The sequence below is a fragment of the Mauremys mutica genome, chromosome 7 (genome assembly GCF_020497125.1).
Source record: "Mauremys mutica isolate MM-2020 ecotype Southern chromosome 7, ASM2049712v1, whole genome shotgun sequence".
Taxonomy (NCBI): domain Eukaryota; kingdom Metazoa; phylum Chordata; order Testudines; family Geoemydidae; genus Mauremys; species Mauremys mutica.
The window spans coordinates 110,115,034-110,187,122 of NC_059078.1; positions in this window are offsets into that span (position 1 = coordinate 110,115,034).

The window sequence follows — 72,089 nt, forward strand, 5'->3', positions numbered from 1 at the left end:
GCTAACGTGAGCCTGGGATTCAGAAACGGGAATCTTGGGTAGGTGTAGAGAGGTTATTATACCTTTTGTATCTGGCACTGGTCTGACTGCTACTGGAATACAGGAGAACCTCAGAGTTTCGAACACCAGAATTAGGAACTGACCAATCAACCACACACCTCATTTGGAACCATAAATATGCAATCAGGCAGCAGCAGAGACCAAAAAAAAAAAAAGAAGCAGCAGCAAATATGGTATAGTACTGTGTTAAACATAAACTACTTAAAAAATAAAGGGAAAGCAGCATTTTTCTTTTGCATAGTAAAGTTTCAAAGCTGTATTAAGTCAATGTTCAGTTGTAAACTTTTGAAAGAACAACCATAATGTTTTCTTCAGGGTTACTAACATTTCAGAGTTACAAACACCCTCCATTCCCGAGGTGTTTGTAACTCTGAGGTTCTACTGAACTGTGTTGAGTTCTGGTGCCCACAATTCAAGAAGGATATTGATTAATTGGAGATGATTCAGAGGAGTCACAAGAATAAAAAAACATACTTTATAGTGATAAGACTCAAAGAGCTCAATCTAGTTATCTTAACAAAGAAGGTTAAGGGATGACTTGAATACAGTCTATAAGTGTCTACATAAGGAACAAATATTTAACAATGGGCTCTTCCATATATCAGAGAAAGGTATAACATGACCCAATGGCTGGAAGATGAAGCTAGACAAATTCACACTGGAAATCAGGCATAAATTTTTGACAGTGAGGGTAATTAACCAATGGAACAATTTACCAATGCTGAGGTGGATCCTCCATCACTGACAATTTTTAAATCAAAATGGGATGTTTTTCTAAAAGATATTCTCTAGGAATTTTTTAGGGGAAGTTCTTTGGCCTGTGTTACACAGGAGGTCAGACTAGATGACCACAATGGTCCCTTCTGGCCTGGGAATCTATGAATCGCTGAAAACCCAAGGGCTGGAATGCTGCTAGTTGTGGAGATCCCCAGATTGATTGTTTGCTGATGGGGTTCTGAAATGTTAGGAAAAGAACTGAGATTCTGCCATTCTTCTCAAGCTCAGAAGAGTCCAGGGGGGACACAGTACATATTATGGCCACACTACAGAGACTGAGAAATCATTTCTGAGAAGAGATCAAAGAGGAATATGTTTATATGTATGTGCCAAAGTATAGCAGTGTGGAATGTTATGTTGAAATCTTATATTTGAATATATGTAACAGCAACAAGGTGAGAGAGTCTGCATAAGAAACAGCGGTAGATATACTGCCAAGCAGCTTTTGTTTGAGCATTATTCATAGTATTCCAAATATAATTTACAATGTTTTATACTAATTACAGTGTTTTCTCTGTGTATTAAATGTTTGCTTACTAAGAAACTGTATGGTATCTCTTTGAAGTTGAGTGGAAACTATTAACACCTACTTATCAGGGTTTTATGTACCGTAGCTCTGAAGTTTAACTCTGTATCTAATGCTTTCTGAAAGGGGCTGAAAATACAGAATTGAAGCCTGTGCTTCAGCCAAGAATTAACTTGAGGTGAAAGAAGAAGAGGTGTGTAATAGTTATACATAACATTGACTCAGCATCCCTCTACCCTTACTTTTTGGATGATTATATTTTCTCTCTGATAGACAATTTTCTGGAGTCCCATTCAAAACCAAAATGAACCGCACCCTTCTATCTTACCCTCTCATCCCTCTTAACCAAACATTTTGACCAATGTTCCTTTCATTTGTCATGCTCTGGAGATTGTAGCCAAAATTCAGCAATTCCAAGACAATTGCAATCTGAATGAAGTTTCAGAGCTGGCCTTATTTGCCTTTTGTTCTGTAGTAATATATCATTATTCTATTTATTTAAGTTCTGGAAGGTAGCAAAATAACGATAAATACGGGAGTGTTACATTTAATTGAACATGTAACACAGAGTTGCTGTTTCTGAAGGTATTTTGTCCCCTTTGCTTTCAGCACATTTAATTATGTATGAGCTCTTAAAAAAAGCTCAAATAATATGAGATGTCTACTAGGAGAGGAGATTTGAAGATGATAAACGTTATTTAGAATCACCATGATATGATTCATATTGTGATGTGATTGGGAACAATATTAAAACCCACCAAGGCTATTATACCTAAATTTTTGTTTCAATTCATGCAATATTGCTGCTGCTTAATATGATTTCTATTTACTTCTTTCCATTGTTAGTGTTTTATTGAGGTTGTGTCGGTTTTATCCAGCTAATCTCTACTGGAAATGGAGGTCAGGAGATCCAAAGCATTGGCAAAAGCCTGTCTCCATTATATTCTACTTGGTATGAATTCACTTGAAAACCCTCACTCTAAAATAAACTCGCTTTCTTCACCATTCTTCAATTACAATATTTCTACCTGCACAAACCCTGACAGCTTGATATTTAAAAGCTATATAAACTCTCATCATCTAATTTTATATTCCCTTTTTTAAAAAAAGAGGCATTGGATTTTGTTTAAAGCCGTGGTGAATGTGTTTATCGAAGGTTTCGAATCAACTTATCTCTGCCATCAATAAAAGATTGAATTTTAAAGGTTATTTTAATCCTAACTTAAACGCATGCACTACTACTATTAATGACAATGACAGCAAGTCATTAATTTGTGTTCTTGTGTTGAGGTTGAGGCAAGAAATCCTGTTATGCCCTTGCTAGAATACAATTTGGCAACACAGGATATTGTAAAAGCTTTATAAATCTTATATCTCTATTTCTCCTTGTATTCTGGTCTGGGGAGTAATGAAAAAGAGTGACACATAAATTTACCTACCAACCGGGGTATGCTTTCTCTCTTGAATGCCCACGTATAACTCCCATTAACATTTGTGGAAAATATACATGCATGTCAAAGGGGAGAACAGGCTACCAGTTATCCAAGGTGCAGAATATGAACAGAACTGTACTCATTTTAGTAGCTAACTAATCAATTCTAGATCATATTTACTTAGGTTTAAGTTGTGCGTTGAACTGAAAACAAATACATAAAAATAGCTAGCTAAACTACACATTAAAAAACTAAAATTCAGAAATATGTCTTACATCTTTAGATTTCACGCTTGGATAGTTCTATTAACAGTTTTTAAAAATAACCATTATTGCAGCACTCTTCTCTGCAAGTTCCTAAACATGTTATTGGATACATGATTGAAATCTGACAAAAAAAAAACCACAACGTTTTATAATAATGTCCTGCAGCAAAAGTATGGCACCAATAACTAAACAACACTTTATCACCTTTGCCACTCTCAACAGCTCCCATTAATACTGAGATCATAGTGTTAGGCCTTCTATTCCCCAGCTGACCGCGTTAGTGACAGCCGGGGCTTAGGCAATGACATTGAAAAATATTTGCAGTGACACAGCCACAAATCACTGCAAGACAAGTTTAAAACTCAATATTCACTAAACTTGCATCTGTTCTTTTCTTGTTAGAACATCCACAACACAATGATTATAGGCTAAATTCCTTAAAGTATCAAAACACTGATGGAAAGTGAAACAAAATATTGGTTGATAAAACTAAATGCTCAGAGGGGCCTCCGTCAAGCCATTTATACACGAAAGCTCTCATCTGAGCAGTAATATAGTCAAGTAGACATTCTGATGATGAAATATTTTTTAATGTTAGGAGTTTAGTGTGTGTGGAATGCACATAGCAGGTGAACACAAGCATCTGAAAATCACATTTTCTTTGGGGGTCACTAAACACTCTAATCATACCATTATTGATTTTTATTTTCATCTCTCCCAGGGAACTCAAGGTGATGCTTGACTACTTAGCAAAGGCCACAAGTTTCTATAGGTCAAAAGTGGTTAGAATCTTCCACAAGAGGTGTTTCTACCTCAAACATAAAACTTTTATGGAATTAAGGACCATAATGTGCCTTTGATTCCTATGCAAAATGGGCACTGATGCCAATAGAAGTGTACATGAAACATGGCAAGATATTACTTTGTTTTAAAGTGTTGCCAAATGTAGCTTAAAGAAGGGACAGACAGAGTTTTACAGGTGTTAAAACATCTGAAATCATAGTAAATATAACATACCAGGATGCGTAAGCATATGGGGATTCTATAAACAAGGGGCCCTGTTCTGAGTGTGCGCTGTTTGCTAACTGGGCAGATCTGACTCAGGGTATCCACAATGTGAAAGAACATTAGTGTAGTATATAGGAATTCGGTAGTATACATTTGTGAGCCCCCTAGAACAGTGATTCTCAACCAGGGGTAAACATATCCCTGAGGGTACTAAGAGGTCTTCTAGGGGGTACTTCAACTCATCTAGATATTTGCCTAGTTTTACAACAAGCTACATAAAAAGCACTAGCGAAGTCAGTACAAACTAAAATTCCATACAATGGCTTGTTTATACTGCTCTGTACACTATACACTGAAATGTAAGTACAATATTTATATTCCAATTGACTTATTTTATAATTACATGGTAAAAATGAGAAAGTAAGCAATTTTTCAGTAATAGTGTGCTGTGACACTTTTGTCGTTTTATGTATGATTTTGTAAGCAAGTAGTTAAGTGAGGTAAAACTTGGAGGTACACTAGGCAAATCAGACTCCTGAAAGGGGTACAGTCGTCTGGAAAGGTTGAGAGCCGCTGTGGGTCTCCCTATCTTCTGAACCTAACAGATTAGCAGTGTGCATATATTTATAGCTAGGCCTTGTATGTTTGTAGGTAGTAAAAAAGGATTATTTGGGACCCAGCTGGGTCTGTGTGGTTTCCTCACGTTCTTTGTATTGTGTAAAAAGCAAAGACATGGTGGTGAGCAAACTAAAGGATGGAGGAACTGGTTGGTTCTGGGGACTAGAAATGGATTATGGAACTTTTCATCTCTAGTTCAGATTTAGTTTAGGTCAGAAGGGACTAAAATTGTAACCAAAGCGTGACAGACAATGCACTAAAATTTTCATGAACATATATTTGATTTTTAATCAATTTTCTTCTGTCTGTTTCCTTTCCATGAAAATTCAAGCAGACAAATTTCCTGGCCAGAATGTTTTCAGAAACCGCAAATTTTAGGAATGTACTGGATCTTGTTCAAGGAAAGAAAATGACAAATTCTTACCAGCAAGTTTTTGCACTAGACACCTGATTCTATGTGTCACGCTCATTCAGCCAGACATAAATATACCAGTGGAGGGTTTAGTCCCCCTCAAAATGGTTGTGAGAAAGGGGAGTGTCTGGCTGGCCAGCCTGGTCAAGGAGCTCAGGATCAGTGCTAGAGATGATGTGTTCCTGGGTTTCTAACTCTAGTCTCTTACTGTCGGTAACACTGCTGACAACTGAAGATTCGTCACCAAAGAGTACAAATATTAACTGAAACCATTTAACAACACTTGGGTCACTAAATATGGATGCTGTTTGGCAAATTGATTATGTACTTAATGCAACCTTCAAATTGGCACTATGCAGCACTGGTTAGCTGTTCATTTTCAGCAAGATACAGTAAAAGGGTAATATGAAGTGTAAGGGATGCAGCAAAGAAAAATTCTGGCTCTTTCACCACCAGCTACAAAACCCTTCAAAAAGATAGCTGCATCAGAAGTTGTTGGAATTCAGTTGAAACAGCAGGTAAACAAACTGGGACAACAGGCTTATCAGTGGCTGTTAGTGAGCAGTGGCAGTCATTATCTCCTCATGTTATGAGCCACAGATTGTAAGTCAATTAATTGTCCCGTCTTTCCAAAATATGATGTTTGGTACTCCAGTATACCCCACAATCTGCTGCTATGCGAGCTCATTCTTCAGCTAGTCTGAAGTGTACACAAAATAGGACACACCAATCACTAGCTAGAGAAAAGGATATTGATAGATCAGGGGTCGGCAACCTTTCGGAAGTGGTGTGCCGAGTCTTCATTTATTTACTCTAAAGTAAGGTTTCATTTGCTAGTAATACATTTTAACATTTTTAGAAGTTCTCATTTTTGTAAGTCTATAATATGTAACTAAACTATTGATGTGTGTAAAGTAAATAAGGTTTTTTAAATGTTTAAGAAGCGTCATTGAAAATTAAATTAAAATGCAGAGGCCCCTGGACTGGTGGCCAGGACCTAGGCAGTGAGTGCCACTGAAAAGCAGCTCGCCTTCCACTTTTGGCATGCGTGCCATAGGTTGCCTACACCTGTGATAGATACTCCTTACAGGATTGATCAAGAGAAGGATTCCATGATTATGATCACTTGCATAACTTCAGTCTCCTCAAACTAGCACAACTATTATTTAAGCCAAAGGCACAGACTCTGTAGACCTGAATGTTGTGATGGTTGAATTCAAAGATCTAACTGGCCTTTTCACTCTCTAATTTCTGTGATCCTCTGAGCCTTCATGCAAGTTCTGTTTTAAGAGAAATCCTTGGAAAATGGAGAGTTCTATGAGCTTTGCAGTGAAATATATAGAATATTTTCAATAGCTTTGGGGGGGAGGGAGGTGAGAAACTCAGCTTTTCTCATCCAAAATACAAAGCATTTTGTTCTTTACTCATATGTAAAAATCAAGACAAAAGATACGTTATACAGAATGCAATTGAAATGAGTAAATGGAGGGAAAAAAGATTCTTTAGTACTATACGTGGTTTGTTATGACTGAATAAACTAAATATGCTTAATATTAAAGGTAATGATGCGACTGATTGAATGGTTTGACATTACTGCACATGAAATATCATTAATGAGGTCAGGATGGTTTTATATCAATATCACATCATAGACTAAAGCAAATGAAAATGTGAGGACATGGTGATTATGCATTGGAGCCTTTCAGTGTCATTTAAAACATATTTTTTAAATGATAGGCTAGTCAACATGAGTTGAAAAAACTATGGTCTTGCCTACATTTCAGAATAGGCCCAGTTCAGCAATCTGAGTAGCTGCCCCCATGCAGATCCTTATGTGTAGATGATGGCAAACCAGATTTGCACCCATTGGGCTAGCTAGATCAGTGTAAACCCTGCATGTCTTTGCTTTTACTTAGGGTTCAGCATCAATGCATATACACGGATTGCTAGCCACCAACTGCTGAACAGGGGTATTCCTGAGTCTAGACCAGGCTTAATCTACTTCATCAATATTTACTCAGGGCATCATCCACTGATCAAATTAAGATGATATTCACAGTAGAAAATTACACTCAAGTTTGAATGCAACATATAAGTCCACTGCTCACACTTTCTGCTTCCAGGGCCATATAACTACCTCTCTGTATCTTTTCATCTCAATTTTCCTGCAGAGCAAGTTGTTATATAGAACACAACATGGCATTGTCTTACGCTGTAGCATTTTTGCTTTGCACTCAAATATTTTGGGTTCAAATCCCATGCTAGAAGCCTAGTTATTTCCTGCCCACCTTGAGCCCAAACTTCTCTCACAAAGTATACCAAGTAGCGCTTACCAATGTGTGGCTGCTGTTCCAAAACAGCATGCTCTAGAGAAGGTAAGTGTGGCTACTAAAAATGGGGAAACCAGAGCTACACCACATTCTCCTCTGATGTCCATATAAAAACCTACCATAGGGAGAGCAACTCTACAGTAGGCATATTTTAGAAGTAAACTCTAGACACTGATGGGTTCTGGGCATAGAGCACTGCAGAACATCAACTGATGAGGAAGCATTGCAAGGTGCTTGTAGTGAGGCAGCCTGGCTCCCGGCCACACCTGAGAGGGCTGAGCCAGAACAGCCGCCGCCGCAGTGGGCGGAGCCACTGCCGCCTGTCCCCGCCCCCCGGAAGTCAAGGGGCGGGACAGGAAGTATAAAGGCCCAGCCCCAGCGCTCAGTTGCTGCCCGGCGGCCGGAGAGGACAGATGCTATTGCCCGAGCTCTTGCTGGACTGAGCCTTCCCCGAGCCTGGTACCCTGACGTGGACTGGCCGAGCCTTCCCCGAGCCCGGTACCCTGAGGAGCTGCCCGAGCGTCCCCCTTACCCGAGTCCTGAGGAGCAGCCCGACCTAGCCAGCCCTCAGCACGCTGAGGAGCCCATGGTGTGGGACCCCACCGCAGACCCCAGAGATGAGCAGGTACCCATGGAGGGGGAGATGGGAAGTAGCCCGGGGGTAGCTGACCCCAGTCTGGCTACCGCAGATTTCGAGCCGATGTCGGTGTGTTGCGGTCAGGACCCCACCGACACAGCAGCAGACTAACTGCCACTGTTAGGGCCCCGGCTGGGACACATTGGAGTGGGTGGGCCTGTGTCTCCCCTGCCACCCCACTCACGGGTGGCAGTCTCCCCCTCACACCAGTGCTCAGGCATAGAAGTCTGGACTCACCTGTTGGGTGTTTGCTCAGCTCCTGCCTAAGGACCTGAGCCCCTAAACTATTGTTGTTGCTCAGCTCCTGCCTAGGGACCTGAGCCCCTGACTTGTTGTTGTTGCTCAGCTCCTGCCTAACGACCTGAGCCCCTGACTTGTTGTTGTTGCTCAGCTCCTGCCTAGGGACCTGAGCCCCCTGAACTATTGTTGTTGCTCAGCTCCTGCCTAGGGACCTGGGCCCCCTGAACTATTGTTGTTGCCCAGCTCCTGCCTAGGGACCTGAGCCCCTGGACTACTGTTTGTGTTGCTCACCCCTGCCTGAGGGCCTGAGCCCAGAATTACTGTCTGTTGCCCCGCCCTGACTAAGGGCTCAGGCTTAAATTACTGTTTGTTTTGCTCAGCCCCTGCCTGAGGGTCTGAGCCCTTAGACTATTGTTCGCTGCCCCGCCCTGACCTAGGGCTTGGACCTTTGGAGACTGAACTGCTGGTTTAGGCCGTGTTGTGAGGCGGCCTGGCTCCCAGCCGCACCTGAGAGGGCCGAGCCCCAACACCGGACGTCTACAGTGCTGTAAGAACAATTGTCTGTTGCTCTTTGCTCACTGATATGCCTGTATAGACTCCATGGGGCAGGTTTCATAACCTTGAAACACCAGGCACTGATTGTATGGAGAGGTGCCTGACTCTGATGATGAGGAGCTCCACACACATTCAGTCCATTCAGCTGTTCCACTGGTCACATGTGGTATTGACGCTCATATCATAATAATGGCAAGCTCACTGACAGCAACTGCCTTAAATTCTCTAACCATCAGTCTTGTATGGTCTGTTCCACTGTCCTTCAGCCAATTGCTTTGCTGGTACCCAATATGGAGATTACTCTAGCTAGCACTCCTGGTATCACCTCTGTAGCTTGATTTTTGGGATGCTGTCAAAAAGGAAATCTTCAGGCATCTGCTTTTCTCTCTCCTTGGATGGGGAGCAATGCTGCTAGCTGCACACACAGCAGGCTCCACTCAGGCCCTGAACAGTGTGGTTAGGGGAATAACAACTGCTCTTTTGTTTCAGTGAATTGTAGCTGCATCCATTTCCTCTTACTGGTGGCAATGACTGAGCCACAGGACTTAAGTTTAGCTAATGGTGAAACAAGAGAGCAGCTTTCATTGGGCATTGAGGCTGCAAGGTTAAACTCGTTTTTGGGGTGAAAATGTCAAGACAAGGTCCCATCTTTCCATTTTTACTGATCTTCCTGTTGTAAATTAAAGAGTTAAAGAACCCATGGCATATTATGAAAAGACTTAGGAAACATAGACAATGTCCTGAATAACATTTCCTTTCTCAGTGAGGCACCTAATATTCCAGTCTGCAGAAAAGGCTGAGCTCATAAATCCACATATGTCCATCCATCCAGATAGAGATACCACCCTCCTAACTTCAATATCATTATAGCAAAATACTTAGGGCTATACAGAGTATGAAAGGTGCCATACACAGCTAAATTTAATTGGATTCTGTCTACCTATCTCCCTGCAAGGTTTCATTATTATTATTTTATTTAAAAAAAAACATATTGACCCAATCAACTCATTGTATAAAATGGATCACTACTGAGGAAAAATGTGCAAGAAGATGTTCTGAGATGGGGTCGCCCTTCATGCATGAGATTGCCCCCAGAGCACCCTGCTTATAATGTAGGCTGTTGATATAAAGTCTGCAAAAGCTACAAGAAATAAGGCAGATCTGCCAGAGACATTCAGAGTGACCATGGTAATCAGGACAGTGAGTAATGGGCAGTCTATGACCAACCTGGCCACACACAGATAGGACTATGGCAAGCATAGCAAGGAACAGTCAGAATCTGGCACAGTGTTGGCCCAGCCTGGGACATGGCATGGACACCCGAGTCAGCACAGAGATGATCATGCTTGGGAACAAAAGCCATGGGCATAGGTGCTAATGGGTATATAAGAGAGGCCCATAAGTAATCCAAATCTATTAGAAGAAGCAAGCAAGCAATGGTGAAAGGAGTAGAACAAAATCACACCTGTGTACCAAACCACAGTGGAGCTGAGGAGTTTGTGGCTTATATGTTCTCCATGACAGCAGATGAGGAGGGAAGTCATAAACACTAAAACAAAATCTGAAACTAATAAGGGGAATGTCCTAATGATGGCTTGCTTTGCATAAAGCCTGCTTTCTTCCTCATGTAGCTAAACCTCTTCCCAATTCAGCTCAGAACAGCCAACCACATCATCTCCCCCAGTCATGGCCTGAGTGGGCTACTCACACTTGTCATTTTTTACTTTGAATTTAAGTTGGTACCAGTTTATAGAGCCTAATGTAGAGCACTGGAGACCTGAGCTCAGTTCCCGACTCTGGCCTGCTGGGTGACCTTGGGCAAATCACTTCACCTCCCTCTGGCTCAATTTCCCCATTTGTAAAATGGAGATTAAGATCTCCATTTTAAAGTACTTTGAGTTCTATTGAAGAAAAATGCTTGATATAAGAGCCAGGTATTATTATTAATTAGCCATTTCATTGAAAATTGAAATGTAAAATCTTCCTCCCAGGAAACCACTGATAAAATCCAAGGCTGACCAAAAAGGGGGAAAAAATAACCTCCCTAAACTTGTCATGTTTTAATTGGGGAGATAAATTAATTAGTGTTATATTTATGTTACTGCAGGGTTATTTGATCAGACTTTGGAGTAAATGACTGATCTCTTTACTTATACATGTACTTTAAAAAGAACATGAAAAGCATCCAAAACATTGGATGATTACTCTGTTATTGAAGAGCAGTAAAAATCTTAATAAATAAAATAATACATAAATAAACTGAAATGACCAAACTGGTCTCTGGCTCCATTCAGGTTGCATATACATTTGGGTTACAAAGCAACTGGAAAGAAAAAATCCAGTAAATATTTTTAAAAGCCTATAAATTCATAGGACTGGAAGGGACCTCGAGAGGTCATTTGTCCAGTCCCCTGAACTCATGGCAGGACTAAATATTATCTAGACCATCCCTGACAGGTGTTTGTCTAACCTGCTCTTAAAAACCTCTAATGGTGGAGATTCCACAACCTCCCTAGGTAATTTATTCCAGTGCTTGTCCACTCTGACAGGAAGTTTTTCCTAATGTCCAACCTAAATCACCCTTGCTGCAATTTAAGTCCATTACTTCTTGTCCTATCCTCAGAGGTTAAGGAGAAAAATTTTTCTCCCTCCTTCTTATAAAAATATTTTAAGTACTTGAAGACTATTATCATGTCCACCCTCAGTCTTCTCTTCTCCAGACTAAACAAACCTGATTTTTTCAATCTTCTCTCGGATGTCATGTTTTCTAGATCTTTGATCATTTTTGTTGCTCTTCTCTGAACTTTCTCCAATTTGTCCACATCTTTCCTGAAATGTTTGCCCAGAACTGGACAAAATACTTTAGTTGAGGCCTAATCAGTGCAGAGTAGAGCAGAAGAATTACTTCTCAGTTCTTGCTTACAAGGTTCCTGCTAATACATCCCAGAATGATGTTTGCTTTTTTTGAAACCGTGTTGCACTGTTGACTCATATATAGCTCCTGATCCATTATGACCCCCAGATCCCTTTCCACAGTACTCCTTCCTAGGCATTCCTTCCCATTTTGTGTGTGTGAAACTGATTGTTCCTTCCTAAGTGGAGTACTTTGCATTTGTCCTTATTGAATTTAATCCTATTTACTTCAGAAAATATATACCTCTATTTTGATATAAATGTGCATCTTTTAATTCATAACTATTGCTTTTTCTCTAGGGTTATTTGTAAGGGGATATGCTTGTCTGGATTAAGGCCAATATTTTTAAACCTGGGTGCCATAAAGTTAGACTCCCAAATCCATATTTAGGCACCTATATAAAAGCAGCCTATTTTTCAAAGATCCTGAGTTCCAGAACCTTCTATTTTCTTCCCTGGGATTTGTGGGTGCTCAACACTCGAAAATCAAGTCACTTTTTTTAGATGGCTAAATATGGATTTAGGAGCCTGACTCTAAGCATCCAGGTTTGAAAATTTTGGCCTAACATGACAGATTCATACAACAGCAAAGGGAGGAGAGAGATGAGATATTTCTGTATATAATAACATTTACAAAAAAATTCTGATTAAACAGATGTTGCCCTTTAATAAAGAACAACCTCCCTTATCTGCCCAATAATTGACATGCAATTGTTATATGTTTACATATATATTATATCATTGTGCATTAACATCAGGAATAAATTCGTTCCCACCCCATTCAAAACCAAGATTATCTTTTCACTGGCATCTTTGAAATAGAATGTTAGAAATAGTATCCTTTGCTTAATAAACGTTTAGAACAGGAAATGCTGGTAAAATTCCTTGTAATTAAAAAAAAAAGAAATGTAACAATTTGTCAAGCAAACACAAAAGGAACTCAGAAAAGTTGTTGACTCTATACGTCCTTTGTACTATAGGGTCCTTCTTTTCTCTGGTTTCTTTGCCAAGCCTTAAAAACTTTATAAGCTGCGTTTATGTAAAGCTGTTCCTGATATGCTCCAATAAGTGTGCTTTAGACACATTGTTAACATAAGGCCAAATCTGTAATACAGCATGGACAATTAAGTGCACAATTTTTGTATAAATGCAAAATCCCTCACTGTGAATTATTTAATTAATGCTCTACAGTTCATTTAATAGCGTTCTTTCAAAGGCCATTTCACTCACAGAAAACTAATTTCATTCTTCGGGTTGATTTAATTAGATTGTATGATATATGGTATTGCTAATTCAGTGGCTCTCTACGCAGTGTCTAGGCCGTTGCTCCTATTGTCGGCAATCTGTCAGCCCCATTTTTAACAGTATTGAAAAATTCAAGCTTTATTATTGCTCGCTCACTCTTTCTCTCCCATCAGGAGGAAAGTAATGAGCTTTTCTTCTTATGAGAGCAAGCAGAGAGTGTGGTGCCCTCAATGCTTCAGGCATGAAGCAGTATTAACAGCCTGATTCATGAGTTAAGTTTCTAACTGCCCATGGCTATTAGCACTCAGTCCTTTGGCTGTCATTTAGTTAAAAAGACTCTTCGGTTAATTCACTCTTTTAATGAGACTGTGCTATTCAACTAATGTATTTTACTGTATGAAAGGTCACACCAGGAAGCAAAACAGATTGGAGGGAATGTAGCGGGAAGCCTGGCTGTCAAGAAACAGTTCAAGCCTCGCAGGCATTTAGCAGTCACTGCGTCTGTAATAGGCTATGGAACTGATGGGCCAGTGTTCCCCTCAACAGTTGAGCACCATAAATCAAGGCTAAATAGAAAGCAGATTAATCAGAGCTACAGACAAAAAGAGCACGTGTTTCATTACCCATATAATCACTAACATGATTGCCAGACAAGCTAAGGAACTATACATAAGGCTGACAAAATATAGTTCAGTAAAGCACTGGAACTCAGTTCTGTTTAGCTGCTAACACTAAATCTTTTCATTAAGTAACAGCTCTCTGATTCTCTTGTCTGGGAAGGAGAACAACCAATGATTCAAATTCTGGGGTGGGGGGAAATTCATGTAATAAGAACATTAAGTTACACCAAGTACCACGTCTATTTGTCCATATTCAGTGAAAAGAGTCACATGAGACAACAGCACAGAGGTGTTTGCTTCCAATGACTCAACATTTCCAAATAAGCATGTGCCTCATCACAGCTGGATAAATGAGATAGCTAATTCCCGATTCTAAAATCTTTATGTAAGCCCTCAATCAGTCAGATCCAATATACTCCCCACTATTTCTTGATTTGATGTACCATTTCATTAGCAGCGTGAAACATGCCAATGCTTAATTTCTGATAGGACAGAGCTTCTCAGTTCAGTAATATTTTAATTTCTTTTTTTTCTTTTGTGCTTTCCAACATAATTTCCTTATTGTAGTTCTTTCTTTATAGTCACATTTTTATATTATCTCTAATTGGCTACAACAGACGTATCCACATTAGATGACTTCTCCCTACTCAGCTTAAGCAAAAAAGGTTTGGCAAGAACTGGCATTTTTACTTTAGTTTTTCTACCCGAGGCATCTAATTTGCAATGATTTTCTGAGTATTATTCATTCATTTACAAGTGCGAGAAATGAGAAGAGCCTCTGTTTTAACTACATGAGATCTCTCAATCTCTCTAGATGTCAAGCATTTGAATATCTTTGGTGTTTTGTTCATTTTTAATTAGTGTCATTGGTAGAAAAACATCAGCACTTTAGGGGCAAAAGTATATTATTTTTTAGGAATTGTAATTCCCTCAAACTACCATAAACAAATCATGCTGATTTAAATTTCCCCAGCAACTTCCAAACAGGCCAACCGTATGTTTAATTACTAAACATCTGTTGCAAAGAACACCCCTAGCTTTTGCAGCACTAATATCACTGTATGAATTTTAAAAGCTGTCAGCAAGGGATCACAAAAGCTTTGGGAGCAAAGAGCTGCTCACTTTAACCCCTGAACCAGATAATCTAACAGTAATCCATTCAAAACTAATCAAACATTTACAGAACCGCACCAGCACTGAGGAAAACAATTCATCATCTTCATATGCTCATTACACTTCCAACATCTCAATCTACCTATGTAAATGAGACTGGGGATCTGACATCAGGTCCATGTACAGAAATTATAAACAAATATTCATCCATTATGCTGCTGAAATTTAACGGCTGAAGCACTAACAGTAGCTGAACTCCAAGCCCTGAGTATCAATTATTTATAAACCTAAAACTGACAAGACTGTCTAGGTGAATTAGCTGCATATGTCAAGCTTTGTTATAAATCCCAACCTACTGTAAAACTCATTTTCATAGAATGTATGTACAAGGCTGAAAATATATCAACAGTGCGGCATTAATAATTTAGAAGAATGGTACCATAAGGGAGCACCTAGAAACTGTGCTCTGCAATAGAGTTGATATTACAAATAAAAAAGTCAAATAAAATGAATTTCCCACAAGCAGAGAATCAAATAAAGTATTTTCTCTATAATTTTATTTTCAATTTCCAAAAAAACATATGGGTTGATACTTCCATTTTTAGGTATGGTAAGTATCATCTGAAGTTGTTGTATTTTTTCTTTGCTAAACTGTATACAAATTTTAGTTCTGTTGATGTACAGTGGATTGCATTTTTTTATATTATTATTATTACAGAATACAAACAAGAAGGGAGAAGGGGAAAAGCAAAGCACTGTTTGCTATCAGTGGTATTGCCTACTATTGTTCAAGACACAAATATAATGAAGTACTGTGCTATGAAGTAATAAAGACAGTTAATCATGGGCTAAATTCTGCCCTTTGATGCATGGGCTGTCCACACATTGAAACAAATGGAAACTGCACATGCTTCTCTGGTGGCAGAATCTGGCCATATGTTTCTGTCTGTCAGGAAAATGCTCTGATCTTAACTGTTACTGGATATTGTAGGAGTGATGTAATATAAGCAATTGTGAAATCTCTGTGATTTGCTTTAGAATATGAAGTCAATACAGATTCTACAGTATATACAAAATCTGGCCCTCGCAAAATAGAGATGGGTCCAAAATCCAAACCCCCATATCCAAACACTCCTGAATTTTGGGAAAATCCTACTCTGAATTTTGGTGACTACACCTTATTTCTACAAAGGACCAAGCCAAAACCCCAGATCCAAACCATGCCAGGTTTCAGAGAAACTCAGATTGGATCTGAACTTTTCAGCTAAAAATAAACCATAGCTTTTATGTAATGATGCACTTAGTAAACTCAGAATCTGAGAGTTCAGTTCTCAAGTGCCTGAACATTATTAACCTGCCTTCTGCAACAGGATGGGTATGTTATCTGTATGGTATTCAATAAGTCTTTCCACAAAACCAGTTTATGCAGTAATCAGGACTCTCCATATACTGGTGCTCATTTAAGACGTTATTTCAAATATAGACAAATATAGTCACTTTTTTGATCAAGTGTGGATGTTCTAAGTAAATAATTTGCACAGTATTATAAAAACATAGACTTCATCAGAATTTAGTATATAGAGACCCTAATTCTGGAAGGTATTTAAGACACACACAAAACTTTAAACTCTTGAGTAGTCCCCTTGACTTCACTAGGATTACTTATAAGAACATAAGAATGGCCATATTGGGTCAGACCAATGGTCCATCTAGCCCACTATCCTATCTTCTGACAGTGGCAAGTGCCAGATGCTTCAGAGGGAGTGAACAGAGAAGGGAAATCTAGTCCCAGCTTCTAGCAGTTGAAGGTTTAGAGCATGGGGTTGCATCTCTGACCATCTGGGCTAATAGCCACTGATGGACCTATCTTCCATGAACTTAACTAATTCTTTTTTTAACTCAGTTATAGTTTTGGCTTTCACAATATACCCTGGCAACAATTCCAAAGGCTGACGTGCACTGTGTGAAGAAGTACTTTCTTATGCTGGTTTTAAACCTGCAGCCTATTAATTTCATTGGGTGACCTCTGGTTCGTGTGTTCATGTGAAGGGGTAAATCGACTACTCCTTTTTTCCGTGCTATTCATGATTTTATAGACCTCTATCTTATTCCCCACTCAGTTGTCTCTTTTCTAAGTCCCAGTCTTTTTAATCTTTCTTCCTATGGAAGCATTTCCATACCCCTAGTAATTTTTGTTGCCCTTTTCTGTACTTTTTCCAATTCTAATATACTTTTTTTGAGATGGAGGAATCAGAACTACACACACAGTCCTCTGTGGATTTATACAGTGGCATTATGATATTTTTTGTCTCATTATCTATCCCTTTCCTAATGGTTCCTAACATTCTATTAGCTTTTTTGACTGCTGCTGCACACGGAGTAGATGTTTTCAGAGAACTATCCACAATGACTCCAAGAGCTTTCTCTAATGGTAACAGCTAATTTAGACCCCATCATTTTGCATGTATAGTTGAGATTGTTTTCCAATGTGCATTACTTTGCATTTATCCACACTGAATTTCGTTTGCCATTTTCTTGCCTAGTCACCCAGTTTTGTGAGATAACTCTTTAGCATCTGCTTTGGACTTAACTAACTTGAGTAATTTTGTATCATCTGCAAACTTTGTCACCTCACTATTTACTGTGAAGGCTGACGGGGTCTTACATTATCCATTGCTTTATTATTATTTGCATGGGTTACTTGCTTTATGTATTCAAAATTATGTTCTAATAATAATTCACTGAGGGTGAAATTCACACCTGGGCAGAGTCCCATTTCGAGGCCTTTGCATCACTTAAGTCTTTCTAAAGTCCTCAAACTAGGGCGTCAATGGGACTTTAATGGTGCATAGGCCTCATGCTGGCCCCCTAAACACTCTCAACAATAGGGTTAGGGTTCATTATCAGAGTAGAATAGGGAAGGTCATATTGCGTCTATCAGTGTTGTACCAGTTATGTGGATGAAGAACGTATCAGACTCTATGGCTGTAAAGTCAGAATTTTTCATGAGTATTACATTCAATTTTTAAGTTAGTTTTTATGCCATTAGTTAGAAAATACTCCTGTATTCAAATGAATGAATATCTTTAATGTTTACCTTTTTAATGAAATACTAAAATATTTACACCTTTTTTCTTCTCTGTTGGAAGAAAATAGCTAAGCTTCATTTGGGACGGGGGGGAAATTATGCTTTCAAAATCTCACAAAATCTATAACATGTAAGAAATGGGAATGCTTCCACAAGCTATAAAAATAATTTGTCAGGGAATCAGCTGAATATTTGGTTGAAGTCCCTTAAGTGGAAGTGCTTTGTCATTATTCAACAATAATTAATGCAACATTAAAGAGTTCCAAGATAACTTGGAAGCATAAAGGGAATGGTGACTAATCTATTTTTATACTTTCCTCTCCATTGTTTGCAATATCTTCTTATAAGCACAAAAATAACATTTATTTCCCAAGTAATATTGACTTTTTCCATTTGGCAATCTGGTTTGCCCCCCTAGGCCCCTCATGTTTCCCATAGAAGACAGACAAACATTGGAGTTGATTATATAGTTCCTTATGTGTCTCTAACATATTTGATAATGTCATCAAGTTTCGGGAGCAGGCTATGTTAGTTAACTTGTGCTCCCTCTCGTGACTGGATGTACATTGGTTCAGCCCATTATAGACACAAAGGTCGCCTGTGAATTTCAGATGTGGGTCCAGATTTGGATTCCAAATTCCCCAAAAGTATGGAACTCCTCAAATTAAGGATTTTGTCTTGGGCCTATTTATCAGTTTGTTGTTGTTTGTAATTTCTAATAATATGGTGATTAGGTTGTTCCCCTCACTTGAGGGGCTCTACACTACTTGACAGTGTCCCTTTAATAAGAAGAAAAGATATGACCATCAGTATAAACTGGAGTGTTTGTAGTGATTTTACGTTGAGATGTGTTTTCTGTTTATGGAAGGTTTTGCAAAGTTTGGCTCATAAATGGTTAATAATGAACCAACCCTTGCAGGTTCACTTGGAGTTTGAGTTTAACACAAATCTTCAAGCTCCCACAAAGCCTAATCCTACCTCACCACTATAAGATTTGGACTCCTTCATTCTTACCTTAAATATCTTTTGTTGTTTGAACCCAGAATTTCTTTGGACTGAAGAAAGCAGATTGGGAAAGGGAGGTGTGCTAACTTTCAAACTGTGAAAGCAACCTAAACCCATGGATTCTGAGCTTTTGCAGCATGGATTAAGTTTTAAAAATCCAAATCAAAGTCAAACCAAGGCTGATGCTGAGTACTTCTGTGAGTTTAGCCCAATTTGTCCCATGGCTCTGGTTTTATGAGGGCTACAAGGTGCGTTTTGAAGGCAGTCAGTTGAGTGACTGTTATGTTTTCTGAGACGATTTTTTTTTAAACTTTAGCTCTGTAATTTCTTAAAAATTTTAGGCAGGACTGAGACTAGAGCAGAGAGTCTCTACTCATAAATGTGAAACTGGATTTGGAACCAAAAAATAATGGAAAATGGAAAAAAATAATTGGCCATACTTGGTGATAACCCTTGAGTTATCTTTCTGGGTCAGTGAGCCATGATTCCTAAGACCTGCTTTTGTAACTAAAAGAATCATTCTAATGTTGGGAAGAGGAAACGGTCTCTCTGATATAAAGCACTGGAATAGGAGTTTATTGAAAATAGCTAAATATGAAAAAACCCACAAATGTATAAGACTAATCAAGCTCTAATTTTAGGAAGATATTGCTTCATTTTGAGGAACTAGTTGCCATCTAGTGAATCCTCACTCCATTAGCTGTAGGCAGTGTAGTCTAGTGGTTAGGCTGCTGGGCTAAGACTCCGGAGAGCTGAGTTCTGGCCCTAGCTTTACCTGTGACTGTGGGCAAGTTAGTTCTCTCTTTGCTTGTCTTGTCTATTTTGACTAAGCTATTCAGGGCAGGGACTGTCTCACTAGTCTATCTTCACTTAGAGCTGGGGAAGCAATTCTGAGCTCGAGGAGCTGTACCCATGGTAGGTCTGATCAAGCTAAAGCACTAAGAATGGAGTATAGCCATGCCTGTGTGACTAGCATCTTGGACAGGTGTATACGTGGGGCAGATAGCCACTTGCACTGCTGCGGCTGCATTCTATTTTTAGCATGCTAGTTCAATCAGAGCTAGCGTGGGTATGTCTCCAAGAGCTGATAATCACACACCCAGCTCCAAGTGTAGATATACCCACTGGGACATTGGGACCCCAATCTGAGTTGAGGTGATTAGGTAAAAATAACACATTGATTTGGGATCTCTGCTGCTACTTGTAGTTTTATCTGGATTTATCTTTAATTACTATTAACTAAGGTTTATTTGTATGATAACTATTTATGGTTAAGGAATATCTTAGTCATTTACTGCCATGATTTACCACTGCGTATCCCAGTGACAATAGTGAGGCTCCTCCTGTCTCATCCTATTCTGTGTCTCTTGGGAGTTTTCTTTGATTGGGGTGGTGTTGGTCTGAAATTAGATAGAGTTGTAGATTGCTCACACCAGTTGTGATGTTTGCTGTAATAATATGTTTTTGTAAGTAAAATTGAGAGGATGAGAGTAAAATACTAAATAGAGGTTTTTTCATTAATAAACAAGATTTGATCATAATAAAACTGGACATGCGTATAATTTGAAAGTGTATATTGCGACTATTATATCCCTAATCTAAAAGCTATATTACAACTGAGAGGGCAACATGCTACCCTCTGCTCCACCCTATGAAGGGGATCAAAAAGAGCCAACAATGAGTTAGGAAGGCTCTAAACTCTCAAGCCCTCCCCGACCTCTTCCCTGAGCCCCCTGAAGTTCCTCCATATTCATTCTACATAGTCAAATCTTTGTGAGTCTGGGATGATCAAGAAGCACTTTAGCATATATCTGTTTAAAATTTTGACTCATTTGGGCCAGATGTGAATCAATATATATCCAATGGCTTCAGACAATACACAGAAGGCAGACAAAGACAAAATGTAATATCCAGAGGAAAATACAACCCATCCTAAAATATAAAGCAAGTTGCTTTCTGAAATCAGTCTGAAATCAATGATGTGAATGCTTGTATTTTTAAGGTGCAGCTGTCATGGAGTGTGGGGGGAGATAAGGCCCTGCACCCCCGGCTTCCTGCAATTCACCATGACTCTCAGCCAGCCAGTAAAACAGAAGGTTTATTTAGACAACTGGAACACAGTCCAAGACAGGTCTTGCAGGTACACACAACAGGACCCCCTCAGTTAGATCCATTGGGGAGGCAGGGAGGCCAGAGGCCTGTTGGGAGTCCAGAGCCTTATCTGGGCTCCCCTCCCTTTTTCCAGCCATCTCCAAACTGAAACTCCCTCCAGTTGTCTCACTCAGCCTCCCCCCACCTCCTCCCCCAGCCTTTGTCCAGTTTCCCGGGCAAAGGTGTCACCAGGCCTCCAACCCCCCACCTGGGTTCTCATGTTACTTGCTCATGTATCCTCCTTCAAGGAAAGTCTCCCATCCCCAATACAGCCAGTCCCAGCAAAACTCCCCTGCAACCTTCCCAGGTCAATACTCCCCACTCAGTATTCAAAGACAACATTAAGAACATTCCCACGTCGTCACTGCCCCTAATCCTAATACATAAAAGCCATGCACACAATTAAAGATAAATTCTAATTCTGTGCATAAAATGACTTAAACTCTCTGGTCCTCCCTTGCAAGAGTTGCTGTAGTTTTGGGGATCACTTAGATGGTCGTTTTGTAGGAGGAAGTCAAGTATCAGAGGGGTAGCCGTGTTAGTCTGGATCTGTAAAAGCAGCAAAGAGTCTTGTGGCACCTTATAGACTAACAGACGTTTTGGAGCGTGAGCTTTTGTGGGTGAATCCAACGAAGTGGGTATTCACCCACGAAAGCTCGTGCTCCAAAATGTCTGTTAGTCTATAAGGTGCCACAAGACTCTTTGCTGCTTGTAGGAGGAAGTTACTGGATCATGCTGCTGTTCCATGATTAGCCTGCACAAATAGATGCAAGGTGACCCTGAGAGCTGTAAGATTTAGGCTTGTCCTGATTTCCAGTGGTCACATCACATAACATACCCAGTGTAGTTATCCTGCAGCCAGTTACATTACAATTATGCTGAGTTTATAGACAAGGATGATAGAGTGAGAACATCAAAATATTTCAGACTTTGCTTTATAATGCACCCTAACATCAGAACCTGCACAACTGTAATTGGAGTCACAGTATGAATAAAATCATAGAACCAAAAGGTTAGAAGGGACTGCAAGAGTCATCTAGTCTAACCCTCTGCCAAGATGCAGGATTTGTGCATCTAAACCATCCAAGAGAGATGGCGATCAAGTCTCTTTCTGAAAACCTCCAATGAAGGAGATTCCATGACCTCCCTATGCAGTCTGTTCCATTGTCTTTCTGTTCTTACAATTAAGACGTTTTTCCTGAGATTTAATCTAAAATCTGTTAAAATTTGTAGTTTGAATCCATTGCATCTGGTCCTGTCCTCTGTGGCAATACAACACCTCAAAGTCCTGAAGAAGAAGGGAAAAAAGCAGGCAAATGCAAAAAGACCTTTGATTAAATTATACTTTCCACACAAACCAGTATTTTTTATCACCAATGAGGGAGAATTTTGGAAAGGGGTCATCTGTCATTGCTTCTTTTCAGCAGAAGTAGCAGCAAAAGGTATTGCTGTCAGATAACTTTTCTCCAAAGATTAATTGCCCTTAGTGACAATCAAAAACATTTTCATTTTTTCCCTTACTATAATGTGTTGACTGCAGTGAGTCATGCCATCTCTGGCTGCTACAACACTTAAAATGCCTTAGGGTGCATTTTGTTTCCAATAAAAGCACATTAGATCTACTTTTATAAGAAATTGAGCTGCTAATCTTGGCAATGCTGTTGATTGCGCATGGCATACAGCACACGCTGTACATGGACAATTAAATTTACAAACCATTTCAAAATTACGTACAGCAAGCAACAAAAACGAGGCTTGTGGTGTTTGGATGGATGAACTTGACGCTTGATAAATCGTTCCCTTCTGCCGTCTTTCCAGCTCATTCAGAGGGTGCACCACATATGTCAGAAGAAAGGAAGTTCCACTAATAATATTTTATGTGCTTTAAAATGAAAAGGCCCTTGCAGTGGTAATGAGGCTGGTTTTTAATGATGTTATAGACAGTGGCTTAAAACAAGCAGAGTTTCTACACTTTTTTCAACTACAGGAACTGAGTGGCAGCATGTCTCAGGAAGTAAAACAAACAGTGAAATAAATATCAGACTGTTGCAAATAAACAAGAAAATGATACAAAGATCTACGAGTAACATAGGGTCCTCTCAGAGAGTTATATTCACTGGCTTGCCTTTTATTATATTCTGCTGTAATGCAAGAAAGCTACAGGCCTGTATCCTGTAAGATATTAGCTGGAGCAAAAATTAGCATAACTGTGGTTAAGTAGGCCGTGACCCTTGGCACAGATCAATGGTCGCCTTTCCTTTTTGGGAACTAAGAGCTTGCTCAATGGTAGGAGTTAGAATGTTCCAGTCAGTGCCACTGCAAGGAGTATGGAAGTAATAACCGCAAATCCGCTTAAATAAGGGGTGACGGCCTGATCTTGCGCTGAAATGGTAGTTACACATATCGATATGTTAAAGTACACCTCCGTATTATATTGGTGAAAAGGCTACATATAGGCATAATAATGGGCATGGAGGACTGAGCATGAGCAGATGATGCTCAGGCCCTATAACAGGCCAGTCACCATGTGATCTGGGGCTGTTCTTTCCTGGGTCTCTTCCATTGCTGTCTGCTTCTTTTCTACTCGACCCTTCAACTCACTGGGGGACTTGGACCATCAGACACTGCATGCCAGAGACAGGACTGGTCCTCTCTTACCATCAGATCCTCAATGAAGGGTGTGAGTATGCATTTCTAAAAGCTTAAGCATAGAATGATACCATAGATTACCTTGGTCCTGTATTATCTTTATCTTATAATATGGCTTGGATCTTTTCTAGTTTTTTCCATTATTTTAATATATATATCTAAGGTTTAACTTTTCCTCACTGTGAGTGTCCTTGTTATCCACTCTGAGATTCCCCACAAGATAAGAAACTCCATACTGTGAATTCTGTGTAGCCTGATTCTGGAGGAAGAACCTTATTGCAGTCAGATCAATTGGTCATTAATCTAAACATTATCAATCTTATAAAGGGTCATGCAATAACACTTAACTTCCACTGACTTTTACCCGTAGGTCCCTTTGAAATTCCCAGCCTAGAACTTTAAAGGAAGAAGAAAGAGATGAAGACAGAATAGTTAACCTGGGGTCTGCTCAGCACTGATCCCTAGTTCTGATATCTTTAAATCTGACCTGAATCATCAACCAAAATTTGATTTGGATCTTTGTGGCGGATTTGAATGTTGGCTGGGTAATTGGGGTGTTTTCTGTATGATCAAATTAATTTAACTGTACGGAAGTCTCTCTCTGGGAAGGAAGGAAAAGCCACTACTCAGCAAACATTTAAGAGTTGTTAAGGGACGATGCCAGCACTATTAGCTTTGATGAATTTGCCTCCTTTCCAGCAACCTACAAAACTGGTTTAGACCACAAGAGGAAAAGGCCTATGAACAGAGAAGGACAAAAGAATGCTGGCCGGAATAAAAGGGACCTGCTGTCAAGAGAGAGTTGGTAGTTTGGGGGAATGAGACTGAGACACATGACATACACCACTGGGGTTATCTGAAGAAGTTAGGTTACCATCAGGGGATAGTAAGCTTTATGTAAGAGAGACATGCGTGTAGACTGCTGTTTTAAAATTATTCTCTCTAAAAGCTTAGGTCAAAATAAACAATACTTTGTTCTAAGTAGGATGTCTGCTCACTGTACAACACTGGTCACATATTCCCAAATGGAAGAACTATAAGTGTGTGAACTCAGTCAGCCCTAGTTTGCAATGGTTGGTATACAGAGTACTCCAGCCCAGGGCCTGGTCTAAGAGTGGGAGAATTGCAGAATTCCACCGCAGGATAGGAAAAGGCACGAGGCCAGTCCTTGGGGGGGAGTGCACTCACAGAGACCGGGAAGGGGACAGAAGTGTAGCTAGCCCTGTAAATCTGACAACCCCAAGGATTTTTTTTTTAGTTTGAAAACATCCAATACCATTTTTCCCCTGTTCTACCTACCTCTCCAAAAATGAAAATATCCAAATATAGATTCTTACTGTGACTGATCCTACCATTGAAATCAACGGGAGTCGTATCATCGATATCAATGAGCACAGCATCAAGCCTACTGTGAGTTAAAGTCATCATTGGTGTGACTCTACTAAGGACAATGGAAGTATACCAGAGAGGGCTCTGGCCATGTATTTCAAGCCTGACTGGATGAAGGAGACACTAAAAAATCTTGCAAAGAAATCCTTGTTTCACCAGCCCAATTCCCAGACCAAATAGATTCAGATTAGCACTGTACAGAGCTTTCTCTTTGTGGAAGTTTTTTCTTTGGACACACAGATTATCTCCCCTTGAGTTTTGCTCTCAGTTTCAGATTTGAATAGACCTAAAAATTGCAAATAGAACTATAGAATGTAACTTCACTTCATAAATTTTAATATGATTTCCACAGGATACCAAAAATCAGCCCTGGTTTGCACAGAAGTTTGGCAAATGTTTAATTTTGTGATGATACCATGTAAGCAGAGCTGGTTGACTGGAAAACTCATTCATTAAATAATTTTGGATGAAAAATACCAGTTGATGAATAATAAATTCAAGTAATGATATTCATGTGGTGTAACCTACTGGTGAGCATGTGTAACCGATCCCCCTCTGTGCTGCTCTGCAGAGGCTATAAGTTGCTGGCTTTAGGGCACTAGTTGTCTAGCTTAGGCTATAGCACTTCATGCTTTTTAGATCTAGTGGTCCCTAGTTCAAGCCCCAATATATCAGCTGAAATGGCAGCTGTCAGACAAGCTTTCCCACTAGGGAGAGGGGTTTTGTTTTTGTTATTTTGTTTGTTTGGTGGGTTTTGATGAACATTTTGCACTGTGAATCTGCAGGTTTCCTGTATTCCTTTTCAAGTGGGATTTATGCCTAGATATATGGTACAAAGACAGAACTGGCTCCATCAGTCAAATATGCTGATTGCCCTCAACATTAAGTCTCTTTTTTCATCAGATCCAGATGATTCAGTCCCCGGGGTTTTCCAGTGTCTTGCCCAGACTGGGGATCTAATGGAAGGCTCACTGGCTCAAGCTCAGTGTCTACGAGACAAGGCCTTTTTGGGAAAATTGCAGCCAAAGCATGTAAGCAATTTCCAAGAATGAGAAAATGGAAAATACATTGCTTTGCCCTTGTTAAAAACTTTTCCTTGAATAGCTCGAGCTGACCTCTGCTTTGGAGTAGGGACTTGAAATTTGACATGAGGTGGCCTTTGTGTCAGAGATGTGCCTTTTGCCATCCCCAGGAAATGTTGCCCAAATTTGGCCAAGTTACAAGCCTTTGACAAATTTCAGTTTGCACATGCTTGGAGGCTTCTTCAGTTTTAGCAGCTACATCTCAGAAGATTCTGCGCTCATGGAGCAAACGTGAGCCTCTCACAACTCCTATGTGTGACAGGGCTGTGTATGTCACATCCTTACAGAGTGGCTGAGAATACTCCATCTCCTCACAGCTCATGTGTGTGACAGGACTGCTAACACACAGCCTCCCCACAGAGCAACATAACATGTGATCATGTAATCAAAGACCTACAAAACAAATACAGTATGTACAAATACATACAGACTAGGGGGGCTGAATTAAGGTTTCACAAGCAACCTCAATTCTAACGTTTCCTAACTTTTCAGTGCTTGACTTTACAACCTAAATAATGTTCTTTTAATGTAGTTTTTTTGTTTGTGTAATAATAAAATTTTTAAAATACACTATCAGATGGAGTAATGTGGGGAAACCAGCAAGTAAGCATTTGAATTGTATTTAAACTCTGTCAATGCAGAGATCAGCAAAGAACTGTGAATTATAAAAGTATCATCTGGACTAAGCACTGGAGAGGTTATTTGCTGATATTTATCTAGTTATTGAACTAACAGGTGTGAACACAAAATACAGAAGCCTAACAAATGTCATGCTAAGTACTTTTCAAAGCTGTAATTGATCATCAAATTCCAATAACAGTTTAGGTACTTTAGCTGATATTGAGATTAATATACAGCTTCCTGCAGCAAAAACCTGTTCAGTTTCTGACCTTGACTGGTAGTAAATCCAATCAATATTTAGAGCAATCAAGCCTTCTAGAGAGGATGCATTGAACACATTAGTTTTCTAGAAAAGCCTGTCAGCAGCTGAAAAATCTAATATAGTCTCAGAAATATGATTGACTAGAACTGAGCAATAACCTACAAATAAAGAAGTCTATGAATATTCACCTGAGTAAAAAATGGAATTTGCTTAAACTATATTTTCATTCTGTGTGTTCACTTTCTGTAACTATTCAAGCAAATTAGTTTGCTGCAGGAGTGCGCACAGAAACATTTAATATTAAGCAAAAACTAGACATTATTCATGCAATGAGAATTGTATATCATCAAGGTAGGTATTCACATGGGAAACTTGATTCCAAAACTTACTCTTATCCAGTCCAGGAGTGCCAATGATACTAATACGTACAATCAGAACTAACGAACACAGTTCATATTCAGTTATTTAATACTCACTACAAACAGTATATAAACATTCCACAGGCCAAGAACTATTCACAGAAACTTTTGACTAATAATGAATAAACCTGAGAAATTTTTACATTTCTCACAGAAAATGTCTGAATAGAAAAGAGACTAAATCCACTGACAAATTGATTTCCCATACATTAATCTTTCACCTGCAGTATGATTGAACTAATTTTTACACATTGTTTTCCTTTTACATTGGTGATTTATGCTTGAATAATAATATAAAACTTTGAAGTGATATAGCACGTTACATCTTGAAAGTTCTGTAAAAACATTAATTCATGTCTTGTAAGATAGGTTAAATATTGCTATCTCCATTATATAGAAGGGGATGCTGAAAGAGAGAGACTGAAGACTCAATTTCCAAAAGGCATCAAGGGGGCCAACAGAAGGATAGCTGAGTGCTTTGAGCATTAGCCTGCCAAACCCAGGGCTGTGAGTTCAACCCTTGAGGGGGCCATTTGACAATTGGATAATCTATTATTCTATTTATGTACATGCATTTTGTGTGAACAAAATGCTTGTGCATGCAATTTTCAAGCAAGGTCATCTGCACACACAGTTGATAGAATATTCATATGCAAAATTCATTTGCGCAAAATGGAGAAAAGTCTTTTTTCATGATGCTGTAATAGATAATTACAGAAAACAGTGGGGCAGAGCTTAAAGGCAGAGCTTGTAAGAGGGCCCCATCTCCTTTCTCTGGACCAGGTGCTAAAGGGTAATACACAGACATATGGCCAGTACATTGGACTACCCAGATTATACTTGGCAGTTTCCATATAGAGTGTTGCAGAGCGCTGCAAGAGCCATTGGCCTTGTAATATAAATAAAAAATATGGGCGCTTTCTCTCAGTCCAGTTCTGGTAAGAGATCAGTTTGGGGGTTTCATTTAAGCACACTTCATTCTTGTCATCCTCAGCACTGTGTGATTTATTTCAGGTTATGAAATATATACCAAAAAACACTTAGTGATGTTCTAGACAGGTCACTAGTTTCTGTCAATGTGTAAACAAAGGACCCAAGCTTTCAAACAATTACACATGTACATAAATTCAATATTTATTATGCACATCTTTCATTTCACAAACCATCTTCCATTTTATTCAGGAAAGGCAATTGGTTAGCTATTTTGTGTCTCCTTAGAGACATAACCTTTTAATTTCGATAGCGTGGCTTCTTCTTACAGAAATATTACATCCAGGTGAGATAAGGCATACAGGCATAGCTGGCTTTCCATTTCTTTCTCTCTTCCTTTCCTGCAAAATAAAAATTGATCTTTAAGAAGTATAAAGAACACAGGTATTGACTTGACTCACTATGATTTACTTGGTTCTGGGTCACTTGTCATTTTAAGGAAAGCAAGTAATTTCTATTATTTTGCCTTTTGGAAGACTATTCTGTAACAACTTGTGGTACTGGTTTGCCTTTCTCAATGGCGTACAAGCCTCTTACAGTGTTTGCACTGTAGCTGAGTCTTGGATGATGTAGCTTTCTGAGGCAGCGGAAGGGGATACTGAGTAGGCAGTGTATGAGTTGCTTCTCTCTCTCTCTCTCTCTCTCTCTCTCCCTCTCCCCCACAAGGCTGAATGCCAAATGAGTTGACTTCAAAATGACTGTTTTGGGTGGATTCTTGAGTGAGGCTGCTTCCCACAAAGAGAGCAGAGTGAGCTCAGGTTGATTTGCCCACGTGTGTTTGGAAGTGAAAAATTTTTTAAAATTTTTTTTTGCCTCTGTATAATGTTTTAACCCAAAGATTTCCTGAACTTAATCACAGTGCTATTAAAGCTCAGCTGACATGTTGGCAGTGACATTTACAGTTGTAAATCAATTTGCCTGTTTTTGCGTTTGCAGAACACTCATCAAATTGGAGCAATTTTATTAAATGTATACTGGGGCCTTATGATCTGCAGTGACTGCAGAATAGTTTTGGTTGAAGTTGAAGTTGCAGGTGTTTTTGACTTTTTAAAGCTTTAAAAGATGCCTTGGTCACCTAGGAGAGAGCTTTCCTTGCTATGGGGGTGTGTGACGGGGCAGAGTGGCCCTACACTGGTACCACAGGGGTTAACCCTTCCTTCCTAGCAGAGGAAGCCACACCCCAGAAGCTCTGCTGGGCATGCTCCAACTGGAGAACAGGTATAAAAGCCTGCAGAGCTACTCAGTCTGGGCTGACTGCTGTGGGGGGAAGGAAGCACACCACCAGCTCCTGAGGAGGGACAGCCTGTGCTCTAGGATCCGGAGACCAGCCAAGCTGGGATGCACTCTGAGGCCCAGACAGAGTATGTCACAGGAGGGGGGAGGACCCCCCCCAAAGCGGAGAGCCCAGCATTTATGGTAGGAAGTGATCCAGGGGCACTTTTAGAGGCAAATGGCGTTAGATCCACACAGACACTTGGCGTGTTGCAGGTAGATCCCTGCTGAGCTGGTGGCAAGGGGAACTTGCCACTGTCAGGGCCCTGGGTCAGGACCTGGTGGAGAGGGTGGGCATAGGTCCCCCTACCATTCCGCCATGGCACAGGTATCATATGGACTCTGGATGCTAGGCCATGCTACACTGTCTGAAAGGGATGATTATATGGATGCCAGCCATTGGGCCGCACTGCTCCAATGCTGGGAGCGATTTATATGGATCCTGGCCATTGGGTCACATTGCCCTGACACTTGGGGTGAGTTACACGGACACTGGTCACTAAACCGCACTACCCCGCCTGTGAGGGGGGAGTTATATGGACTCTCGCCATTAGTCTACCCTGCTCTGACACTTGGGCGAGTTACATGGACTCTGGCTGCTGGGCTGTACTGCCCAGCCTGCAAGGGGGGAGTTATATGGACTTTGGCCATTGGGCTGCACTGCTCCAATGCTGGGAGTGATTTATATGGGCCGTTAAGGCACACTACCCTGCACAAGGGGTGATTGCATGGTGAAAGGCCATTCAGCCACATCAGGCTGCCCACAGAGAAGCGAGCACGTGAACTTGAGCGTTGCAAGGTTCTGACACCCCATCCCACCCCTGCCACAAAGGGGTGGTGCAGTGCCAGGTCTGCCACAGGGTGCCACGCCAGCTGAGGTAATCTGAGGTGCTTGAGTTAGCATTGCCCTTCCAATATGAACAGGACAGGAGGGAGCTGGAGGCAGAGTACTCCCAGCAGAAGATTCTTGGCTTTGGATTTGGCTTTTCCTAATCTGCCCCAGCCAGAATCTGATGACCTTTAAGATACACTGTAAGGCCCACCCGCCTTTCCAGGCATTCTCTTGGGAGGGGGGAGGGACAACTGGGGGATGTCTAGTGGGGCACTGATTATATTGGGATTGCAAATATTGTAGAGAGTTGGGTCGCAAAATCTTTCTTTTTTTTTTTTTTAAAGTTTCTACAAAGCTATGGCATAGTCTGTTGGGAATAAAGGTAGAATGTCCAGTTGTGCCATTTTGGCCTATTGAATGGTAATGATTTAAATTTTTGTAAAGGATCCAGAGCACTGGATACGTACTGCACAGTGAGAAATAAACTATTTCATATTGGGTGAGACTAGTTACTTAAACTGAAGCTTTTCTAGTGCAGTAGCCATAAAAAGTCAGCCTTGGCCGACAGTGCCTTCACAGTAATAGCTGAGTTCCTGCTCTTATTTCATAGTCTAATTGTAGTGCTGTATAACATTCTCTCACATACATTGCGCATGCTGTAAATATTTGGGCATACATTTAAAAGTCAAACTAGAAAATATAAATATTAAATACATCCAGTGGTCTATTTGGGTTAATCTTACCTTTTCATTTTCTAAGTTTTTGTGAATTTCACTATGAAACCCTAATTTTCCTTTTTGGGTTTTTTATTTTGTGGCTTTTAAACTTTCACTAAGGTCTCCTGCTGCACTGCAGTAATCTTAAGAAGCCAATCCTGTGGCACATATGGGAGTGTGCTGGGTTTGTGCTCTCACGTGAGACACACAAGAAAATAACGCAGGTGCAGAAATCTGACTGCAGCCAGCTTCAGTTACCTCACTGCCTGCACAAACCCATCTGTGTCCTCTGTACCTGAAATTTGACAATGGTATGTGATAGTACAAAAGGGGTCATATGGGAAGAATGTGGGCATAAGTGCTTTCCTCATATGTGATCCAGGAACCCAAACTCAGGTTCAGAGCAGTCACTTTGTTAAAAAAGTAATTACTACTTGCTGGATTAGCTGTACCATAAATAACCACCTGACACAGCTGGCAGTGTGATGGATGGAGCAGAACTATCCCTTACTCAAATGCACATCTGCCGATGTTGTTGGTCAGGGGAACATCTGATCCATATTTGATATACACTAAAGTAAAAAACAAGTGGAGTGAACACAGCTGCTAATCACTACCCTCCATTCCAGCCCGTTCCCTTCATTGGAGAGCATCAATTATTTCTAAATACAAGATTAATTCAGAAAGAGGAATAGATTAATAAGTGCTAGAGAATCTCAGTACTTTGGGTAACATAAGTATTGTACTTAGCATATATCTGCAAATCTTGTCCTCTTAAATCAACTGCATACTCCATCTTAATTGTTCCAGGTCTTGTAGTCAATAAACATTTACTGAGAATTTTATGCATGCGCTATACTTTGAAGATTTGTTTTTTATTTCAAATACTTTTTTCCCTATAAAACCTTTTAAAAATAAAAATTACTTCTGTATATGGAAAAAAATCATTGTCCCTCCAGAAAACAAATAAAAATTGGCAACCTGCATGGTGGTGTATGTTGTGAAAATTTGTGTGTATGTGTGTTTGTGTGAACCAGACTTGATACAGTTAACATTTGGAATGTGTTTTATTTATTGTCTCCTGCTAGTGCATATGGAAAACTAACCAGCAACAATGAAAGTAAAATTGTAGAAGCTACTTTCACTGTCCACATACAAAATAGAAAAGAAAACAGCTTATGGTAAATAATGAAAATCAATTCAATTTTTAAAATCATTCCATTTCAATAATGTTCTGGTGTTAGTAGTAATACTTGTAAGGATTTTCTAAAAGATACAGTTATTTTGGCATTGATTATGATATATTTTGATATTGATTATGGTATATGTACTTACTGACTTATATTTTTGTATATTAATTGTTATTAATTATACAACAGTCCTATCTAACACATTCAAACAGAAAATTTTATCTAACATGTATAATATAATATTCTTATAATTCCCCCTGCTCTTCACTCTAGCTCATTCCTCTCCCAAAATTAAAGTAACAAGAAAAAGGAGAAATTGTATTTTTGGATCCACCATCATTCTCCCTTCAGCCTCTTCTATTTTATATCCAAAGATTTGCAGAAGATACAAATAAAGGGAAACAAGATGCCATCCAGAGACGGAGAGCTAACAAACAAGTGTGCACCCAGAGATGTAGTGATAACAAAAGAGACTCCCTACTCCCCATGGCTTGGGAACTGAGTGATCATCATGTGTTTCAAAGGAGGGACTCAATTCATGTTCATTTTATTTTATATAGTTTGGTTTTAAGTAAAATGGCTTTAGTTGCTACCACTGTTTGTGGTTTCTTCTCTTGCACCTTATCTTGAATGGATTTAGTCCTGATTTACATTTGTGCAAATGAAAGGGAAAAACAGCCGCATCAACCCTTCATTCAGGTCTTCACGGTGGTTGTTTATACTGTGCCTCAACTTGCATTCACAGCCAGTTTGCCCTCCCACACAGGGCCAGTGCAACCCATTAGGTGACCTAGGCGGTCGTCTAGGGCGCTAGCATTTGGGAGGCAGCATTTTGGGTCCTGTGGCAGCGGCCGGATCTTCGGCCGCCCTGGTCGGCATTTAGGCGGAGGGAGCTGGGGCGCGGGGAGGCCGCCTGCAGCAAGAAAGGGGGGGAGTGGCATGCAGGGGAACGCCCTGCCCCAGCTCACCTCTGCTCCAGCTCACCTCTGCTCCACCTCCTCCCCTGAGCACGCCGCCCCGCTCTGCTTCTCTCCCTCCCAGGCTTGCGGCACCAAACAGCTGATTGGCGCTGCAAGCCTGGGAAGTGGGAGAAGTGGAGCGGCGACAGCGTGCTCGGGGAGGTGGCAGAGCAGAGGTGACCTGGAGCAGGGAGCTGCCGCACAGCTCCCCAGGCCAGGGGGTGCTGACGTGGGGGGGGCACCTCAGGGCGGGGGGGGGGGCGGGGAGCTGTCACAGGGCTCAGGGTGGGGGCGAAGGTGGAAGTTTCACCTAGGGTGCGAAACATCCTTGCACCCACCCTGCTCCCACAGCAGCCCCCGAGCTAGCAAATTTGCAAAATATAAAGGATGAAAAGGACATGTCATCCCTCAGCCCTTTGCTAAGTACAAGTAAAAGAAAAACTGCTACAAAACCAAATATGCTCAACAGCAATACGGTGTTATACTTAAGGAACAAACAGTCTCACGTCCCATCATCTCTAAACACAAAGCTGTCAAAACTTTCACAATGAGCAGATGGCCCCATGAATGTGACATTTTATAAGGAGATCATAGTTAGTTCTAAAAATTCAGCTTTGCCTTGGAAATATTTTTCCACAGTCTGCAGTGGGAGCAGGTAGGCTGAGTGCAAGCACTGTCCATTGGGTTCAATAATCCAGTCAAACCACAGACTGCAGTCACGATGAAACAGCCACAGCGCAATATTAGTACTAGCCTAAGGAATAAGGCAAATCCATGTTGTATAAAAACCCAACAAACTCATGCTGCCAGTGATCACAGCACCTGCATCCCCTTGAGCTGGCAACAGGCAACCCCACCCACTAAAAGAACACTTTCAATTCCTACTTCCCCAGTCTCTCTCTCAAACCATCCCCACTTGTAACTAAAGGAACAAGGGGGGGAAGCTTATTACAATATTTTACACATTGCAGTTACATGCCCGCAGCACAAATGGTAACATCCCCAAGTCACCTGTCCAAAGTCCATGTAAATGATCAGTGCATCAGTAATGCAGCAGCAGAACAGGAGATAAGATCCGCTCAGAAACACTGCAGCAAGTGAGAGGAGACAGACGCACCCCAGCAGAAATAACCAAGACCCTCTTCACCTTTAATATATTGTGCCAACAGCACAAGGTGGAAGTGCAGATGGTTCAGACATCAAAGAATCACAATGCACAAAGAACAATGCAAAGGCAGGATTTTCAAAAGGGCTCAATGTTGGTCCAACTCTACTGCTATTGAAATAGCCAACAGGCCAATGCAGAGCATGCTGGAAACCCCCATCCTTAAAGCATACAACTCCCTTTATTAACTGCAGTCATTTTGAAAAACCTTCATCTGCTTGTAACAAAGCGCTGTTAAAAATGTCAGTTTGTTTAAATAATGTGTTACAAAAAAGTAAAATAAAAGGCTGGGTCCTGCACAGCCCAGGTACAGAAAGTTATGAATATACATGTGACATAAAACACGAGGGAGCGCAGGAGAACCTGCATCAGTGGCTGGTCCTGCCTTAATGCAAATGCTGCTACGTAGCCAACAAGTTACTTCTGCCTACTAGCAGTAGCAAATGTAGTAAAGAGCCTCGTTACAATACTAAGGATTAAGCCCAGCTCCTCAGACATGCTTATTCTCTGCTGTACCCCATACTAGGGATTAAGGGGGACAGCGGTTAGTGTTTAACTTTTCTTGCTTTCAAACAACTTTTATTCTACTGCAATTACCTTGCACTTCTCACTGCATGCTCTGTTGAAGGATCTGGACAAATGTTCACAGGCATAAATAACCATGATTGCTTCTCAGCCTTTTGGCCAAAATCAAATGTAGTAACAGGTGTTAAAATTTGTAGCCCATGCAATACTATTTTTTCAAACTGTATCTGCCCTCATTGTAACTTTTTGGAATGCTGGCTGACCCCGCTGAAGGAAAGCATCCCTAATCAGTACATGCTTAAGTGCTTTCCTGAATCAGAGCCTCTGTGGACCATATTTTGTGTTTGTACAAATACCTGTACCTTGTTCCTGTCAAGATCTATGCTGCTACTCATTGTCCTAGACAACAGATGTTATGTCTGACCACTACTGGCATCTTGTGCATTTCCCTGAACTATCCACATTAATCCTCCACTGGCTCCTTCTTCCCCACCTCATCAAGGAGAAACTACCTGTCTTTGCTTTGAAGACCTTTCAAGGCTTACCCCATCCTACCTATTGTTTCTTGTATGCTATCTAGATGTTGCCTCCACTGTCTTGCCTCCACTTTCCCAATGATGCCAGCCTCCTTCAACCATTTGTTACATTTTTGAACGAATACCTTTGCATGGGAGGAGCTGCCTATAAACACCAGCAAAGCCACCTCATTGTCCTTCAGATATCCCCTCTACTGTGGTGCCTACTAAAACCTGAAGGGAGCTTAGGTGGCCAGTGTGCTGAAATCTCTGCTGATTAGCATTGTCTCATTACCTGGTGCACCTCCTGGCTCTCTGTTGAATCCACCTGTTACCTCTTTTCTAACCCTAAAAAGGTTTCAAATTAAGTGTAAGATTTGACTTTTTTTGTCCTGTGTATGTATAGCATCTAGCACAATGGGGCCCTGATCCTTGACTGGAGCTGATATTATAATACAAATAATAAGAATATAATAATGAATAGATAGACAAGCTAATTGATATTAAATATAGTATAATTTACACTTTGCAACTTCTGGAGAGAACAGGTTTATTTTGTGCAGAGCCAGTGTTTTCAGTATTACCACTAGCCTTGTATCATCCCTGGTATATGGCCTGTAGCCACCATTAGCTTCAAGAGAGCCGTGTTGACTACATACGCTATATCAGTATCATTGTTAAAGGTTGGATTTATCTAGATGACATAATGTAGGTTATACCGTGGCATAAGAAAGATTAAAGGGGAAGCCAACAAAACCCTTGCAGGATAGTTTTGCTGCATAATGGTGGGGGAAAGCAGTTTAACACAGAATATTTCTTCTGAGTCCTTGCAAATAAGTAGGCTTTGGAAGGATTAGAATTTTATCGGAAAATATTGGTAAATGTCGATTTCACCTTACACATAGAAACTGACGATAAAATATTTCCATCTATAGTGATAGAAATTTAAGTAAGGCCTGGTCTACACTAGGACTTTAATTCGAATTTAGCAGCGTTAATTCGAACTAACCGCTCAACCGTCCACACCAGGAAGCCATTTAATTCGAACTAGAGGGCTCTTTAGTTCGAATTTGGTACTCCACCCCGGCAGGTGGAGTAACGCTAAATTCGACATGGCTAGTTCGAATTAGGCTAGGTGTGGATGGAAATCGAACTTAGTAGCTCCGGGAGCTATCCCACACTGCACCACTCTGTTGACGCTCTGGACAGCAGCCCGAGCTTGGATTCTCTGCCCAGCCACACAGGAAATGACCCGCGAAAATTTGAATTCATTTTCCTGTCTGGGCGGTTTGAATCTGACGTTCTGGTTGCACATCGGGGCGAGCTCCGCAGCACCGGCAGCAATGCAGAGCTCTCCAGCAGAGGAGTTCATGTAATCTCTGAATAGAAAGAGGGACCCGGCATAGACTGACCGGGAACTCTTGGATCTGATCGGTGTGTGGGGCGAGGAGTCTGTGCTTTCGGAGCTGCGCTCCAACGAACGGAATGCAAAGACCTACGAGAAGGTCTCCAAAGCCATGATACAGACTGAGGATACAGCCGTCATGCAACGCAGCACCGCGTGAAAATCAAGGACCCCAGACAAGGCTACCAAAAAATCAAAGCGGCCAACGGACGCTACGGAGCCTGCCACCACTGCCCCACCAGTGACCATGGACTCTGATGATGGGACAGTGTCGACGGACAGTTCCTCGACGATGTTCACGGACGGGGAAGATGAGGAAGGGTTTGTGGAGGACGAGGCAGGCGACAGCGCTTACAACGCTGGTTTCCCCGACAGCCAGGATCTCTTCATCACCCTCACGGAGATCCCCTACCAACCCTCCCCGGCCAGGAACCCGGATCCTGAATCAGGGGTAGGAGCAGTCGGTAAGTGCTTTAACCATGTTAACTTTTATTCTTAATATAACAGGAATCTGAAGTGTGTGAAAAGGAGGTCTCTGTATATATGGTGATAGAACAGAAATCCTCCTGGGAGAACGCCACGAAGCTCTCCTGCCGTTAATCGATAAGCATCAGCAGGAGGTTCCTGGGGAGAGCTGCCTTATTGGGTGCTCCGTGATAGCACACTTTTCCGCGCGAGGCTTTCATGCGGTATTCAGGGAGCACTGCCTCCCAGAGCACGGCTGCATAGGTCCGTGGTTCGTGCTAGATTTCACGCAGCATGCGCTCTCTATCTCCTTCAGTGCCTGTCCTCACGGTGATCTCGCTCGGAGACTCCTGCATCTAAGTAGGGGAAGAAATGTTACGTTACGCCTGGTCCAAAGTATTTTTAATAAATAAACGGACAGACGGCATAGCACAGACTCAGCACGCAGATGCGTGACGAGCGTAACGGAAAGCAAAAGAATCAAATGGACGCTCATGGAGGGAGGGGGGAACGAGGACGCAAGGTATCCCACAGTTCCTGCTGTCTCCGAAAAGCATTTGCATTCTTGGCTGATCTCCAAATGCTTCTAGGGTCAAACACAGTGTCCGCGGTGGGACGGGGCATAGCTCGGCAATTTACGCACCCCCCCGACCCCCAGAAGTTAAAGGGAAAACAATCCTCTGTTGACTCTTTTACATGTCACCGTATCTGTACTGAATGCTGCAGATAGACGCGATGGTGCAGCACTCAACACCAACATCCTTGCTCCCCCCACGCTATGGATGGCTGATGGTACAAAACGATGGAAATCCATCCTCATCATCAGCCTATTGGCACATGGGGCAGTGCAAAAGGGCTGGTAACCATGACAACCGTACCAACTTGCTTGACCGGTCGGTCAAGGCCGCCTGTTGCTAATTTTTCATGGTAGATGGTGCAGTATGGCTGGTAACCGTCCTCATCATTGCAACAGGGGGCTGAGATCCATCAGCCCCCACCCTTCATTGTAAAGAAAAGATTCAATTGCCCCTGGACTAGCAGAGGGATGAGTGGCTCCCTCCTCCACACCCCTTAATGTCATCTCTGGACTATCATTGCAGCTGGAGGCTTCCTTCCACTCATTTCTCACAAACGACTACCTGTGTCTATATGCATTCTATATTACTTCATCACACAAGGGGGGACAATGGTACTGGAACCCAGGAAGGCTGGGGGAAGAACGGAATGAACAGCTGGGGTTGTTTCAGGAGCACACCCTGTGAATAGCGTTCAGCTCAAAATTTATGCAGGATTGGACAGAGAGCAGCTGTGGTCTCTGGTTGTATGATACAGTGGTTCTCTAGTACACTTGCACATAATCTAGGCAGGACTGATTCTATTTTTAGATACCCAAAAAGGAGGGATTGACTCAGGGAGTCATTCCCAAATTTTGCTTTTGCGCCCCTGGCTGATCGACCAGGGGCACTTATGACAGCACCAAATGGCGCAGTGCAAAAGGACAGGTAACCATGACCATCTTATTACCGTCTTCTTACCAGTTCATGGTATGGTAGACGGTGCAGTATGCCTGGTAACCATCGCTGCTGTCATGCAAAAGCATAAGCATGCTGCTGTGTAGCGCTGCTGGTCCGCCTCTATCAGCGGCATACAGTACACATACGGTGACATACACAAAAGGCAAAATAGGGTCCATTGTTGCCACGCTATGGCGTGTGCCAGGGCATTTCATGGAAAACGTGATCGAAATGATTGTCTGCCCTTGCTTTCCCGAAGGAAGGAATGACTGGCGACATTTACCCAGAATCCACCGCGCAAATGATTTGTGCAACAGCAGGCACAGGGGTTCTCAACAAAAAATTCACAGAGACAGCCTAGACTCAGTTAATTGTTCGCAAAAAAGTATCATTGCAAGGAATTAACTAACTGTTTCCCATCTCACAGCTTCCACTGTCTCCAGACCTTCCACAGCATCCACCTCGCAGAGGCTGGCGAAGATTAGGCGGCGAAAGAAAAAGACAAGGGACACGATTTTCGATGAATGTGTGGGCTGCTACCTAGCCGAGGCGGACCAGCAGAGGCAGTGGAGGGAGAAAGTCTCTCTGTACCAGCGCTCACACAGCGAATGGGAGGAGAGGTGGCGTGAGGAACACAAGCAGGCGACTCAAGCAATGCTTGTACTACTGAGGGAGCAAACGGACACGATCCGGCGACTTGTGTATGTTCTGCAGGTCCGCTGCAGGACAGAGCCCCCGGCAGTATCTCTGCAACCGCCCTCCCCCGCCACAAAGTCACATACCCCCCTCACCCTAAATAACCAGGAGGATGCCCGCCCTGGGCCGTGAATACTGTCACTGCACCCCAGCAGAGTGCTCAAGTAACCAAAAGCTCTCATACCCTACGTTTGCATAAGTCCTTCCCTTCCGGACTCAAACAAGTCCCAATCCCAGTCCCATCCCATAACTGTGTACTTAAGTAATAAAAATACTTTGCTGTTAAGTACTGTTTCCGTCATGTTTCCTCACTGAAGACTGTGTTTGAATGGGGTGCGTGGGGAAGTGCGTTGCTAATTGCATAGGACAGGCACCTTTCGCAGGGTACAGACACGGGGGCCGGATCAGCAGCGGGTAACACACACAGTGCAGTCAGCAGGCACCGTGGTCGGTATGGGAGGTGGTTTCCAGGTTCTGTGTGGGCGGTGGGGATGTGACTTTTTAGCGGGGGAGGTCGGGTACAGATCTTATACAGCGGTCCTTGTTGTGGACCGCTGAGTCACGCAGCAGAGGAATCTGTATCCGTCCTCCTCCGCCACAAGGCCACATAGCCGCCACACAGAATCCCAAAAAGGAGGGATGGAAGGCTCCGTTGAAACAAGCAGTCCGGCAATGCGGACCGCTGTAGGAGCAGGAGCCTGTCATTCCTTAAGTTTAGAGGCGGTCTTTACATCAGCGCACACCCTACCCACCGCAGTCTGCGTTCCAGTTTCGACCCTTTAACGAAAAGTCATGAATAAAGAAACCTCTCCTCAGTAACAGTGTGACATGTATTTTATTTTTACACGTGTCTTGGAAGTGGAGGAAACGGGGAGAACGGGGTATTTAACCGAAGAGGAGAGTCAACAGTAACTGGGTAAAGAAACAGGGGCAGGTTCAGCTTCTCTGTAAAGAAACTGAACAGTCACAGGTCACGCTGCTCGCTGCTCGCTGGTATTTGAAGAGTTCCTTGTCGCTGTCCCAGGCGCCTGTATAGGGCTTCATGAGCAAGTGCATTAGCGGGCAGGCTGGGTCACCGAGGATCACTATAGGCAAATGCACATCCACAACAGTTATTTCGTGGTACGGGAAGAAACTACCTTCCAGCAGGCGTCTGAGCAGCCCACAGTTCCTGAGAACACATGCATCAGGAACCTTGCCCGGCCATCCGACGTTCATGTTGGTAAAACGTCCCCTATGGTCCCCAAGTGCTTGCAGAACCATTGAAAAGTAGCCCAATTTCTCAGCAGCTGAATGTGGAAGAGGTGGACGATAAAGTGCGAGGAGGAGAAAACGGCGAGGATCGCAGCGGGCTCCATGCTTGCAGTGCTGTGGCGTCCACGCTTTCACTGACCAGAAAAGTGCACGAACAGATTGCCCGCAGGCGCTTTCAGGGAGGGAGGGAGTGAGGGCGTGATTGACGGTTCAATGACGACAGTTACCCAAAACCACCCTCGACACATTTTTTCCCCCAGCATGCATTGGGGGGAAATCCCAGAATTCAAATGGGCAGCGGGTACTGCGGGAACTGTGGGATAGCTTCCCACAGTGCACCGCTTCGAAAGTCGACGCCGGCCCCGTGAATGTGGACTCAGAAGTTCGAATTAGTGTATTTAGTATGGATACACAAATTCGACTTCATAAGGTCGAATCCACAAATTCGAATTAAGTAGATTCGAAATAGTCCTGTAGTGTAGACAAGGCCTAAGAAAAATCCTGCCTGAGAACTTATTAGAGTGTGGTTTTAGGATATTTACTTTGTATATTTTCACAAGTGATCATAACAATTTGTGTTTTGATAGTTGTAAAGGTTTAACTTTTTGAATCTGTGTCGACTGCCATGAAATAATTATTGTCTGACTCCACCAATGTATGACCCTGCTCCCATAATGACCCACAACTGTACAAATTTAAATTGATAAATATAAAACACTGCTCAAGATCCATAATTTCACACAACTCTGACCATTTAAATTAATACAAATAAAAATGCTGAAACATTAACTTTGATATTATCCATTGAAATTATTTAAAAAATTGAATTCTGCCAGGCCTACAGATACACAACACCCCAAATCATTATGCTGACAAGCCATAGGTTAATTATTAGCTCTGGGAGGGTGGTTCTTCCACACTGATCCTTGATGAAGCATAGCACACATAGATGTTTAGCAACTGCTGACACCTAATCAATTGTAAAGCCTGTTGCAGGGCTGAATAATCTGATAGTTCTACAAAGCAATAAGGAACAGCCCCATGAGAAAACCACTATAGATAAGACACCTGAAAAAGCATTGCATTTGCCAAAGACTGTGTCTCAGGCAAACAGCTGGTCAAATGCTTGAAAAGCATTTATAATAGATAAAATGCTGTTGTTGTCATAGCAATTATTTCATCAAAAGTTGGTCACACTCTGATAATCCACTCTCCTTGCACTTCTCACAGTTTCAATTCCACAGACCTGAGGGGAAAGTTCAACCACACAAAAAACTGTGAAGCAAAATACAGCAGCTTTGCCCTGCTCTGATAATATGCATCTGACGAAGTGGGTATTCACCCACGAAAGCTCATGCTCCAATATGTCTGTTAGTCTATAAGGTGCCACAGGACTCTTTGCTGCTTTTTCTGATAATATTGTTTACATTAGCTTAAAATGCTGCTAGTTTAAAAAATGCCAGGACTCCAATTTGGGTTTTCCAGGTAGATGCATATGGAGCTTGGCAGTGTGGATGTGTGAGGCATTCCCTGGAGCTGTTCTCTTTGGCAGACAGACAGACAGAATGGTTCTGGGGGGAAAGCCAGAGACACAGGGCAGAGCCTTGGCCTTAGAATGGTTGCCAGGGTGATGGGTGCACGAAGAATCTAAATAGACAAAGGGATAGACAGGAAGGAAGAATCCACCCCGTCATGCCCCTTTGGGGTGTACAGCATAACCGGACTTACTAGCCACCCCTCTACTAAGGGAAAGCTAGCAGCAGTATTCTTGCCCCCTCCTGCTCAAAGGGGATGGGAGTCCCTATGCAGTCTCTCCCCACCCCTGTGTATTTGCATGGTGACACCACACTTACGTGACATTATATTTTATGCACATATTTCTCCATCTTCCTTTATTACAGCAACTGCAGGGTGCCACTACTTGACATAAGAGGCCACCAGGTTGCCTGATGCTCCTGCAAGTGCTAGCTCAGTTGCCTGCTTGTCCACACAGAGGTGATTTTGCATCAGGCTACTTTCTTTCCTTATGGAGAGTAAAAGTAATAAAACCACCATCAGCTCAATGGCAGTAATGACTACTCTGAAGCTTTTTTATAGGTGATAAGCTACTCGAAAGGTCTGCTAGTAATTTGTAGCTAGGGTACATTACCGTTATCCTTAAGGAATTTCTGCTTCCTTTTTTATGGGCCTTTTTTCTCTTGAGGGGACGTTGAAATTAACAAAAGGCATTAGTCTGGAGCTTTTCTAGATTCTGCTATTGAGCACAGCTAGCCTCTATTTCTCCTCTGATATGATACCGTGCTTTTTGTCATGAAGAGAATGCTGGATTGCTGTTCTAGGGCAAAGGCTCCCTCCACCACTGTGCAATGCAGAGCAAAGGGCAGCAAAAGGAATGGAAAAATCCTGGAAATTATGAAAAAAGGGAGAGAAGATGTTCTAAACAGCATAAACCACCAAAAAGCATGAATGGGTTCCGCTGGACATACCAGTGTGAACTCTCCCCACCCATAGAGAGGGCAGGCATGGTGGAGGAGCCTGCATGGCTGCATGGTTTTGTAAGATGAGCATGCTGTTAAAAGAAGTGGGGGAGAGTTGCTCATATATAAAAATCAACAAGGCCTGGCGTTGGAGCTGTCTCTCTCCTGGATACCCCACCCACATACACGTTGGGGGTGATCGAGTCATTGATCTGGTAATAAGAAAGATCAAGTAACTGGCTTTAGCATAACCTGCTGTTTTGTAGCTGACGTGTCCACCCTCCCATTGCTATTTTCAGCAAATGCTTAGCCCTGCAGGCAGTATTTGTCACCAACAAAACAATCTTTCAGAGATCATAAAATGTTAAGAAGTTCATTTGTTTAAAGCATTATGAAATAGTTCCCTTGCAGATCTCATCATTTAATTTCCTGCATTGAGGCTGAGGTGCAGGACACCAATACTGATAAATCAGATTAACACCTCGATGCTCAGATTTTCCGCTGCACTGTGCTAATGCAAAACACATCATCACCATTTATGGCATGAGCTCCAGATTCTAGATCTGCCGATGTTAAATTGAACAAACGGACAGTGACTGGGAGTGAAAATAACAATAGGAGATTCCATTCTTACTATTGTTAACTAGCCTGTCAGGAAGTGTGGGTCTGTATTTTAAAAACAAAACAAAAGAAAGAATGAGCTTTGGGGGTTTCTCAATACTCTTCCAATCCATTTGCTCCCTGCAATGCAAGGCTTCATATGAACTTCACAGGCACAACAATCTTGCTAGATATATTTTTGAGTGAAAACTTATTGAGGTTTTGTTGCGAACTGAAACTGCAAATCCTGTTATTCTCCAGTCTGAAATGTGGCATGCAAGGTCTAAGCCCAATGGAAAATTACTTGACTAATTATCACATGAAGAATTTTGATCACTTTTTAAAACCCACTAGTGTAAAAAGAATGGAAACTTGCACATTACGCACAGTGCAGGTGCCATTTAAAACCTGGTTTCATTTGATTAAAAAAATTAGCAAGCAAGATATGATATATTATTACTATTTGTATTGTGATAACACGTAGGATCCCCAGTCATAGACCAAGACCCCACTGTGCGAGGTGCTGTACAATCCCGGAAGAAAGTGATGGTACCTGCCCCAAAGAACTTGCCATGTATTCTATAATAGACTTTCACTGATTTTTAGTACTTTGGAGGAGGGTGGGGGGAATAACATTTGAGCTATTGGATTTTAGAAGGCGGCTACCGCTGTTGGCTGTGCCTTTGAAAAATGTCATCTTTACCTAAAAAAGTTAATCTCAAACCAATTTGCTAGCAGATCTTGAGAGACTTGTGTTCATAAACCGCTAGGGTCTGCTCTGACTTACATTAGTGTAAGTGGGGCACTTAGGCTGAAGTCAGTGGAGTAATGTCAGTTTTACACAGTGTAATTGACAGTAAAATCTGGCTCAGTACATGCACCTGAGTCAGACTGTAGTGCCTTGCTATTACTGCTGCCTGCAGTCTATGGTAGGGTTAGTACGCTAAGTACGGAACCTTGGATGGAACAACACTGTACTAGTTCCACAAGACGGTTATTCAAATTAGAGATGGAAAAGTTCTATTAGCTCACTTAGTCCTTCTCCCAGCCAGTTCAAAATCCTTTCCTACCATATATACTTCAGTGTTATGTGCAGACTAGCTTTAAGGGCTGAGCATACTCAATCCCTACTGACATCAATGGGAGAGGAGGGCACTTAGATTTCCTAGGACTGGACCACAAATGTCAAGCCGTGGGGTTTCCGTCATTAGTATAAAAGAGTTCCACAGTGCAATACCTCTCTTTGTGAGATGTTTTCATTGTATTCAACCTACATTTTCTTTCGCTCAGTTTCATCCCATTACTCTGCCTCATCCTTTGCTCAATTTCACTGCATTATACCCTTGTGAAAAGAACTTCTCCCCTTTGGGTTTCAACTACTTACACTGCAGACTGTTGTCAGATCACCCCACCCAAATCCTTGGCATCTGATTCTGTTGAAAGTGCATCTTTTACTTCTTCAGAAATGGGATGAGGTTAGTGGCGGGGCTGCTGTATTGTTAACTTAGTTCATGGTCTTGAGTGGGTCCTTCCCTAGCTGGGTATTAAGCCACGATTGTAATACAAATAATGATAATAAAATATAAATGGAAGGAGAAGAGCAGTGGATGAGGGGGGGAGCACTGTGTGGAGGAATTTCTAGTGCAAAAGTCATCACAATGTTAATGTTAATTGGGGGTGGGACTAGAGAGGAGTTGGAGGGATTTGCTCTATTTATGATTTTTTTCATTATCTGTTTTTCCTTTTAGATATAAATTTCATAGTATGATAAAAGCGATGACAATTAAATACTTGAAACTATTTTAAAATAATCTTGGGAGCTTCATTAAAATAAATGAGGGAATTCAAGGCAAAGGCTAATAATTTATATGGATCCAAATCTTTGAGGAGCTAACCATGCTCGACTCCCATTAACTTCACTGGCAGTTAAAAGCACTCCGCACCAGGGCTTATATCATTTATCTTGCTGTGTGTAAATATTGCAACAGGGTCTGGTACCTATGAAGTACATGCAGCCACTCTTCTGGGGCTTTTAGTTCCCCAGGTGCTGGAGGAGCCCCGTTTCCCCCTTCCCAGAGTTATTCCTGTCTTGGGAAGTAGGCATGTTTCAGCTCATGGAGTTTCCTTTGTATTCACACACCATGAACACACTAGGGGGAAATGTTCACTCCCTACCTTGCAGATGCCCTGGGATCCAGTGGAGGAAAGAGGCATTTGCATAACTCCCAATCAGAAGCTCCTCCAGTTGCAGCTGCCCACGAAACTCCCCCAGCGTGTGGTGGGGAAATCTGACCAATTTCCAGTAAGTTTTGGTCCCAGTTAACGTGCTGGAGTTTGACCCACGGGTCTGTAGAGCAAGGCCCAGGGCCTGCTACCTCCCCACCTGTGTCGCTGAACCCCCACAGAACATCTATTGTAGGGCTCTCAGGATCACACCAGGGAGGCAGCACTTGTCCCTTGCCCTCTTCTGGAGTAAGAATCCAGGGGAAGCAAAGAGAAGAGTTAGGTCCTTAGTTTTTATTCAGTCCATGCTCTGGCAGAGTCTCAGTGAATTCAGTGGGAGGCTTGCCTGAGTCGAGTGAATAAAACTGAATGAGGCCTCCCTGATTCGATGTGCAGTTCTTATTCTGTAGCTACTAGCTAGCACAGACTGGCGCACTGTTTTGTTACAAAACTGAAGGCTTTTTTTCCCATCAAGTGTTATCAAGATAGCAGTTGGGTAACTTGTTCCTTCAGCTCTTTAATGGCCAGTAAAAGAAGGGCAGATGGACCGTCTTTGTTAACTGATACCCTGTACTGGAGTAATTGTAAAACTGCGAGTCGCCAGGGAAAGAGTCAGTCAGCACCCAGAATGAATCACCAGAGACATCCCCGTCCTGGATTTTTACATAACACGCTATGGATGAGCAGAAAAGACAAATATATATATATATTTTTAAGTTTAGAAAGACAAAATGAAAACCTAAATCAGGCTTTCACAACTGGATTTTTTTTTTGTCATTCCAGATTAACCACAAGAGGACAGTAGTTCATGGCAAAAAGCACAGCACACAATTTTACAGCTGACAGAAATGCATTATGCAACCAAGACTTATTCACTCTTCATATATAGATATGAAGATAATATATATATATATATATATATATATATATATATAATATATATATATATATATATATATATATATATATATATATAGGAATTTCCTGGATGAAAACAAGTCAATTCACCTATAAATCTTTGATAGGTCTCACGAATGCATAGAGTGCCAGATTCTATTTTTAACTAGCAGCATGCACACCATTCCCTCCACTGTGTTTTGCAGCTAGACTATGCACTGTTGCCTTCTGAAAGTTAAATTCTCCTTATATCCCTACGGCTTAACTTTTCCATGTAGCCTGCTTAGGGACCAATCCTGCAGTCCTTACTCGGGGCAAACTCCTAGGAAGTCAAATCCTGACTTCCTTGTTTGTGGGAGTAAAGGCCTCATCAGCCACTTATCTGTTCTACTGCAGATGATCTTCACTGACCAGTCCTGTTTGTGGAGACACTCCATGATCACAAATGGGCCCACGGAAATGCTCCAGGGATGAGGGAACTCAAACACATGATAGCCCCACATTCTCACTCTTACACCAACCTGCATCTCTCTCCCTCCCCTTATGGAGTTTACTGCAACTCTGAGACAGCACAACACCTGCAGAGATGCCAAAAAGTAGAGTGGGACCTGGGATGAGGGGGAAAATTCTCCTATGAGGGTGTCAGACTTGAAAGAGTCCCAGAAAGTTCTGCTGCCCTTCCCTTTCCTGACCAATAAACCCCTCTCCATTTTTTCTTGGGGGAAAAAATCCCTAATTCTGATGGACTTGTTCCTCTCTCCATTTCAAAGCCAACACCTGGACTGGCAGGCTCTGGGCCACTCAGAAGATTCAGCAGCTCCTTGACTGTCACTCAGCTAGTGACATCATTCATGCCCCTCCCACTGGAGCATCAGGAGAGGCATTGCTTCCCCGGCTCCAACCTATCCCTCACATTGCTGTATCAGGTGACGGGGGGGAACAGGGGTCAGCAGCTGTAGATATTTGGTTTCACCCTCAGGATCAAATTTTCCCTCCATGACTACAGGCCCCAGTCAGACTGAAAAAGCCACAAAGGCTCCACACTGTATATGGGTGAAGATTTGGACCACCTACTGCAATGAGAGATTTGCCTTTGTATGGATGGGGAGTGACCATAATCTATTGAGGCTGGTTTGTTAACTCAGTAGGTCACAGAGAGCTATATAACTTGCCTTCATTTTCTGCATCAGTAAAGGATGGCATCACTGACAGGGCCATTTCATGAGCAGAAGGTCCTTCCTGTAACAACCTGCATGGAACTTATTGGAAGGAGCACAGGTTGCAGGAGAGACAAATTTGGAGGAGTCATCAGGAACTCAGTCTGTTTGCACATGGCTTGAATGTTAGCTGCAATTGCAGCATCTCTGTAAATAGTTCTTTTAATAAAAAGCCAGTTTAGTTTTAGGTACATAGAGCACCAGCACACAGTACACGAAACACTTCCATACATACATGCTGTGATGGAATAGCAAGTGCCTGCATCATCTTTGCATTGCTTGAAAATTATAGCCATTCGGTATATTGTGTTCATGCCAGCCGTACAAACAGTAATTTCAACTGTTGTGCTGTATAAATGCTGCATTTTTAAAATGTGATTGTGGGCTTGCTTGTTTTGAAAATGTTCTTGATTTGAGTAAAGGCACCTCGTTTACAAAGGCCTGCAGGCTACATCCAGCCATGCTGCAAGAAAAAAAATCATTGAAAGGGACAGAGCTATTTTAAAATCATCCCAGAAAGAATAGGGGTATTGCCTCATATCAAGGGCAAAGAAAACCCAAGAAGAGCTCATCAAATGGCAATTGGATTTATTCAATTAAGTGGAACTAAGACTTCTTATAAAGAGTTTATTTTAACCTTATGTTAAGGGTTATGGGTTTCATTATAAATGACTTATTAAATAATATATAACTAATGCATTTTGCACCAAGACAATTTCATGGGCACAGTACTAGTTGCTTAGAAACATCATTGATTGTTTAAACAGAAGAGCAACCACATTAAACAAGTAATAGGAACAAATGCACGAGTCCTGCCATGGTGCTGAATGGGACAACAGCAAGTAAGAGGTATAAAGTTGGGAGTGGAGATAATCCCCTCATGTCCCCCTTTCAAAATACTGGAATGAGGTACCTGAAATGGTCACAGTCAAAATATGCTTTATTCATTTCTATCAACAGAAATAATTGTTTCCATTGGACATGGTGATGAATAAAAATGAGAAATGCTAATGAGACTGCTCAGACTGGCATGCTGAGGCCCTGAGGTCAGGGAGAAGAAGGTGCTAGGGCCACGGGGAACTGGCCCAGGGAAATAGACTGAGCGGTTAGAGGGGGTGCAGCAAGTAGCTGCTATCTACAGGGTCCCTGGTCTGGGACCTGGAGTAGTGGGCGGACTGGGTCGTCCAACACCCCCAGCTCCTTGCCACTGGAGAAGTGGCTAAACAGTAGACTGTGGTCACCACTGAGAGAAGTGGCTGGACAGGAACCACAGAGACATCCCTGGAAGGGGGGAGCTCCAAGTGTGGCACAGCCAGAGGGCTGTGGCACTGAAGAGGATGTTGTGGTCCTTGGAGGGATGTGGGTCCAGGAGCAGAAGAGCTGATGGGCACAGCACCACCAGAGCAAGGCACACTGGCTACCAGAGCTAATTCCTGTATTGGCCATGAGGAGGCGCTGGAATGGTGAGTTAACTCTGTCACAATATCCCTCTACAGGAAGGATCTCTCAGCACCATACATGTTTGATAATGTTCAATCAATCAATGTTTTCTTCTTTAAAAGCCATACATGATGGAAACAATGAAACATTTGGAATTGTGAATTTCTTAGCTTTTCTATATTTTCATCAAAACGATATTTTACTCCCAGGGGGCCAGCTTACTGAGTAATACTGTGTAGTGGTGTACTCTAACTGACTCCACTGGGATGACTCATTTATAAGTCAATGTAAGTAGAGGTATCACTGTCTGATCCAGAACAGCCTTCTGTACAAAATATTCTCTCTTCCTAAGTATTAGTGAAATCACTGGGGTTGCATGAGTGTAATTTTGGCCCAGTTTATGAACAGTAAAAGAGCTACAATGCACTTTAGGAACCAAATTCTTTTCAGACCCCAATGACCTCATCAGGGCAACATCCATAAGACAGGCCCTAAATTTTCAACTCACTGAAATGATCCATGGTGATTCAGTCTGTAATGTTCTTTGTAGGTCATTAATATCAGCTATTCAGTTTGACTTTACTGGACACCAATTTGCTTCTTTAATGAAGGGAACTAAATACAGTTAATTCAACCAATGCATTAGATATTAATTAGGGAAGTTATTGAAATAAACTTTTTAAACAATACCAAAGAAGTAATTATAAAAGTAACTTTATACATAATACTTTTAGATCTAAAATGAGAAATGTATGTGACTACTAGGGGCCAAAACATGGCACATTTAATTTAAGCCCTGGCAGCAAGGGGCAGGTTCCATTGCAGCTATAATAAATTACATACAAGTACTACAGAACAATAACAAAAACTGTGAGCCATCCATTTCAGTACCATTTACAAGAAATCAATATCAATACTTAATGCAATACTGGTGAAAAATGAGCAAAGATACAGAAAGCATAATAAACCAGTAATGAAAGACCTTGCAGTGTTTCACTTTGGAAGAAAAAACTAACTGTCTATATTTTCATGTAGAGGGATATTTCACTGAGGCAATGTGCTGGAGGTATGAGTGTTTTGCAGATCTAAGTTTAAAATAACCTCTTTATTAAATTAAAAAAGTTCTTTAAACTGTGGATTACTAGCTTAGTAAAACTCATACAGATGGAAGGAGGCATTCCATCTTTATAATGTACTGGACATCACTGAATTTCCTTGGATCAGACAGATGGCATATACCAAACTTTAATGTTCCGCTGCACTGTTTTGGTTGTGGGGTTTGGTTTGAGAAAGTAGGGTTTAAACCCTGCTGGTGGGAAGAGGTTAAAAACTTTACCCTGACCATTGCACAGAATGTGCATCATCAATTGCACCATTTTCTCCATTTGTTTCTGTCTCTAGCAGGAAAAACAGCCCTGTGGTATAACACCAAAGACCATTCAGAAAGAATCTGTTGTTTGGGACAAAAAACTTTGGAAAATCTCAGATGCTAAGTCTCTGAGGAAACTATAGATCATTGAGTTACCACTACCTGTCGTCGTCGTCGTCATCGTCATCATCATCATCATCATCATCATCATCTCCTCTTCGGTTAAGCTAGAAGTCCTTGCAGAAAAAAATTCTGCTCTTTTAGACTTTCCTACAATCCCCTCCATGCCCCAGAGAACAAGAGCAAATTGTATTTCCAACAATTTTCCTTACATTTTTAGCATGAGCTCTTCCAAACCTAGGAGATTCCTTTTACCCTAAGAACTATTCTGTTTGCATGGGAGAGGGGGAAAAGTCTATGGAAAATTAGTGAGTATGACTATGGTTGATTCATAATAAATCCCATAAAGAATATGTGTATAAAAAGGCTTAAGAACCTTTTGACCTCAATTGGACTGGTGAGAATGAGAAGACACTACCATGAGGAGAAAGCCTGCTGGTATATTTTGTCTTGCCAGTCAATGTGACAAAGAAGTCTGTGGAGAATGTTAAGTAAATGTTGTTTTATGTATGGCTTTGTGAGAAATAAAACCTGTTGTTGGACATGAGACTGATTTAATATCTGAGGACTCTGTAAAGGCCCATTTGGTTGCTAGGCACTAGCCTGGAACATTTGTTCAGATTCCAGCAGCTGGGCAAGGACGATTGTGTAACAGGGTTAGAGGCAGTGATATTGTAAAATGGGACCCTACCCAACCCTAAGTCATCTCATTGCCCTGGCATTACACAGAGGAACAGGCTGGGCATGGTTCTCCACCTGTGGGAAGAGGTCAGACACTAGTAACTCCAGGGGACTTCATTCCCCTGATCTACCTAGCACAGCTACACCAGCAGGGCCATGCCTATTCAGTGCAGATTGGGCTAACCAAGACTTTAAAAACAAGCACCTTGTGCCGTATCCCACTCAGAAGATTCCTGGGTTTGACCTTCCATGGTCATCTTGGTCAACTCTGAACCAAATCCAAACCAGCCATGGTAGATGTGGACATCTAATGCACAAATGGAAAATTGAGGACTCCCCAGCATGCGAGTGTGGCTCCCCATGACAGATAATTGAACATATCACCACCTACTTCCCAATTTATAAATATAAAGGAGGCATTACTGCATTAATGATGTAGACATTTGGCTCGATCAACTTCAGGTGAAATTGTAGTTACTGCTCTACACCAGCCGTACAAAAGAAGAAGAAGACTATTCAGTCCTCAGAACTGGAAGGCTGCAACCCAATTACCCTCCCTCTTGAGGTACATCACAGCTGGTCATGAGACCTCAGGGCTGAGCCTGAGCAGTGGAGGCTATGGCAAAGGAGCTTCCAAAGTGCCTTGCACTCTCATCACAGTACCTCTTCTCCAGTTGCTCCTCTTACCCATTTCTGATCTATCTGTGAGGTGGAGTGCTCCCACCCAGTTACTAGGTAGAGTCCCAATAATTAACATACCCCTAACTGGGGTAATAGCTTTATCTTTAACTAGACTGTTAAAAAGGACACACACACAAAAAACCACCAAATCAAACAGATTTATCTTTCTCAGGATAAGCCTAAAAATGGGAGAAAATTTGTTAGCAGGTTTCAAAATATATTAAGCAGTTGAAAGGTTTTAAAATATACTAACACAATCCCTACACCACTTCTTACACCCGAATGGAAAGCCACACTAAACTATTTACATGCATACATGCAAAAACAAAAAACAAAAACACTTTGAACAGTAACAGTCTCTTCTATGGATGGCAAAACTTTGCCCTTTGGTTCAATAGTTCCAGAAGGGGTATGTGGTGAGGATAATGCCCCGCCCACCTGGTTATAGAATTGTAGGACTGGAAGGGATCTCAAGAGGTCATCTAGTCTGGTCCCCTGCACTCAAGGTGGGACTATGTAATAACTAGACCATCCTGACAGGCATTTCTATAACCTGCTGTCAGGGTTCCCTCCCCACTCTAAACTCTAGGGTACAGATGTGGGGAGCTGCATGAATGACCCACTAAGCTTACTTCTACCAGCTTAGGTTAAAAACTTCCCAAGGCACAAATTCCTTCCTTATCCTTGGTCTCGCTGCCACCACCAAGTGATTTAAACAAACATTCAGGGAGGGCTACTTGGAGCCCTACTGCCCCCAAAATATCCCCCCAAACCCCTACACTCCCTTTCCTGGGGAGGCTTGAGACTAGTATCCTAACCAATTAGTACAAAGGGAGCACAGATCAAACCCCCAGTGTCTGTAGGACACTGAAAAACAATCAGGTTCTTAAAAGAAGTTTATTTAAAAAAAAACATAAAAGAATCACCTCTGTAAAATCAGGATGGAAGATAACTTTACAGGATAACAAAAAGATTCCAAACACAGAGGATTTCCCCTCTAGGCAAAACTTTAAAGTTACAAAAACAGGGATAAACCTCCATCTTAGCACAGGGAAAATTCACAAGCTAAAACAAAGGATAATCTAATGTATTTCCTTGCTATTACTTACTATTTCTGTAATATTAGATGCTTAGTTCAGATATGGCTTAGGGAGATGTATTTTCCCTGTCCTGGCTCCTCGTTGACCTGGAGAGAACAAAGGAACACGAAAACAAAAACCTTCCCCCACAGATTTGAAAGTATCTTCTCCTCTTATTGGTCCTTTTGTTCAGGTGCCAACCAGGTTATCTGAGCTTCTTAACCCTTTACAGGGTAAAGAGGGATTTTATGCTACTCTTAGCTGTATGTTTATGACACCTGCTCTTAAAAGTCTCCAGTGATGGAGATTCAACAACATCCCTAGGCAATTTATTCCAGAGCTTAACCACACTGACAGTTAGGAAGTTTTTCCTAATGTCTAATATGAACTGCCCTTACTGCAATTTAAGCCCATTGCTTCTTGTCCTATCATCAGAGGTTAAGAACAACAATTTTTCTCCCTCCTCCTTGTAACAACCTTTTATGGACTTGAAAATTGTTATCATGTCCCCTCTCAGTCTTCTCTTCTCCAAACTAAACAAACCCAATTTTTTCAATCTTCCCTAAGAGGTCATGTTTTCTACACCTTTTTGTGTTGCTCTTCTCTGGACTTTCTCCAATTTGTCCACATCTTTCCTGAAATGTTGTGCCCAGAACTGGATACAATACTCCAGTTGAGGCCTAATCAATGTGGATTAGAGCGGAAGAATTACATCCTGAGTCTTGCTTACAACACTCCTACTGATATATCCCAGAATCATGTTTGCTTGTTTTTGCAATGGTGTTACACTACTGATTCATATTTAGCTTGTGATTCACTGACCCCCCCAGATCCCTTTTTGCAGTACTCCTTCCTAGGCAGTCATTTCCCATTTTGTATGTGTGCAACTGTTCCTTCCTAAGTGGAGTGCTTTGCATTTGTCCTTATTGAATTTCATCCTATTTACTTCAGACCATTTCTCCAGTTAGTCCAGATCATTCTTTATTTTAATCCTATCCTCAAAAGCACTTGCAACCCCTCCCAGCTTGGTATCATACACAAACTTTATAAATGTACTCTCTTTGCCATTAGCTAAATCACTGATGAAGATATTGAACAGAACCAGACCAAGAACTGATCCCTACAGGATCCCACGTGATATGCCCTCCCAGCTTGACTGATAACTACTCTCTGGGAATGGTTTTGCAACCAGTTATGCATCCACCTTGTAGTTCCCTAGTTTATGCTCACTCAGAGTTCCACACAAATTATCACAGCAGTTTCCACTCACAGCCCTCTCTCCTGGGCCCATAATCAAGGGTAGACTGAAAGGAGAGAAAAAAGAGAAAATAAAAAATACTGCCCTCTTCTAAGCTCCAGGCTCCCAGGTGGGGCTGCTGTCATCCAGGGCTGTGCACAGCTCATGCTGCTCTTTGCCTCAGGATTGGACTGGACAAGCCTCCACAGAACTGGATGAAGTTACCCCACAGGACTTGCCACCTTCTCCCTGGCTCAGGGACTGCTGAGAGTTCCCCAGGCCAGTGCTAGTTACAGTCTAGCAAGGCTGGTCTGAAGGCAGTACTGGGGCCTGGGTTCTTGGGTTCCCACAGCTCAGCCCAGCACCCTCCCTGCTGCTCCACTTATTCTGCTTAGTTTGGGTCTCTGTGACTGTCTCTCATTCCCTTACAGTGTCTCTGATCCCCCAAGTCACTCTCCACAGGTCCCCCTGTATCTGGTGCAATTATTCACTCCCTTCCACAGAGTCCTGCCTGACAGTCTATCAACTCTTTACAGTGGGTTCCTACTTGCCGCACTGCCTGTTGCCTCCTGCACTGGCTCCATCACACGGATCCCTGTGTCTTCAGGCAACTCCCTCTGGCCCCTCCCGCTGCTCTTCACCTGGCTTTGGGACACAGCTCCTCAGCCCCCTGGGGTGGCTCTTGCTGTCTCTCTTTTCCTAGCACACAGGAAGGCTAGGACCTGAGCTGGAGCTCTCTAATTGGGCTGGCTGCCTGGTTAATCAGACTAATTTGGGGCGCTAACTATTTCCCATTGGCCCTCGTCAGGAACGCTCTGATTCACTCTCTGATTCAGGCCCAGGTTCCTGACCCCTCTTTGGCCTCTGCCCACTCTCCTGGCATGGGGAGAGGCCAACCAAACAAACCCACGCAGATTTAGTAAGCGGCCAACTGTCCCCTTACAACTGGAAGGGAAAGTTGTTTCAGAATCTTGGTGAATGTGCCAGGAACGGACTTTCAGTACACCAGAAACTAGTCCATCAGGGACTGTACAGGTCTGGACTACTGGGAAGATGGCATTGACAGTGTTCAGAGGATGTGGGACCCGGCAGCTTCGGAGAAGGAAGTCTGAACTGGAATTTGTAATAACACTTTCATGTGCTTGAGAAGGTAAAGAGTGAACCTCTAGATGAAAAGTAAATGAGTTCATTTGCTTTTACGTTGTATCCCATTGCTTGTTTGTTTAGATTAGATTCTCTTCTGTGTCTGTACAGGATTCCCCAGAATGGGGTTTCAGTCATACTACCATAATAGCAATATTTGCCGCTACCAATTTACTAGTAGGTTTGGTTTTATAGGGCTTCTCTTGAAAATTAAACTATATCAGCGATTCCCAAAGTGGGTCTCGACCCTGTTTTAATGGGGTCGCCAGGGCTGGCTGAGACCTGCTGGAGTCCTGGGACAAAGCTGAAGCCCAAGCAGTCCTGAAGCCAAAGCCCAAGGGCTTCAGCCCTGGGTGGTGGGGCTCAGGTTACAGGCCCCCTGCTTGGGGTTGAAGGCCTTGGGCTTGGGCTTTGCCCCCCACCCCCTCAGGGTGGCGGGGCTCGGGTGGGCTCAGGCTTCAGTCCCCCCTCTGGGATCATGTAGTAATTTTTGTTGTCAAAAGGGGATCGTGGTGCAATGAAGTTTGAGAACCACTGAACTATATCATAGGTAATAAAGATGCAATGTGGTGAACTACCATATTAGCACAATGTATGAAAGTAGCATAAGAGAAACCTTTGTTGTTTAGTTTGCTATTCAGTCTGTAGTATTGTTTGGTATACAATGATGTAACAGTGAGCAAGTTACGGAACTTACTTTGTTGACTTCCTCTTCTTTTAAAGATAAGTACAGTGTACAGGGCCATGAGAGGTGACTACCAAGAAGGAAAGAAAACCAAAGAAAACCACACATACTTTAGCAAGCAAAAGCTCTTACCATATTATGATTAAATAGGGAACTAACAATATACTTTTTTAATGAGTCATAAATCTTTACAACACATGGGTTTCAATAGTGACCTGAAATACAATGTTCAATACAAGAGAATTTAGGTGAAATCAGGAATTTGGTAACAAAATATATTGGTATTAATTAGAGTGAAAAGAAACTAATTCCCAATGTGGTCATTACTGCAATTTGAAAGTAATATAATTGATAGTATGAGTACCCCATTTGGTGCAGATTTCTACTTAAACAAGTGCAGGAAAACATAGATCCTAATAAAACAAAGAGGAAATTAATGTCACCCAAACAGTCACTAAATAATAAATAATAGTCTAGCTTGAGGAAGGTTGGCCCAATACCTAGTCAGCGTTTAATAGCGTTTATATTCATATCGTGTTTAATTCATACAAAATGTTTCCTACTCAGTGGATTATATCAAAAATTCAACAGCAATGAACTCCTAGGTTTGAAGACAGGTCTTGAAACTTTGCTCTCATAAGGGTTTCTAGGAAGAGGTAGATTCATCTCTCAGTTACACTGATGTCAACTCACAGTAACCAAAGTGTTTGCACTAGTGTAAAGGAGAATAGAATTTGGCCCTTTACAAGCACTGGAACAAGAGAAATGAACCCAGAGAGTAAGGACTGGATGAAGATTCAAATGACTGTAGCAAAATTTGTTACCATAAATTTGATACAAAAATCAAAGTAAATAGTAAAGAGATGGAAATAAATTATACCTCTGCTAGGACATCAGCATACAATGGCTGTAACAAGACCTACCAGTGACAAAGATAGGGAGAAAAATTAGTAGTCTTTTTGTAAATGTATATAATTGAACTGACCGTAAGATGAGAGAATGCTTGGCCACATTCTTAGCATTCACCCAGCAATGGTCCTAATGAGGCTACAGTGAAGATGACAATGATGGGTACTGCAACTAAGAAAGTCCACATTAGTCATTTTCTTTCCGTTAAAAGAAGAGGGGGGGTAGCTTATTCCTAGCTTCTTTCCATTCTAAAAAAACAAGAGCTCTATGTGATGGGGCAATATGATGAAATTGGAATCAATGGCAACTTTGTCATTTACATCAATGGAGCCAGGATTTAATTCTGTGTCTTGGATATTCTATTTTTTCATCACCTCTACTGGTTAACATTGACATCCAGTTTTAGTAGTTGGTTTTCCACTGTAATGTGTGGATTTGTCTTCACACAGTATAGACAGCCTAGGAAAGAATTCAACAGGCAGTAGTAAAGGAATGGTACAATTGTTGTAATGGATAAATGATGTAATAAAGTACAGTGTGCACTTTTTTCCATTTCAGCTGGCACAGCAATGGGATAAAATGAAGAGAATGGGGCCTCATCCCACCTCTTTTGGGGACTTTAGCACTGTTGTTGGCACTAGACTATTTCAGTCTTAGCACTCAAGAGACCCAAGAACTGGGATTCTGCCTGGTCTCTGTACAGGGATGCAAGTGAGAAGATGTCATGGACCCTCTCGCTTACCTCTGCCAACGCCCTCAGCTGCAGCCACAATCCATTGCCCTGAAGTTTATAAGACAGGGGACATACTGCGGGAGTCTACATTAAAACAGAGAACTACTGCTACATAGAATCACTTAGGGCCTGATTTTGCTTTCCTTCATCACGTAGAGTAGTATCTCAGTCACATGGTTAGTTCCTCTAAAGCAGTGGTGGGCAACCTGCGGCCAGCGCCATTTCCCGCAGCTCCCATTGGCCGGGAACAGTTAACCACAACCACTGGGAGCTGCAGGCTGCCATGCAAATGTAAACAAACTGTCTAGTGGCCCGCCAGCAGATTACCCTGATGGGCCATGTGCGGGTTGCAGGTTGCTCACCACTGCTCTAAAGTCTGTGTAACTAATCACAAGCTAAGAAAGGTTAGCAAAATGGTATCCTTAATGCTTACACTTGTCCTAAAATCAGTGGCATCTTAACTTAGGTGCACAGTAAGTAATTGTTGGGGAAAATGTTCTGAATGTTGCTTTTACACATCAGCCATTAAACATAGCCTGAATCCAGGTGGAAATGCCTGTTAATCTATTTTGTGTGTGTTACAACATGGGATTCCCATGACAAGGATAGGAGTTTAATTCAATTGTGATTGATCCCTTAGTAAAACTGCTTTCTTAAATTAATACCTGCTGTCTGATGTCATTCAAGGGATTTAGCTGAGGATATCAGATCAGTCTGCTGCTGGGCACACTTATTTATTGCTATGGTGTCCTCCTCAGTTGGTTTTATTGATGAGATTATTGATCCCTTATTATAATTATATGAAACATATTGTAGTAAACATTCCCCCTCTTTCCTTACATTTATTTCTTGGCATTGACTGTAAGCTGTTATTTTTAAGATCATCATGTAATAGGGTCTGAATCAAATCCAACTGAAGTCAATGGGAGCCTTTGCAGGGACTTCAATGGGCTTTGGGGCGTAATGAAATGGTAAAACATTTTGCAGCTGTCTGATGAAAATCATCATGTACTTTTATTGCAATAGCGAGAAACACACACAGTGAAAATAAAAAGTTCAATACCCAGTAGATGGTGCTGTAATCAAATTCTAAAATCTGTTACACTAGAGACACTTAGCAATATGTCCTGGTGAAAGTAATTATTAAAGAAATTGTGTTTATATTAAAAACACATATTGTTTAAAATACCTTTATTAAACTGAAGCCATAATTGTCTATATGATAGATTGAAATAATGCAGCATTTGACGGCATAAGTAATACGTGTTCTTATATGTCTGAAATAGAAATGTTTTATGGCCCTTTTCTCATGTCACTTATGCTCCATGGTCCTGGGCTTTCAGGATAATTTAACTGTGAAACAGATAATGCATTTCTCTCATTCAAAGTAAGTGAAAACAATATTCTTCTATCTGAATTATCTGGTGCTTTCCAGACCACAATCAAATTTCACAAGGGGAGAAACACAACCAACAAATGAGGCAGCAATGCAGTTGAAAGGAATATAATTTTCCAAATGAAAGAGTTATGTGTGTTTCATTTTTTAAATGTTGGCAAGACTCTAAGAATATAAGTTGCAGCAGCCCTACCCTACTCTAATGTGCACATTGAGCCACTTCCTCCATTTTGTAAGTAAAAATAAACCCATTGGGCCATATTTGGAATTTGTCCCTCTGCCCCAGGTTTCAATAGCTGGCTTATTCCTCTTCACCCTCATTTTCCTCCTCCATAATCTTCCTTAAAGTTCACCTCTTTCATGAACCCATCCAACACTTATCTCCTCACCACTGCAGCTACTTTTGCTCCATGCCTGAGCCTTAACTTTTTGAGTTGTACTTACCTAATGTAGCTTGCAAGCTCCTTGAGGGAGAAACCTTGTCTTCCTAAATATTTGCAGAGTGCCATGCACACCTAAGAGAACAATCTTGCAAGGGAAGCAGTGAAAGCAACATCACTTTGGGCATTTAAAATTCAACAACACAGATGTCAAGATATTACAGTGTTGGGGCCCATAAAAGTACCTATACAGATGGATGATTAGGGTTGCTTGTGTGTAATTGAGGGTAGAATCTGGCCCTTCAGATTCTAGGCAAATATTTGACAATGTACTCAGCTGCTGTTTCAGTATCAGAAAATCAGATGGGTTAGGCAGATACTCTGCTGGGGTGCAGCTGCTTTACACCACGCTGCTGGCTGAATCTCACCATAGAACAGGCATATATAGCCCTAGGAGGCTCAATGAGTACATAAAGCACCCTCTGCTATCACAGAGGTGGTGTATAAACTTCTGTGTCACCCACTCTTCCTCTGTATCAGAATAGGAGCTGTGGCCAGAAAAACCCAATGATGAGCTGATCCCTGGCTGTGGTTGCAGCTCCTGGGGCTTTTAGCAGTTTGCAGAAACTACTCTAACTCCCTCAGGCTGCTCTAACCATGCAGCACGACCTGTGCTGGACACATCACTCACAAGCTTATGAAAGTACATAGGTTGGCTTTTGGCCACCCCCTTAATTTCTGCAGTAGTTGAAGATCTAGCGCTTTGTTTTTAAATAATGTTTTTTTTCAATTTCTAAGGCAAATGACCTGCCAAATGTATTTAACTGGTGTAACTATTGACACTGTGTGTTTACCTATGCAGATATTTGGATTATAAGGAAATCAAACCAGAAATAAGAAAACTTTCTCATAAATCATGTCCCCTATCATAACAGTTTGCATTTATGTAGAATAGTGGGTAGCAGCAAAGTTTCCTAGGGCTACAGAATTTCATTTAACACACAGCATGGTTTTTAGTAATGAGGCGTTTTCAGCAGGCTGATTTCTATACGTCTTAAAGCATGAAAGTCACATCACAGCATACATTCATATACACTGAATGGCTCATGACTGTGAGTGCCAACTTCAGGGCAGCCTGTTAAAAACAGAGCCCAAACTGGTGTGGGTGCTATACCTATGAAGGGTGAACTCCTACAGCAGCCTTAACAGTCCCCTGGGGTACTCCAGTCTATCTTGCCACCTAAGCAAGCTTGCTTTTGTGATAGATGGTTCCTTACACCAAAAATTGTAACAAAATTGAGATTATTCCCAGTCCCAAAGGACCAGTCAGTTACCCCAAGTCAACTGTACATTAGATTTCTCACTAAAGACAGTGCTTGTAGCCAATCCTATAATAAACTAAAGATTTATTAACTTAAATAAAGGAAATCAGAGTATTATTTAGCAGATAAACATGCACACACAAATGAGCCTTCGGTTCCAAAAGGTAATAGAAACTGCTGGTAATAAAAGCTGTCTATGTCCTCTAGAGCTAACCCAAGTCAAGCAGCTTGAGAATCCCTTGCTTATGCTTAGAAATATTGCCCTCTCCAAATCCCAAGCAGCATAGTATCAGAGGGGGAGCCGTGTTAGTCTGGATCTGTAAAAAGTGACAAAGAGTCCTGCAGCACCTTATTAGACTATCAGAAGTATTGGAGCATAAGCTCTCACCCACAAAGGCTCATGCTCCAATACTTCTGTTAGTCTATAAGGTGCCACAGGACTCTTTGTCGCTTCAAGCAGAACAGTGATAGTTCCTTTTGGTCAGGGATTTCATTCCCTTCCCTCCGAGTTCTGATGGGACAAGTGTTCACTCCCATCTCCTCTTGATGGGGGTGGCGGGGTGGGGGAAGCAATCAACAAAGTCTTTGTGCTTTGATGTTTCACAATGGCTCATTCAATTTCAATGGGCCTTCTTGTGTGCAGGACCAGCACTTTACATCAATTTGTGCTTCTTTCCTGTTTGGTGAGTTACACAATTATAGAGGTTTACAATGCAAACACTCAATATAACTTTATACCATGGGATACAGATGTTATAAGTGAGATCAATACATGCAGCGTCCTACAAATCTAAACACATTCTTATAAACTTTGCATCTATTCTAACAATGCTAACACACAAGTGAGCCAGACTGGTTTCCTCCTATGCATTTGTCAGTGTTCAGAAAGGCCATGAGCTGGTACCTGGTCTGCCAGCATCATATACACCGCAGTATATATTAATGCATAAGCATTCCCAGGATCTAATTCTGTCCTTGGGTACATGTGTGAGGTTCCATTAAAATCAATGGGAGCTGCACAAATGCAGGAATTTTCCGTTAGCATGAATTTTTCAGAAAATGTAATTATTATGTATGATAATTTTAGCTAATGAATACATTTGTATGACTCATTTATTATGTATCAGTCATTTATAAGATGTTCACAGCATGTATTATTAATTATTATTAAAATCATGTATTTATTTTAATTCGTATTTCATTAGAAATTAAAGAAACGAACATAAGGGTTATTTCTTTGAAATATTGCAGACTTTCTTTTTAACCTTTTATAAACTGAAATATAGTCTCCTCTGCATACACAGCGGATCCAGTTCCCATAGAAGTCGATGCACTTTGGATCAAGCTCACTGTACTATAACATACACCTCTACCCCGATATAATGCTGTCCCCGGGAGCCAAAAAAATCTTACTGGGTTATAGGTGAAACTGTGTTATATCGAACTTGCTTTGATCTGCCGGAGTGCACAGCCCCGCCCCTCCGGAGCACTGCTTTACCGCGTTATATCCGAATTCATTTATATCAGGGTAGAGGTGTATTTTGGAAAAGCTATTATTAAGGTATTAGCCTACTGCAGGCACATATAAGGGAATATAGGAAGATTATTGGGATAATAGAAGCTAGGACTCAAAAGACTTCATTGGCCATCAAGTACAAGCACAAACACAGCTAATCTCAGTCCTTTGAGATTAATGTGTTTTGGGGCAGGAGCCATCTTTATTTCTGTGTTTGGTACAATGGGGGTCTGTGTCTGACTGGGTCTCCTAGGTGTTTCCACAATACACGCAATAAATAATAATGCCAGTCATAATAATATTGTTGTCTAGTGGGTTTTTTTGTTTAATTTTTGAAATGGGGCTCTATTTTGAATTTATATTTTCTGCCCTCTTGTGCTACCAGTTCATCAGTTTTCTGTAGTGATGAAGGAAGGAAAGGACTCTTTTCTTTAAATCACAAGAATTTTTTTTTCCTTTAGAGGCTTTTATTGAAATGTAGTTGTTAATAAATATAGCTACATTTTCCGAATCCGTTTCTCCTGTTCAAACCCTATACATCTATTACTAACCCTTGAGGAACAGAGAACGAGATTACCTTTGGTTTTAAGAACTGTTAATTTTGTTTACTGAGGGGAATAAAAGACATATGATTCTTCCATCATTTGGTATTCACCTTTGGTAATCATCCGACAATGGAAGTCTTTCCATTGATCTCAGTAGGCCTTAGGTCAGGCTCTTTGCCCTTTAAGATGATGTCAGTTGAGGGCTCTCTCTGACCTTAATCACCCCAGACTGCTTGGAGCTCCTGAGCTAAGAGGGCTTCTCTCAATGACCAATTTTGAACCAGCCCCAATGAGAAAAGACTAAGATGCCTTTAAAACCAGACAGGCCCAGTTCAGTCTCAGTGCACAAATTGTCACTAAACTGAACCCCTTTATGCTAGAGGATACCCGTGAGAGTGCAATGTGTGAGTGGTGTTCACTGGTGTCAATGGGATAAAATAAAATAGATGCATCCCTGGTTCATTCACCAAGCCAAAAAGTGCTGCCACAAAAGGAATGAGCCAGTTAGTATACCCCCAGTAATGCAGTGTCCCCTTCACTTTTTGGGGTCAGCATCCTACTGTGGTTCTAAAATAAGAGTTTGGATTCATGAAGGAGAGCAGTTGGACAGATATCTGGTGGTGCATAGTCACAATTTCCAGAGTTTCCACAAAGTGATCAATCACTGAACCATCCCTGGAGAGGCAGGTGGAGACTGAGGCTGGGTTGAAGGTAAAATAGACTGTAAGGGCACCAGTGATCTTTCTTCTACTCCAAGAAACTGGTGAAGAAGGTGGGGGCTGGTGAGGGTCATAGAACATGGGAGATTGTCTCTGAGATCTGTATGAGTAGATCTCCCGTAAAAATATTTTCTTACTAAGGTGTAGTAAGGCCTATATAAAATAGAGATGATGTTCTGAGAGAGCTTCTCACCTGATGTGATAATAAAAGGCGAAGTGTCAAATACTGGTTCTCCTGACATCTATGAGTTTTGCCATTCACTTTAGTAGGAGCAGAATTTGGCCATAAGTGAATCCCCAAAAAACAAAATAATAAATCAGGCTTTGTTCCTTAATATATAAAAGTTCTTCCAAGACTGATCTTGTAGGCCTGATCCAAAAGTCATTGAAGACAATGGAGAGATTCCTACTGACTTCAATAGGACCCATTCTTTCTGTTTGCTGTATGGTTGTACCTACTTAGAATCTCATCAGCAATAGCGAACCAGTCAGCCAGCCAGCCAGTCAGCAAACCAGCATGTAAACAAATGAATTATCTCTGCCTACAAAAATCTGGCAATATCCACATTCCAAAAGAGTGATTCGTTTTTCAAATCAAACTGATTTGTAAAATTCTGGGATCAAAGGAGTGCTGTAAATATTCTCTTTTTACACTTTAGCAACTTTACAATGGGCCAAATAATGTGCATGTATAAATTTGTTCCCCAATGCTTGGATATTAAAGTTCAACTCATAGTAAATTTCTACAACTAAATTACAATCTACTTAAAAACAGATTTGATAATGGGCGTGCTAATACAGGCTTAATGATGGTGGCCCAACTGTGCTGCTATATTGACCCTTTATTTCTGAGGTGCATTATTTGAAAAATGTCTGGTTCCAAATGTAGCAAAATGAGAAATTACAGAGCCTGTCTAACAAATCAAAAATAAATGAAGTAACAACATAAAGGTAAATTTACAGTTATTTATAATTTACCATTTTTACCTTGTTTTCAATTGTCTCTTAGTCCTCTTCATTCTAGGAGCCCATTACATTTTATTATGCTAAACCTTATCTTGTGTCACATAAATTACAGTTAAAGATCTTAATATTAAAGCCTCTTAGCTCCAAGACCATATTTCAGGCTTTGTTCAAACCAGACATTAATGCTGAAATTGAACACAGATCACTTTGTCATCATTACCTATGATCTAAAAAGTATAATACAATCTTTGCTATATATGGCACAAAAAATGCTTCTTTGTTTAATGCTGAATTATGGAGATATAATGGTATTCTTAATATTTTGACAAAACAATAAAACTAAACATGTTAGCTCTCCAATAGATACCAGCACATCAGCCTAGCTACTATAGCAACAGTTATACAGATAAAGGTTTATTTATGCCTGTTAAAATAGGAAATTACTCATAAACTTATTTTAAGCCTGATTCCAAAAGCCTGTTTGCTAATACTATACCTTGTATAAGAAAGATTAATAGATCATCACCTGTTTGATTCTATAGATATCTCTGTTTACATGACAATGCTGTCCCTTCTGCAGCTGTTGTTCCATCTGTGACTCGAGTGATGCTAAACATTAATGCAGAATTTCTTTCACCTTCCTATGTGTTACTTACTTCCTTGCCAGAACTATCTAAAGATGGTATAACACTTTCTTTATCAAGAAAATTTCTGGAAGCTCAATAGTGATCTGGACTGCATGCCTTCACAGGAGAGGAATAGGAAGCCTGATGCCACTATGCAGGTTTGCTGGACCTTTACTTTGGGCATGCCATAAGTAAGTGCTGCCTGCTTGCTTACTCCCTCCTTGGGGCAGAGAGCGGGTAGGGAGGGGTGAGGTATGGGCTCCACTCCCTCCGTTTGCTGGCCAGCAAAGCTGAGCACAGGAGTTAGTGCTTTGCTGATGATGCAGGCCACCAGCAAATTCCTGTCCCTCTGGAGGAAGGCAGAATCAGGGAACAAATTGTGGCTTCTTCCCTGGGATGCTTCTGGGGAAGAGCTTCGGCTCCCCAAACTTTGTCCCCTAATGCGACAAATTCTAGCTCTTAACTCATCAAATCAAAATCTCTCCCTTTTGGCAACTAGATCCCAAACGATTATTTATGAAAGGATTACTCGTCTATGCCAGCAGGGGCTTTGTAGCTCCTCTGAGAGTTCTTCTCTTCCTCATGAACTCTGGATTCAGTATTTATTGACTGATCTCGAGTTCCTCATGGATGTGCACATACTAAGCTAAAGTCTATTCTCAGTTACAGCATTGTAAATTGGGAAAAAGCCCATTGATGCCTGTGGAGCTCTCCCAGATTTATATTGGTGTATTTGGGAACAGAATCTCACCTATATTACAAATCCATCAAGTGGTTGTGCCAGTGTACATGTTTCAAGAGGTTATGCAACATGTTGGGAACAGTATTTTTATAGGAGTTACCTGATAAAATTCAATGCAGAATTATGACAATTTGTAGAGGGTATCCTAGAATACTGGGCAATTAAAAAAAGTCAAACATGGCATTTTCTTTGAGAATAGCTCTTGTAAAATGAGCTATCTCACTGCCCCATTAACATGAGGTGGTGGAAGCTCCTGCATGCCAGAAATAGTAATAGCAAATAATATTTTAGATGCTTAGTTGCCATTTGTCTGATTGCTATTGATTATTCCTTTTGTGTGATCGGTCACTAAGTCACATGATATTGTTTCTGTTGCCTGATTGGATGAATGGTACTTTTTAAACAGTAGACTAACAAATAATGCACACTCTGGTCTGCAGACATTACACCCTTGTTTGCATACAAATTAAGGCACTTGTACAAAGTACAAAGATTCATGCAAAAAAATACTTGCTACTGTAACTATTTGTGAATAGTGAATATAAATTGAAATTAACAGCTATTCCAAATGTAAAAAACTACCACAACCGCTATTTTATATAATCACTCAACTCCAAATAGGTACCAGCTACTTATAATTGTTGCAATATAATATTCCACACAGTAGATCAAAATATTGCTCTCCTCTTGTATTATATTTTGGGATATAGGAACTTCTCTGATTATCATGAGAGGGTTAGTTTTAATATACATTTTTTCATTTCAACTGGATGCAAGGTCATGTTCTAGTGATGGAGGTATAAATATTACATTGGGTGGTTAGAAGAGTCTTGCTCCTGTTCCTGGAGAATCCCCTGGGGTAAAATATCTGGTCAGGGCTGCTGCTTGCCTGCTCATTTTAATGTGCTTACATTTTACAAATAAATAGATATACAAATAAATAAAAAGAGATTGTTGACTTCAGACAATCATATTAATAATCCCGTTCTGTTATCTTTTTAGAGGTTTTCCATTTTAAATGCATATTAACATTATTCTATATCTCTTTTTCAATCATAAAATAACTTTTATATTCAAAAGAGTAGCTATGGACTTGTGGTTAAAGCACTAAATTAGGATCTAGGAGAGCTGGGTTCCCTTCCCAGCTCTTCCATAGTTTTCCTGTATGACACTGGGCAAGTTACATAGGCACTGATCCAGTAAAGTACTTAAGCATATGCTTGATTTTAAACCTATGAGTAGTCCCAATTAACTTCAATAGGACTACTCATGGGTTTAGATTTAAGCATGTCCTTAAGTGCTTTACTGTATCACGGTATTAATTTTTCTGTGCCTCACTTCCATACCTGTAAAACAGAGATAATCATAATCCTTTTTTCCCACCCTTTGCCTGTCTGGGCTATTTAGATTATTAGCTTTTTGGAGCAGGGCCTATTTCTTACTATATGTATATACAGCACCGAGCACACTGGGAACCTGATCTCATTTCAGGATTATTAATGCTACTGCAATACAAATAAAAATAATAACAATTAATAAAACTTCCCTGCCTTAGCTATGCCACAGGAGAGTCTGGTAGACTGTCTATCTCAGACTTTTCCACAGATGGTATTTCTGTTGGTCCTGTATGCATGATCATTTTGCAATGCCAACTTTCCGGATGTGTTTTGTGGTGTGCACTTCCTTATGGTCTTCTGAACCTGTTGTTGTTACATGTATGCTAAATGATAACAATTCATCCTGTTCACTTATTCACTACATTTTTATTTGCAGGATGGTTATTAACTGGGGATTGTTAATTATGGCAGAAGATAATTTCATGTAACTGTTGGTTTGAAAAAGCAAACTATCTATCATACTTAGTCCTGCCATGAGTGCAGGGGGCTGGACTAGATCACCTCTCGAGGTCCCTTCTGGTCCTATGATTCTATCCTGCTTACTGCCTAAGAGGCAAACATTTGGATTTGGGTATTTTGTTTGCTTGTTTGTTCATATGAAAGTCAAGCAATTAACAGATTCATTTGATTGAAAGAAAAATGTATCATAATTGCTTCAATCTGTCCAGCAACTACTAGAATTTTTTGTTGATGGCATAGGAATAGCAGACCTCTATGATACATCACCTGTGTTTACTGTTTTACAAGCTATTGCCATTTGGGCAATAGCTAACAAAAGAGGCATGAAATCTACCATTCCCAGTTAGTCTTAGCTATTGGCCTTACACATGTGAGATGATAGCAGGGGCGGCTCTAAGATTTGCGCCGCCCCAAGCAGGGCGGCACGCCGCGGGGGGCGCTCTGGCGGTCACCGGTCCCACGGCTCTGGTGGACCTCCTGCAGACGTGCCTGCGGAGGGTCCGCTGGTCCCGCAGCTCTGGTGGACCTCCCGCAGGCATGCCTGCGGATGCTCCACCGAAGCCGCGGGACCAGCGGACTCTCCGAAGGCATGCCTGCGGGAGGTCCACCGGAGCCGCCTGCCGCCCTCCCGCGGGACGCCTCCCCAAGTGCGCGCTTGGCGCGCTGGGGTCTGGAGCCGGCCCTGGATGATAGGAAGTGTTGTGATGAAATTGGTTTTGTTTGGTAGAATAGTTTAGTCCATGTCCATCCCTGTCTGCAGATGCAATATATTTATCAGGCCCCAGACCTGCACTTATAAAAACCACGACTAACTACCTGGAGAAAGGAGGGTAAGACAGTAGCCTGAACAGAGGACGGTGCACTGCCTGCTCTCTCAGGTGAGTAACTGCAAGTTCTAAGTAGGGAGCAGGAGCAAGTGTTTCATCTGCCCCATTGTGACCCTTCTATATCTGGATAGGGGGGCCAGGATGGAACATAAATTAGCCTGCCCATGCTATGCTCTCCCTTGACTTTATTTTACCCTCATTGTGAAGGTGTAATATTGGGGTCTTCAGGGTGCGAGGAGAACAACTCCACATATAGAAATTCAGGCCCTGACCCTGTAACATGTTATGCATGGGTGGGATGCCACTGAAGGATACAGCCGCTTGGCAGCATGATGCACACTGTAGGGTCAGAGCCTTAGCCAGTCTTCCCTTTCAGTACTTTGTGCACAGCGGCTGGTGTCACCACTTACAGCTAACTGAAGCGGGGTGGGCATTTTTAAAAAAATGATATTTCAAAATTCAGAATTTCATATTCTCAGACAAGTTAGACCTGCTGACTGAAGAACAGCAAATAAATTCTCTGAAAACTTGGACAATTCTGACCAGGTCAAATTACCACCACCGTAGTGTCTAAGAATTCCAGGGCTGCCCGGGGGGCGGGGGGCAATTGGGGCAATTTGCCCCAGGCCCCGGACCCTGCAGGGGCCCCCACGAGAATATAGTATTCTATGGTATTGCAATTTTTTTTTATGGAAGGGGCCCCCGAAATTGCTTTGCCCCAGGCCCCATGAATCCTCTGGGCGGCCCTGAGGAATTCTCTATAGTGAAGCCAACAGTGTATAAGCAAAACTGCAGATAATGAGGTAACGTTATTTTGGGAATTTTTTAAGGCGTAACCACTCTCCTGACTTAGGGCAGGTCTACATTTAAAATGCACCGATGCAGCTGTGTCACTGTAGCACTTAAGTGAAAATGCTCCTATGCCGATTGTAAAGCTTCTCCTATCGGCGTAGTTAATCTACGTCAGCTTCTCCTATTGACTTCAGTGGGCCAGAATTTCACCCATACTGAAGGAGAAACAAGTCTTGAAATGTAGCAGTTCATTTCTTACATGTGTTTTATCCCCTTTAAATCATATCCCGTATCATTCAGGTGTTGTATCAGCTTAAAGGGCCTGATCCAAAGTGCATTGAAGACAATGCAAAGTCTTTCCACTGACTCCAACTGGCTTTGGACTAGGTCCTAACTGCTTAGTCAATATGGTCCTTATAATCTTCTGTGTCTATATGAAAAAATATTCACATTCATTTTTTTCCCCAATATTAGATTACAGATTTTCAAAAATTACTGCACTTAAAATTCAAATCAAGCTTTGATGATTTTTACTGCTGACCTTCATTATAATTATTTTGTCTTTTGTAGATGTCAAATTAAAATGATTGATCAATTCCAAAGTTAAAACATATTTCCGATGATCGTGATAATTCTCTCCCAGATGAGAGTCCATCATGTTTCAGACATTAGAGCGACAGAGTGCTGTAATGGCAGCCATAAGTCAAATACAGATTTATATGTTGGGGACTCCCTTGTTGTATATCAAGATGAAGATACCCAGTGGGTTCTTTCTCAATCCCAGCAGAGACTCAGTAGCATAAGAGGCTTTACATTGGATCCTAAACATTGAGGTCTTCTTTTATCCTTATTGGAGATGAAAATGCCCACTGACAGCCACTTTATATGTTATTTACAAAGAAAAAATGTAAATGGAAGTGCTAATTCACCCTTCTTTTTAAGGGAAACGTTGGAGTGTGTGGTTCATGTGGTTGAATGCTCTATTTTTCAGTTCTCCCATCTACAATCAATTAAATAAATCACCACATTAAAATAGTAGAGCCAATGACGTTGGCTTTTTTTTTATCTTGCATGAAATAATTATGTCTACAGGAAAAATATTTTTACCATGTTATGTTTTAGATATAAATTTGTTTCATTTCAGATAAAAGCGAAATATAATTTTACTTCCCAAGTGTAAATTAGATCCAGTAAAATACAATGGAGTGTAAAGAAGACAATAGGATGTATTAGAAGTAAATTCTTCCCACAAAAATCTTCTGTATGAACATGGTACTATCTGGCAGGAAAACTTATTGCCAACTTAACTATTCATCCACATATTACAGGACATATTACAGAAAATCATCAGCATTGTTTCCTTATGTTGAGGAGAAAGCTTGTTCAAAGCACAATTGTTGCTATTTTAATATGCTTAACCCAGCGTAAATGAAAAAGCATGAGAAATTTAAGGGAAAACATATAGAAATTTCTTCACAATTTAAACTCATCCCAGTTGATTAAACATCTCTAAAAAAGATTGCTGATTTTAAGGAACTGATTCTCTCCACCTATACTCATGCCAGCTAGTACCTTAATCCATATAATTAGTACCACTGAATTCATGGGCCTGCTTGAATGGGACTTATTATTTGCAGGTGTGGCTGATTTGGGCCCAAAATGTTTCATTTTTCTTATCGGGGTATCAAGAATTACTCCTGTTCTATGTGTCATTCTAGTAAAATCTGTTATCACATGAATGGTGATATGCAAGTGAAAGAGAGCAGAAGTTTATCCGTGCATATTTTCACAAAACTATTTTTAATACAATTGGAGACTATATTATTATTATTACTGTCTGATAGTGCCAAGTGGCCCCTCATAATAGGGCTTATGTGGAATTCAAGTGATACATCAGCTTTGGGCTTGCTGTCTGCAGGGGGTGAATTTTACCTTTCATAAACACCAAAAGGAATAAACAGAGCAAGGACTAGTGTTCAGTGTTAGAGGTTATA